This window comes from Psammomys obesus, unplaced genomic scaffold (genome assembly GCF_907164565.1).
Source record: "Psammomys obesus unplaced genomic scaffold, mPsaObe1.curated_primary_1811, whole genome shotgun sequence".
NCBI classification, from domain to species: domain Eukaryota; kingdom Metazoa; phylum Chordata; class Mammalia; order Rodentia; family Muridae; genus Psammomys; species Psammomys obesus.
In genome coordinates, this window is record NW_026596073.1 from 16698372 (window position 1) to 16770460 (window position 72089).

The 72089-nt window shown below is 43.2% G+C and overlaps 1 pseudogene; it reads left to right on the top strand.

Annotated features, from left to right (window-relative positions):
- Positions 1 to 46469: 46469 nt before the first annotated feature.
- LOC129690507 (40S ribosomal protein S14-like) lies at positions 46470 to 46920 on the top strand (annotated as a pseudogene).
- Positions 46921 to 72089: the final 25169 nt, after the last annotated feature.

Below are 72089 nucleotides of genomic sequence, written 5' to 3' on the forward strand. Positions count from 1 at the left end.
CACACTGTGGTCACTCATCCCCCGGTTCCCTGGAGGTTGCAAGCAAACCAGGATGGATTTCCATGACCTGAGGGACAGGCTGGACACAACCATCCTTTCCCAGCCTCCATAAGTCTTCTCCCTTCTGTCTGCTTCTGCTATGTTCCTTAACACAGCCCGGGGGTAGGGCTTTTGAAGGGGAAAATGAACACGTAAAGAAAAGAAAATGTAAGTTAACATCTCAGTTACGCAGGCATATGCATGCCCCTGACAATACGAAATTATCAGACAAGGTTTGCTGCTGAAGCTGTTACAGGACAACAGGGAGAATTCAGGCAGGTTCCTATGTACACTTCCCAGGGCTTTGGTTTCCTTTTCTATAAAATGAGAGTGAGCTTCAGTCCAAGCACTTTCCAATTCTAATTTAAGAACTAAGATTAGTGATAACCTTGTACCTTTTGCACAATCTCTTTTCCGTTTCTTGACTCATCTGCTTGTCCTATAATCCTTAAAGGCATAACAGTATTTTATAATAAGCAGAAATATGAGTTACATAATATGCCTTTATTGGTTTGTTCTCTGTGCTATCTGCACGTGCATGCCCACGCACACGTACGCATGCGCACATACACTCTTGCACAAGCATGTCCACATGTGAGGCCAGTGGTCAAAGTCCATGTCTTCCTCTATCAATTGCCACCTTATTTTTTGAGTCAGAGCTTGAGGGTGGGGGTTAAAAAATAAAAAATAAAAATAGAGCTGGAGCTTACGACTCACCACTTGGACAGACAGGCTGAGCAGCAAACAGGAGAATCCTTCTGTCTCCCCTTTCCAGCCTTGGGATTACATGTGCACACCAGCACAGCCAGGCTTTACATGGTGTGAGGAATCAAACTTAGGCCTTCATGGTTACAAGGCAAGCACACCACTCACTGGCTGAGCCACCTGCCCAAACCATGTTGTGCTTTTCAAATGACAACCCAGCACTCGTATCTTGACACAGTTTTTAAAGTCTCATCTGTGCTTGGTTGTTAGGTTATCCACCACACAGTCTCACATCCTATTTACTATTTCACATTTCCCTATTTCCCCTCAGGCCCAGGCCCAAACTTCTACATGATGACCTGTGGCTTAAAAGAAAATGTCGCCCCCCCCCCCCAGGCTCATAAGCTATTAGAGGTGTGGCCTTGTCAGAGTAGGTATAGCCTTGTTAGAGACAGTGTGTCACTGGGGGTGGACTTTCCGGTCTCCTATGCTCAAGCCAGGCCCAGTGTAGCTCACATTCTCCTCCTGCTGCCTGCCGATCCAGATGTAGAAATCTCAGCTACCTCTTTAGCTCCATGTCTGCTGTGTGCTGCCATGCTTCCCACTGTGATGATAATGGACTAAACCTTTAAACTGTACGGACACCCCAATTAAATGTTTTCCTTTATAAAAGTTGACGTGGTCCTGGTGTCTCTTCACAGCAATAAAACCCTAAGACATGACCCTATAATCTAGAAATTACTGACCCTCAGCTTTTTTTCTACTCCTACATTAAAGAACTGCTAGCGATAGCTTCCCATCTATGCTAAGACCCACAGCAGCAAAAAAAGGATACCGTGGTGCTCCCCATTGGACGCACTGGAGGTAGCAGGTGCAGTGGGAAGCCTGGTTAAAAGGCTTTAACCCCTGAAACTCCAGAGTCAGCATCTGGATGAAACGTCCAGGATCTACTCTCTGGGAGCTACTGGGTGATTAAAAAATAAAAACAAAACAAAACAAAGAAACAAAAACACAACAACAAACAGACAAGAGATCAAACTCCTCTCTTTAGGTAAATCTGTTTTATTTTCAGCCTAATTATTAATCTGTATGGTATATATCCGCTTATTGACCAAAGGGCAATCTCTAAGACAAGTTACAGTTTCACAATTAAGCTTTAAAACTAAGATAGTCTTAAACTACAGCTGCAGGTTTCAAGCTTCCATCTTCATTCACCAATTAAAACCCCCCTTAGTAGACGCACACTGTGACTTCAGGGAAAGGTCGGCCTGATAAAGGTCAGTTGGACTTCATGATAAGCAATATTATCTAGCATTTATTCAATGTCTTCCTCCTGAGTTCAGTTTTCTACATCTCTGGGAAAAACAAAAACAAAAACAAAAAAAAAACAGTCTTATGATGCAAATGCCACATGATCAGGGTAGACCATGTGAGACAGTGATGTCAGGGATAGCCGGATAGCGGAAGGATGTCCTGCTCCTCTGCCTTTGACTCCTGATTGGGTTTTGTTTGTTTTTGCTGTGAGAGGAGGCTCTTCATGTAGCTCCAGCTGGAATAAAACTCACACAATAGCCAAGAAGGACCTTGAACTCTTGACCCTCACGCTTCCACCTCTCCAGTGCTGGGATTACACCCATGTGCCACCATCCCCACTTTATGCAGTACTGGTGGTAGAAGCCTGGGCCTCCTGTGTGCTAGGCAAGAGCTCTACCAACTGAGCCTTGTCCCAGCCCCTGCCTTTGTCTCTTATATAATACAAATGAACTCATCTGAGTTCTCACGGAGTCTAAATGAGATAGATCTAATCTCTGCATAAACTGTTGAGCGTTATATTATATGAATAGGTTATTTCCCATGTTTTTTCATCTTCTTGACACAAGTTTCAAACCACTGACTGGAGAAATACACAATACTGAAAGTAAGAATTTATTGTACTAAGAGTTTCAACTTGAGCCAAGCTTTGAGTCATACCAAAAGGCTCATATTAATAATAGTATCATTTTTTTTAAAAAATTCCACTGTGTTCAAGAGCTATATGAAGTATCAAAGAATTTCACAAACTGTGACTTTTTTTCAGTGTTCTTATAAAATGGTTGAAATGGGTGAAAAAAAATGTAATTTTAGAAGCTTGGAAAGGAACAAAACATAATTTATTCTTCTTATTATAATGAATTCTAGAATTAGTAAGTAAGTATACGACCACAGGGTAGATATTATGGCTATGATAAGAAAATAGTCTTTAGGATTAAAGTCTTTGGATTTCTGTTTTATGTCAATGTGAATTTTATTAGAGGAAAGAAATGGCTACACAGGGTGACACTGTAGCACAGGATGCCTGTAGTAACTCGGTAGATTCTCTTAGGGGTTTGGAAGGTGGTTCCATCAGGACTGTGCTTGTTTTGCAATCCAAGGTTCTGAGGCGAATCCACCGAAGACCTGTAAAATTGCAGGCTTTGTGGCAACTGCTTGTAATCCCAGCACTGAGAGGGTAGAGTCAGGAAAATTCTTGTGGCTCTGTGGCCAGGCAGTCTAGCTGAATCAGTAAATTTCAGGCCAATGAGAGACTCCTTTCAAGGACGGTGGATGGCGTTCCTACAGATGACACTTGATGCTGTCTTCTGGCCTCCTAATCCTATGCATACACACGAATGCTCAAGTAAGCATGAAAGATACTCATTTAGATGGAATGCTTGCTTCCATTAAGGAGTTACTTACGTCTGATGTTCTTTAAAATTAAGGTAAACAGGCATTTCTCAGCAGCCCAGTCCTTTCTAGGAAGATTTTCCAAAGTCTGCCATTCCAGCCAACCCCTTCCTCCTGCACAAATCTGTTTCCATCTCTCCCTCTCTTCGATAGTTAATCTTTGTTCTACTCTCATGCTGTTACTGTGATAAAAAACACTCTGGACAAGTGTAATTCCGATGAGGAAATGGTTTATTTAGCTTACACTTACAGGTAACAGTCCATTCCTCAGGGAAGCCATGGCCGGGACTCAAGCAGGAACTAGGAAGCAGACACCATGGAGGAGCGCTGTGTGTGGCCTGCACTCTGTGCTCTCTGGCTCACTTTCTTTCAGGCTCACTCTCCATTAACCTTCTCATACAGCTAAGGACCCCTTGCCCAGAAAATGGTGCAGCACATGGCCAGTTGGGCCCTCTTGCATCAATTAAGACAATCACAACAGTCCCTCACAGAAACATCCACAAACCAGCCTGCTCTAGACAAGTCCCCAGGTAAGGCATTCCTGTCAGATGACTATTGGCTGTGTTAAGAAGACAATTAAAAGCGAACTAGGACAATTTTCAAATTCAAGTTGACTGGATTTAGAATAGCCTAGGAGACACACGTTAGGATGTGCATGAGAGATTATTTTCTGGGGAGGGAAAAGCTACTCTAAATGCAGTCATTTCCATTTAATAGGCTAGGGCCCCTAGGGGCTCAAGAGAAAGCAAGCTGAGCACCAGCATTCATTGCTCTCTGAGTCCTGTCCTTGTGGACAGTTGTCTCATTCTTCTGCCTCTATGCCTTTCCATGATGACAGAATGTACCCTCAAACTCTCAGCCAAGATCCCCTCAAGATGCTTCTTTTCAGGTTCTTTGTGACAGCAACAAGGACAGAAAGCCTGTTATCTATATTTGAAGGACCTGGAGACCAAGTAGAAAGGGCAGAATAACTTTCCAGCCTCCCTCTGCCCTAAGGACACTGTCTTTCTGCAGCCATGGGTCACAGGAGCGATATTTCTCCTCTCATGGTCCATGCTTAATTAAGCATCAAGTCCTGTGGAGCCTGTGAGACATCCTTTAGGTTTGTATGGTCTAGTATAGCACCAGCTACTCTCAAGAACAGACTTCTAACTCTAGACAAGATAGAGTAATAATAATTGAACATACCCTTCCTTCTGAAAAAAATAAATAAATAAATAAACAAATGGGCGAGAGAAATTGCTCAGCTGGTACAGGCATTCCCACCAAGCCTGATGATCTGAGCTTGACAGTTGATGAATCCACTTGATGAAAGGAAGAACTGACTCCCACAGCCTGTCCTCTGACTTCCACATGCTCACTGTGGTATGCACACACCTGCTCCCTCTCCACCCAATCCAGACGCAAAATAACTTTAGAAATATTTTAATTGAAATTGGGGCATCTAGAGCAAATGATGAGAAAGCAAAGAGCTGGGACTCCAAGGGTTTGCAGAGGGCAGCCCTGCCACTTGCCTGAGAATGTACTGCCTCAGGTGTGTGAGAAAGTTACCTAAAGCCACCAGAAAACGAAGACGTCTGAACAGGAAGATGACTAAATCTATCTTTACTAAGAGGTTGTCTGTGAAGGAAAGAGAAGACAGGCTGTACAGAAGGTGCACACAATTATAAACGAGTTTGAGAAGATGCTATGAATCAATATGCAAAATCCAATAGTGTCTCTAGCAAAGAAATCAGAAACTGAAATAATCTTGGAAAGAAGATAACTGACAATGAAAGGCGCATAAATCTAGAAAAGGATGCATCACACCTCCAATGAGAACTTTAGGACATGGCTGGGAGGAAGGAAAGAATACTGGATAAAGAAATATCCATGCTCATGGGTCTGAGAAATTTGCAGAACTCAATAATAAGAAAGCAATGAGCTAAAAAGTCTCCACTGGCCAAGACTATGGTGAAGTTTCCCCTTTTTTTTTTTTTTTTTTTTAAGACTCAGATGTGTCATGAGATGTCTTGCTTTGAGATGTCTGTGACAGGGCACGTGATGTTTTACTGCAAGCTGTCTTATGTGAGGGGCATGACTTTGGCCAGCTGAGAACATCTGTCGGTGGACTCTGAGGAGGGGAGATATATATAGAAGTTCATGGACAGGGAGACTGCTTTTTGGAATGACATCACTATGTTGGTCTTTGTTCTTCCACACTTGACTTCACAGAGAAAAATGGTCCAGAGAACTTCTCAGGGCAATCCAACTGAATCTTGTGGCTTTCACTGACTTGTCTTGATCTTCTGAATCATGCTGATTCCTGTTATTACTTGGTGTTGGCCTTTGGACTGGACTACCAGTATCTAGACAACAAAGAGTGGACTCACCCCAAGGAACTACTTCTAAAAAGAAAGAAACATTACAGAGAACTTCTTGAAGCAATCCAACTGAGTCTGCGGCTTTCACTGACTTGTCCCAATCTTCTGAATCATGCTGATTCATGTTGCTGTTTTGTGTTGGTATTTGGACTGGACTGCTGGTATCTGGGCAACAAAGAGGAGACTCACCCCAAGGAAGTACTTCTAAAAAGGTCTACAACCCCTTTTTCCTATAACCTTCATTTCTCCCATACTTCTGGTCAGTGGATGGAAGAGAGGTACAAGTGTTAAGGAACCCTAAATAAAGTATGTTTGCTAAAAAAATCTAAGCTTATACTATGGCTCAGTTTTTAAAACTTTTGCTTGATTACCAAGAGGGCCAGAGTTTAAATTCTCGGATCCCATCTTAACGTTGGGTGGCTGAGAGCTACACAATACCCTGTGTAGGCATGGAGGTGGGGGAGGGGATTGTAGATTAACAATGAGTATTTCTCAACAAATCTAACCATTAATCTATTTTCCCATAGGTAAAGGCAAATATGGAACATTTATTGCTTTTCTTTAGTATGCACTGGCTACTTTTGTGTCCCGGAAGTATAAAACATCCCAGAGAGTTATGCTCAGTCCAAAATAAACACCCTTTCTTAGTGACCAGGAATAAAAGCATTGCACCCACACAGCCAGCAAAATCAGCTGAAGACTCATTTTAACTCTTCTAAAGAGGTTTCTTTCCTGCTGGTTTTCCTTTTCATCCTAACAGTGCAGGAAACAGTGTAGTAAATTTTATGTGGGTTCCTAACTTCTAATGTGTTGCGGTCTAAGGCTCTATTTTCAATCTCTGCTCCCAGTTTAAATTGATTATATGGATAAGGATTAAAGAAAGCAGAACTATCACAGATACATTTCTGAGCAGTAGGGTGAATTTGTTTCTAAATAACAAGAATTCTAAAAACAAAGTCAATATTTATTGCAGAACTAGGCTACAAATTTCAGAGAATGGTTCACGAGAGTAATTTAGAAATGTAAGTGCTGTTTCACAGTGAGCTGGTACGACTTGGGATATTGCAGAGCCAAGCCTTCAAACATTTGATCTTCTATTCTGAGTGTGCACATAGTCTCAGACTCTGTGGCAACATTCCACTTCAAGCTGATATTTACAAATGTGATGACTGAGATCCACAGTTACCTAGCAAGCACCATGTCCTAGACTTGGGATTGAAATAAACTAAGTGAATAGAAAAGAATTAATGCAGTCTGTTCCACCTCATCATTCGGGTGGTGGGAACCACTACGATGAACAAATGTGTGATGGAGAGATGGGAAAGACAGAAAAAAACAAAGTGGTACATGCACTGTGGAGAGAAGCAAAAGTGGAGACAAAAGTGGTGAGGACCAGGCTGATGTGAGTAGCCTGTGCTGCCCTCTGAGGCCATGGTGATGTTCCTCAGCTACAGAGGGCTATGTCTGGGTCTGTGGTCCTACTGTAGCCCAGGTCTGTGTTGATGTCTATGGCCCATGTGCAGATATGTGTGGTCTAAGCTGCACCTTGAAGCCATGTTGATATCTGTGGTCTTGGCTGCCACCAGGGGCCATATAGATGTGAGTGACCTGTGCTGCTCTCTGAGGCCATGGTGATGCCTGGCTTTGTGCTTCACTGTGGGTCCAAGGTCTTGCTGCAGCTGGGGTTCCTGTTGATGACCATGGCCAGTATTGCCAATGAAGGCCACCAGATGTCCACGGTCTGTGCTGCAGTCTGAGCCATGTTGATGGCCATGGGCCATATTGATATGAGTAGCCTGCGCTGCCATCTGAGGCCATCATGGTGTCCATGGCCCACGCTCTGTCTAAGGGCCTTGTCTGGGCTCTTGGTCCTATTGAAGCCAGGGGCTGTGTTAGTGATCTGTGCTGTCACAAAATAACATGTAGAATGAGAAAGTTACTTTTGCAGTAATGTTGATGCAAGTTGAGAAAGAGGGACATGGAAGGTTTCTGCGACAACCCCTCCTCTCCACCCCCATAAAAAAGGAGCAGCCTAAACAGGAAATCATTGAAGAGAACTCTTTAAAAGTGTGATAAGGAGGCTGAAGTGTAGCTCTCCACTATTGATGGCTTCTGGAGGGGCTGCGGGAGGGGAATGACTCAGTTCTATTGAAGTGGCAGGCCACTGAGAGTTTGATCTACTCCAATGAGTATAATGAGAACACAAATTAGACTTTTTTTCATTTTTTTATTTAATTTTTTACCTTATTTTTTATTGGGGGGATTCGCAAATGGTGGGGGCAAATATGGAAGACTGGAAAATGAATTGATCAGGATGCATGATATCAAATTCCCAAAGAATCAATAAAACTATTATGCTGGAAAAAAAAAAAAAAACTAACAACTTACTGAGCTAAAATCAAAAATTATAAACACAGGGCTGGAGAGATGGTTCCATTGAACAGCAAGCTTGCTACACAAGCTTGAGAATCTGTGTTTGTGTCCCATAACCCACTTGAAGAAATAGCTGGGAATGATCCTTAGTCACCTGCAAGCCCAGTGCTGTGGGAGACAGATGAGAGGATTGCTGGAGCTTGCTGGCCACTAGCTGAATGCCAACTTCAATGGCAGACCATCCTAAGGGAACAGATTAAAGAAAGATAGAGTAGGACACAGGCTGTCCTATTCTGACCTCTTGCCCATGTGCACAAACACATACGGACATATCACACACACACACACACACACACACACACACACACACGAACATGTGTGCACATGAATTATAATCACCAGGACTAGGATGTAGCTCAGTTGATGTGTTTGCTCAGTAGTCATGAAGCCCTGGATTTGATCTCCAACATTGTACAAACCAGGCATAGTGGCACACACATATGTGTGTGGGCTATATGAGATAAGGAAAACTTACAGAGGGAAGAAGGGAAAGAGGAAGGAAAGGAAGGGAAAGAAGAGGACTGTATATAATGGTTCTCTTAAAATTCTTTAACTAAGCATTGCTTCTACTCAGACCAAGGATACCCCGGAAGCATGCGTACATGAGGGGTACAAAATCATGGATGCCAATGAACTTATTTTATAGCCCAGCATCTATGAAACTACGAAATGCAACCTATCTCATATAATGTCTACTATTTAAAATATGCACATTTAAAAGGGAAATGAGAAAAATAGTAAGGCAGTAGGATGAAGAGATAGAATTTTACTTCAGAATAAGACTTGTCATCAAATCATCTTGTCTGAGTGCTTCAGGCTGAACTGCACAATAGCACCATAAACAAGGCTTTTGCTCAGCCTGTGGTCAGACTTTCGCGCCTCTCTTTCAAGAACATGGTTTTTAGTTCTTTAAACATTTTTTTTGAAATACATTTATACTTCAAAAAGAACCTTTATCCAAGTAAAATCAATCTCTTGAAATTCAGAAAGAATGGTAAAAGAATCAAAACATGATACTGTTAGCAACCCTCAGTGGGAAAGCTGCTGGGACAGTGTGCCAGTGTGGACACATTAAGCTACCTGTCTTTGGCTGTCTAAATATTTAGACCTGACAAACCCAGCAGAAATGACCTAAGAACATCTGCCAGAGTAGACACACTCCCTCTCCTTGTCACTGTGCTATGTCCAGATTACCCCAATTAGTTCATTCGTTCATTTGAGTTGGTGTTTTAAATCATAAAGACAAAGGGTCTCGCTTCATAGCCCAGGCTAGCCCATGAACGTGCCACCTTCCTGCCTCAGCCTCTCAGGGCTGAGACAACAGGCTTAGCACCAGCACGTCCCATTCCAACCTTTCTCTTTATCTCACCTGAGCCCTGTACTGCTCCTATGAAGAGCTCATGGCAGATGCTCTCATCCCATCCCACAGCTTTGGAAAATGAAAGCCAAGAGAGCACATGGCTTCCCTGTCTGCAGTGTTGGACAGTAAACCTTACACCTGGAGGTTAAGGGGCATTCCATAGCCCAGGCTTGTTTCTCTTACAAAACATAGTCTGCTCATAGTCTAACACTGCTTAACTGAAAAAGAGAAAAGACTTATGTGAGTTTCTTTTAGTTCCCTCTTTTACTCCAATTCCTGGCTTACAACTTCTGAAAACATGAAAAGAGATGAAATAAAGAATTTCCTCAAACACATAACAGTTGAACAGAATATAGATTTCAGAACGTCCTTACCAAACAACAATGGTACAAGGAGAGAATGGATGCTAATGACCTATTTAAAAAGCTGACCATCAGGAAAGAAAAAGGATTGTAACAAAAGTAAGCTAGCTTCATCCAGCTTTTTTTCCCCACAATCTATTCATTATATATCCCAATTGAAGCCTCCTCCCTCAACTCCTCTCAGTCTCACCCTCCCTTCCTCTTCCCTGCTCTCTCCTTCCCATAGTCCACTGAAAAGGGGAGTTTCCTCCTTTGCCATCTTCCCATAACTTGTCAAGTCTCATCAACACTGCCTGGATCCTCTTCCTCTGTGGCCTAGTAAGGCCACATCACCATGGGCAAGTGATTAAAGTGTTCATGACAGAGGCAGCCCCTGCTCCCCTTACTTGGGAATCCACATGGTGACTGAGCTGCCAATCAGCTATGTCTGAGCAGGGGGTCTAGGTCCTCTCCATGCATGGTCCTTGGTTGGTGCATCAATGTATGCAGGACCTCCTGGGCTCAGATTTTTTAACTTTGTTGGTCTCCTTATGGGGCTCCTGTCCCAAACATGTCCTTCTATCCCCACCCCCTCTTCTTCCATAAGACTCCCTGTGCTCTGCCCAAAGCTTGGCTGTGCAATTTAGGAAACAAATAAAACCCATAAAGAAATACAGGAAGATAAAGTCAAACAGATTATGGCCATCCATAAAGAAATACAGGAAGATAAAGACAAACAGATTATGGCCATCCGTAGAGAATACAGGAAGATACAGCTAAACAGTTTGTGGCCTTTAGATAGGAAATAATTAAATCACTGAAAGAAATAAAAGAAATAGAGGAAAGTTCAAACAAACAGGTGAAGGAATTGAAGAAAAAACAGGAAAATACAAACAGACAGGTGAAGGAAATCAACAAAATGGTTCAAGAACTGAAGGTAGAAATGGAAAAATTAAAGAAAACACTAACTGGGGAAATCATGGAGAGGGGGAACTTAGGAAAGAAAACAGGAACTACAGAGGTAAGCATAACCAATAGACTACAAGAGATGGAAGAAAGAAACTCATCCAGATTTAAGTGTAAACTCAGGACCCCAAAGCCATAGAGGCTTCAGGAAGTAAAAAGTAGAAAAAAAAAATTCTGAGACTTCAGTCCTTGCTCAGAAATCACATGGAGTCAGGAGGACTTGATTTCCACTCTGTGTAGAGGAAAAAGGGAGGGGAGGGGGAAGACAGGCTGAACATGAGAGAGGAGGAAAAGGGCAAGGGAAGGGATGACTTGACTAAGGCTAAAAAGGAGAGAGGAGGCAAAGGGGAAGAGGATATAAGTAGGGAGTGAGGAACAGAGGTTTGAGAGAGGAAAGAAAAGGGAAAGAAGGGAGGGATGGGAAGATGAAGAGAGGGAGAAAGAAAGAGATCTAGGAGAAAAAGCAATTTGAAACTCTCTAGGATCTGCACTTTACCATGTGCAAATAGATGTTAGAAACTCCCAACCTCCAGCGTCACAAAAACCAACTGAGTTAACTTTTTTTTTCTTTCCAAGACAGGGTTTCTCTGTGTAGCCTTAGCTGTCCTGGACAGGCTACACTCAAACTCACAGATCCACCTGACTCTGCCTCCCCATGAAATAACTTTTTAAAATAGCCATTCAGGCCCAACACAATGTCTCTGTGGGTAAAACTATTTGCTGCTAAGCCTGATAACCTGAGATCAATTATCATACAAGGAAAGAAACTCATCACATACTTATATTCTCTGTGTAACAAAGGCCTGCTTGTTCTGAATTCACTTTGTAGTACAGGCTGGCCTTGAACCCACAGAGATCTGCCTGCCTCTGCCTCTGCCTCCCCAAGTGCTGGGATCACAGGCATGTGCCACCACACCCGGATTTTTTGTTTTGTTTTGATTTTTGGAGACAGGCTCTGTATGAGAGTTCTGGCTGTCTTGGAACTTACTATGTAGACCAAGCTGGCCTTGAACTCACAGAGATTCACCTGCCTCTATCCATGTATATTTTTTAATAGTATGTTTTTTAAACTTAAAAACTTTTTATTTATTTATGTTGTATCTATGTGAAGATCAGAGGACAACTTGTGGAAGTCATGTCTTGCCTTCCACCATATATACACATTCTTTATGACAAAATACACACTAACGCAAGAACCTTACACACACTTGTATGCACACACCACACACACACACACACACACACACACACACTATGGTTCTATTTCTCTGGGGAATCCAGATAGTCACACACCTGAAAGGTTTTAAAAAGAAAAAATAAATAAATAAAGCAGGTAAAGAAAAATAAAATCAAACTGACTTTATGGGTCTTCATAGTAACTAACATACAATGGTTGATCCCTGGAGAAACATTCGCAAAACTTCAATGAAAAAACAAAAAACAAAACAAAACAAAACCAAAAAAACTGTGACTTGGGAGCATTTAGTCAGGACATCATTCTGGTATGATGACAATCACAGATCTTTTCAAAATAAGGGAAGCAGAGAATAGGGGCAATGTGACCTTCTGGAAAAAATAGGACAGTGAAACCTAAGCAGATAAGAGAGAAAACATAGTAAAGATGAAAGACTCAGCAGCTCCAAGGCTGGCAGGAAGCATCTGAACTCAAGGAGGAAGTACTTGTAGTGGAGAAATTGCTTTACCTCTTCATGTGTATGTGTATAAATTTATAGATATGGTGAGATATTTTGACATACACAGAGAGTTGCTAATGATCAAGTCACTGTAGTTAGCATATCCCTGAGCCAAAGGCAAAAGAGCCTTTGAAGCTCAGTTCTATTAATTGCATTTCATTTGATTTTTCTTCTTTAAATTCAATGGTTTTGTTTTTGTTTTTTATTATCTAGGTATTTTTCCTCCTTTTGAGATACGATCTCATGAAGCTGTATGTAGCTAAAGACAACCTTGAACTTCTGATGTTCCTGCCTCCACTTTCAGAGTGCTAGTATTACAGGCATGTCCCACTGTGTGTGGTAGATATGGTGAAAAGAGGAAACCTAGGGCTTTGTGCATGCCAGGCAAGTATTCTACCAACTATGACATCACATTTATATCATGATGCCATTTTTCCTACACCCCATCTTCTTAAATGTCTACCTGGAAAGATGCAAGTCCATTCAGCTCTAACTATAGAAACTTCTGGTGATGCCATTCTAAATAAAGAATGAATAAAACTTACTTTCTCACTGTTACTTGACTAAAGAGTTTGAGTTACTTTTTAAAACATTGGAGCAGGGCTGGCCAGAGGATTCATTGGACAACAGTGCCTCCTGATAGACAGAACCCACACGGTGGAAGGAGACCCCTGCTTCTCTAAGACATTCCCGGTCCTCTACTCGGGTGCTACAGTCAACAGAAGCCCACACACATACACTACACAAATAAATGGGAAGTAAAAGAAAACAGCTTCACAGTTTCTTTAATGGAAGTAACAGCTTTCTCCCCTTCCCCTTCGTTAACTTCTTTAAAGTTATCCTATAAAATAGTGAGTTTCATCAAGTAGTTTCCTTCTTAAAACACACCAGAAATTCATCTGAAGGATCCCAGCAGTGATGGAAGTATAAGACATGCTCTTTAATTGTTTGATTAAAATAAATTTCAATTTCTAAAAATACCAAGTTCTTCCCCAGGTAGCTTTTTGCCATATAAAATTTGAGACAGTGCTTGCCAAAGCTGACTCAAAATTTAGTTATTCTTATTCCCTGCACTCTCAATTTTGACCTTTCCAAGGAAGAAAAGTGGACCCTCGACCCACTCCCACTTTCCACAAGTGGAACTGCAGTGGTTGCATTTCACCTTCACAGCAAACCAGGGAACATGATCACATGCTGCCTTCCAGATGGCAGAACTCCGAAGGGTGAACAGTGGAAGCAGACACTCCTGAGTTTAAAGCATGAGCCTCAGGGGATGGGGAGATGGCTCAATGGGTAAGAGCTCTTGCTCTGAAAGCATGAAAACCTGAGTTCAAACCCCCCAGCATCCAAGTAAAAAGCTGGGCATAGCTGCCTCTGCCTATAACCTCAGCTTTGGAGGCAGAGACAGGCAGACTCTAAGAGTTCGCTGGCCAGCCAACTTCATCTAAATGGTAAACTTCTGGTTCAGAAAGAATAAACTGTCTCAAGGCAACTGAAACCAACAGAGGAAGACACCCTAAACCCTGCTCTGGCCTCTGCTTAAGTATACCCATGTACATACACACACATACAAGAGACAGAGACAGAATAATGCTTCTGGTATTCTGGCTATGGGACACCAGGGTTTTTTTACTGACTCTCACAGAATAGACCACTGGATATTAATGTGTGTTAAGAATTAAGCAAGCAACATATGTAAATAAATTAACACAGATTAAGTCTTCGGAAATCCATAGCTAATAGTATTCTCAAAACAATTACTGCCACTACTCAATTACAATGAGATCACATCTTGATAAGACCAACACAAATGAAAATAGCACTTACTCCTTGTCACCTACTGAACAAACCAGCTAAGCAAGCATGCTGGAGAACACTGGTTACTGACCTTTGTGATCCCATAGCTAACCACAAACTGAGCAACTGCCCACTGTGAGTCACCACCCCAGGAGGAAGCTCAAAGTCCCACAACCTTAAAGTAAAAAAGGAAATTAAAAAAAAATCACTAAACTGAACCAACCTTAAGCTGTCAACGTAAAATAATTTCTCTAGCTGGAAAGTCAAAACAAAACAAAACAAAACAAAACAAAAAACAACTTGGAGAACGAATTAAACCAGAGAACACTCTAGTAATCTCTCTGAAGTCTGCTTTTCCCATGTTTATGGCATGTATATTGGTTTTCCTTGTTGTTGTTTGGTTAGGTTTTTTTGATTTTTTGAGATAAGCTCTCATCTAGCCCCCAACGACTTCTAATTACATAGCTGGGGAGAATCCTCCTGCCTCTACTTTCTGAATGCTAGGATGGCAAGAATGCACTACTATACCTTACTTACATGCTACTAATCCCAGAGCCCCATGAATGCTAAGAAAGCACTCTTTAAAGTGAGCTATATGCCCAGCCCCAAAACCTAAGTTACTGAGTCTGAGGCAACCATATTAGGCCTCTCCAGAGACTCCAAGCATGTGGAGACCTCTAACCCCTTGTGTCCTACCCACAGGTAGACACCTTCCAGGCCTAAACAGAAAGGGCTATCTCTGCTCATCACCTCAGGGTATCAGCTTTGAAGCCTGGGTCTACATTAACTTTTTTTTTCTGTTGATCCCAGTGGGTGAGAATAAGACCACTACCACAATTTTTGAGCCAAAGTTAAGGTAAGCTTTGTTAAATGCTGGCCAGGACTACAGACACTGTCAAGGTCCCTACACAGGATTCCCAGAAAATGGTCTGACTTAGGCTAGTCTAGTGTTTCTAAAGGCAAACCCCACAAGGCTGTGTATTTCCTGTCTTCATCCAATTTAGGGCAACCATACATCCTGTCTATAAGTACCTACCTCCTACATGTGATCAGGCACATCCTGTGCAGTTGGGGCAACTGGCCTTGTTTACAAAAAATGAAAATATTTTCATGACTTACTATGTTGCATGAACAACAGCCCCCAGCAGTCCAGGAAGTTATCAGTCCTTGGGCAAGTGGCACCTACAGGATAGAGGCATTTTTGTTTTACAGATCTCTTAAGCACGGTAATTAAAATTTAAAACATAACTTTAGCCCTCACACTTGGAGTAGATCATTTACCAAACCATAAAGTGCAATGAGTTTTTCTGATTTCACAGAACCAGGTTCATGAGATAGTGGCCAGCCTTCCCTGGTGAATGAATGACCAGAACGAAAGCCCTCTTTACCTCTGCTGAACTTGGGTCCTTGATGGTGGAGCTGACTGGTTTCTCCAGGCTGCACAGTGCTGTCTGGCCAGATCTTGGAACTGGGCACACTCCTTGCTTGCCCCTAGGGAGGGATTTATAGGCCATGTAAAGTTTTTCAAAGAGGAACATTTCCTTAGGCAGAACACCTTAGGTTTATCTGCTGTAGAAGAGTAAACACCAGCTTTGTAATGAGCCGCAATTGAGAAAACACTGGATATAGAGCCAAATCCAATCTCTTATGCTGCCAGAGCCATTCTCAGAGTCATTAGAGGCACGGGGTGTTCTCTGGGGCTTGGGCCTGGTCCCGAGTTAGCCCAGAGGCAAACAGTCCTTTGCCTACGAGTTGCTGTTCCAGGCAAAAAGTAGATTTGTTCTTGCCAGGATGACTGTCTCCACCTCAGTTGGATTTATTATCTTCTGTCATTTTGAGAAAATGTTGGCACAGGGGATGGACACATTCTGTACCAAGCCAACAGGTGCCCTGCCAAAAATTCTGTGTTAAAAGCTGATGGTGAGGGCTGAGGGGTGTGTGACAGTTGATAGAGTGCTTGTCTAATGAGCACAAAGACTTAGGATCCATCCCCAGCACTGCATAAAGGGTTTGTGGTGGCATCCATCTGCCACTCAAACACTTGGGAGGTAGAAGCAAGAGCATATAAACTTCAAGGTCATCCTAAGGTACATAGAAACTTCAAAGAAAACTTAGACAACTTGAGACCCTGTTTTAAAAGAGGGGGAGGGGCGAATGAATAATAAATAGCACTGATATTTGTACATTTGATTTTGTTGTTGTAGTTTTCATGCATACAACTATGTATAGTCATGGTCTCCATGATTTCAGAACTCTTGATGGAGCAATCTTGACATTATGGTTGAGTGTAGAAAGAATTTCCATATTAGCCAACAGAGCTTCCTACAGATGGGGCTTGGAAAAGTATATTCTAAGGAACTATTGCATGCAATTATATAGGCTTGGTAAGGCCAAACCTCTTGGGTCAGCAGCAATTTTCAGTAATACCTTCAACTGACTAGTTGGGGGCCCCCATGCCACAGAAAATAACCTTGCTGTACTAAGAATCCACTGGTTTCTATTTTAATCTCACCAAACGATGCTGTTTCAGAAACATCTAAAATAATGTTTGACTGAATATCTAGCACCATAAACCAGTCAAATTGAGATACAGAATGACTCGTGATGGTTTCTAAACACCTGCCAGAGTCTCCTACAGCCTCTGACACCATTAACCACAACAGGGGAATTTTCTCTTTCCCTTACCCATCTCACTGTTAGTCTAGACTCATTACCAAAACCAGACACAAATGTTGGGTTCTTACTGTGAAATCAAGGGGTTTGAGGAGATGGGTGCAGAGAAAGTTCTCTTAACACAACTGAAATATGCTGTTGAATAATAGTATGGGAAGTAACCAGCAATGAGAAAATCCAAATGGCACAAGTCACCAGCCTCCTAACAAACATAACATGTTTTATTGGAGGCCTTCTCTGTCCTACACACTTGCCTAGAAGCCAACAACCCCATTTCAACTCCGAGAGCTTTGTCTTCTCTTCCCCACATCTTCTCCCACTTTCCTTTCCTCCTGGGAAAACGGCTGTGATGTCTGCAGACAGAGACACTAGAGAGGTAACAGCTTAGGCAGTTGGAGTTCAAAGTCTAACCCAAACCCGAAGCCTTTATCTCACTATCCGTTGTTAAAGAAGTAAACAGTCTTGGCCCATGCCTTTCTCCAGTCATGAGTTACTTCCTCATAGTCCTTCCGTCACCAGTTTCACCTTTAACACGGAAGGTGAAGAGCACATGTGTCTAGACCTAAGGCCTGAATGTACCAGGACTTCCATTTTTTTAGGTTGAGCTGAGGAAGATTAAGCTACCTTGAAGACAAAGACTCACAGGGTTTCCACTATTAGGGATCATTGCCTCACTATGAATGGGTACAGAATCAGCCTTGGTGGGCTTGGGCCTCTTTTGATAGACTGATAGAATAGGCACAGACGGTATACATCCTGAGGCACTATGTGGAGCCCACATCTGCGGAAGTGTCTGCCTAGCACATTTACAATTTAGTCCTCCCTTTCTTGCTCTCCCAGCCCACACCTCCTCTATAGGAGCAGGCTTCCCATCCACATGTGGAGTCCCTGACCCACACACCTGTGGAGACAGCCACAGAACACCACTGGACTTCATTACAGTAGGCCATACCTCTTCTCAGTGGCTCATAGTCTCGGCAGGAAGACTGAGCTGAAATATGCTCTCACATGGCTCAGCACTTCCATGCAAACTCAAGTATTTCTGGTAAGCATGTCTTCTACCACTTAGACCAAGCCAGCGAGGGACTCAGCCAACATAAAGAGGAGTAGGAAGTGGAGAAGAATGCTGGCAATCCTCCCACTCTCAGCTGTCAGCATTCAAGACCCAGTGACATCTCTCCTCTTCCTGGATCTCACTACTCAGTGCTTCCTGGAAGTCTATAAAGCAAAACAAAGTATTCGTGTATGAAGTGTCCATCCAATAAATGCCATCCTTACATAGGGTGGTTAATAGTAGGTTTCTAACACTTGAGAAAAGAAGAGGAAAGAAGGAGGCAAATCCTGGAAATTATATTATGTGATGCTCTTCAATGCGCAGATTGTATGTGGGGCGTTAAATGAGATCATTAACATAAACTTCTTTGTCTTCTGTAAAGTGGAATTCATAGCTATGATTCTCCAGGCACCTTTAACTGGGAATAAAAATGATTCCTTAAAGACTAACAGATTTGTCTTGCTTTATTATTTTCTTATTTAAAAAAAAAAAAAAAATTCCAAGACTGTGTCTCAGATAGCTCAGTCTGGCCTCAAACTTATTTTGTAGCTGAGGATGACCTTGAACCAATCATGCCTCTGTCTTATAAGTGTTAGAATTAAAGGGCATTCAACAGCACTTCCTACCATGCTGGGACTGAAGCCAGGGTTCCGTGCACACTAGACAAGCATTCAACCAACTAAGCTACATTCCCTACCCGATTTTTTTTCAAACTTTTCACAATACATCACCAGTATCTGTGATCCCATGAGTTTTCTCTAATATAAATTAATCCTTAGAAACAATGTGTGTGTGTGTGTTGTATACATGTATGAAAAATGTCATGATCAAACTCATTAATGCATGTTAATAAAAAAAAACACAGGCTGCAGAAACAAAACAACAGCATTTGACTAACTGTTTATATGTTTCATCTGTACTTAATGCCTATAGTCACATGAGTTTAGACTCAGCAAGACATGGTAAACTTCTAGAGGCTTCTGTATCTACCTCGTGTCCATTAATACAAGTTAACTGTGACATCGCATTTCTTTGCTTTGAGGCTTGAATCAGATCAGCTCGCTCTAGCAACTGACTAAGTCATGTTACCTAAACATTCTGATTGGCTGCTGCTGATGCTGCAGGCATTTCTCTGAGGGAATTCACTTGTCAGAGGGCTATGCACACAGGAAAAATGTGACGGAATCTTTAGCAGTAAATATCCCCTATGTTTTGATATGGTTAAGTTACCTTGATTTTACTGTACAGCAACTATGGTTTTGTTTACCAGGAAAAAAATTTCAGAGTAAACACCAAATGGGGCTGTGGGTGAGGAAAGACGGCTAACTTCAGGGGGATGGTCTACCATGATGCAGCGGAAGGGTGCCTTGGTAGATCCTCTCCTGCAGTTCTAACTGCAGGAGAAGTGCTGAAGAAACGTTGCATGTAAAAACCAGCCCGTTAGAGAGCAAAGAGAGATGGTTCAGGGTGCAAAGGTGCTTATCACAAAAACCTGACAACCTGAGTTCAATCTGGGACTTTATGTAGCCATGAGAGAAAGAAACAATTCCACAAGCTTGCCTTATGACTTCCACGTACACACAAATTTTTTTTTTTAAGGGCCAGTTTTACTTGGTTAACACTGAGACAAATAAATGTCCTTGTTTTACTGGGGAAATTCTCACAGCCTTGAAGTCTTCATACTTTGTAACTCTCCACGAAGTCATTACCATGTAACCCCAGTTTTATCTGACACAGAACTTTCCTGTTAAGGGCATTTAGGGAGCCCAGTAACCCATGAAATCTACTTGAAAAATAGATCTGTGTCGCCCAAATAAACTCTCTACTGGGAGCTCCCTATTTCTTCTGGTTTGTTTATTTGTTTGGGTTTTGGATTAAGAAACAAGGTCTTGCTATATAGCTCCTGGCTTAGGTATCGTAACAATCCTCCTGCTTCCGTCTCCTGAGAGCTGGGATTACAGGAGGGCATGTGCCATCATTCTCAACTTAAGAGAGTTTCTTAATTTGATTAACTGGCCCACAAGTAGATTTCTAACTGGAGCTGGTCTTGTATTCTGGTAGGATATGTGAAATTAGAGTCACTCCATATGCACACTCAAAAGACTTTGGTATGCATTTAAATTCTCTTTGTTTCTATCATTCAAGTATCATTTCTAGGACTGGGAATGTAGACCAGTGTTAGGGTACTCACATAGCATTTATGAAGCCGTGGGTTTCTTCCATAGCCCCTCATAAAACAGATATGGTGGGATAGCCCTGTAACCTAAGCACTCAGGAGGCAGAGGAGGAGGATCAAAAACAGAAGCCATCCTCAGACTACATAGAAAGCTTGAAACCAGCTTGGACTACATGGCCCCTTGTGTATTTTTTTTGAGGGGGCGGGGGGTTCTATTTGTTTTGGAGGGATGGTTGTAAAAAAGTGAGTTCTAGGCCAGCTAATGCAACATATTGAGACCCTGTCTCAACACACACACATACACACAAACACCAAAAAGACTGTTTTAAGGATGGAGAGGTGGCTTGGTGGGTAAAGCTTGCTACACAAGCATGGGAACGTGAGTTTGGATCCTAGCACCCACAGTACTCAGTGGCATGCAGCCATCACCCCAGTGCTGAGGGTAAGGAACAGGAGGGGCCTTGCCAGCTGGTCTAGACTAATTGGCCAACCCAGATGTAGTGAAACACTGCTTTAAAAATAAGATGAAAAGTGAGGAAGGCAGCCACTGTCAATTTGGGGCTTTCAGACATACACATATACAAGAAAGAGAGAGAGTTAAATGCTTTGGTAGAAAATGAATCCACACTGTAAGAGGAGGTCCCATCCAAGTCACAGTCCTTGTGAGTATTTTACACAGCTTGCACAGGGACGCCTGGTGCAGAACTGGGCAGTAAGGTACAGCACTTGGCCCTTCCTGCTTTCAAAAGTTGCCAACACAGAGGCCATTCCTCTGAGTTCTTCTCTGTGGCCACGGTGGTTTCTCTCTCTTGCTGGTCACGAAGGCTCCTCGGTGCCCACATTACCCTTTCCCCGCCCCCCACTTCCTCTTTCTTTTTCTGTTCCTTAACTTCTCTTTCGCCACCTCCTCCACTGGTTTTCTTTATTTCCTCTTCACTGCTCATAATCTAAATGTGAGCTTTATCAGACAGGGGTGGTTGGGTCAAAGTTTGCCATAGCCTTGTGAAAAAGGAAAGAGTTTTGTTTCTTTGAACTTCATGCCTTAAGATCTAAGTGACTACAGACACGGCAGTGAAGAAGGGGGAATAAAGTTCGGTGTTTTCTTCCCATTCTAATAACTGGCATTGGTACCAGTGATGGAAGAGACCATCAATACCACAGAACTGTGATGACTTTGTGCTTTTGAAATTGAGGAACACTTCTTCAAATCAACTCAGTTGGGACAAAAAAAAAAAAAAATTATGTATGGACACAGAACCCATGAAACACAACCAAAAACCACTTTCTTCATCCCTTGCCTGCTCTTTGAAACCCAGATACCCACTTTGCATTTAAAGTCATCCTTGCCGGGTCCCTGTGGGTTCTAAAGAGAAAGAAGAGCTCTGTGATGGCTATGTCCCTTCAAGCAAGTCTACCACAGTGTTAATCTAATAAATCCCGGGTTAAGACAACTAAGAACTCCTTCAGACAGGTGGACTTCCAGAGCGATGCCAAAGAGAAAGGGCTTTGTGCTGACTGGCTCTTGCTAGGGAGTCCTGGCTGAGCTAGTACTTTCTATGTGAACCAGGACGGCCTGCAACTCATGGCAATGCTTCTGCCTTACTTTCTGGAATGCTGGAATTACAGGCTTGAGCCACAACATCTAGTCTCTAGAGTAGTTACTCCATCTCTGTCTCCCTCCTCCCTTACCCCCAACATCTATGCATATGGAGGTATGCTGAGGGCATGAGCAGATGTCTTCCTCCATTGATTCTCCACGTTAGTTTTTGAAACAGGGCCTCTCACTGAACCTGGAGCCTGACAGTTCAGCTAGATTGGCTGGCAAGAGAGCTCCAAGGATCTATCCCCAGCCTTATGTGGGGATTATGGGCGTGGACTACTTTGGGTCCTTGTGAGTATTTTACATGCTGGGCCATCTCTCCAGTCTAACCTAGCTCTTTACTTCTCACTTTTGCCTCTTTTTTCGCAGCTAAGTTAGTGAAGACGCCTCCAGAAAGGAGACCAGAGATAGATGTCAATGGCACATTGTTGCTAATTTGTTTTTTTATAAAGTCTGCCCTTTCTCTCACGAGTTCTGTCATGAGTTCCTGAGAGACCCGTCACTTCTGCGAACTTCCATCTGCCTTGCTGGGGAAGCTTGTAAATTAATGTGTTCAAACTGATGGTGAAGACGACTTCCATGAACGTTGACCTCCAGCCTTTTTCTCCAGACAATAAAACCTTTTTTATTGTCTTAACTAGGCAGAGGCAGAATGTGAGTCCCTCAGGACTACCTCTTTCCTCCCTCCTAGAATGCACCGGGCCCGAAGGATTCCACCCAGGCAGCCACTTCCTGGGACACAGTCCTGCAGTGCACGTGGGCAGCTCTTGTCTGAGCGTTCAGGGTCGTGCCTCTCAGTAGCTGTCCTCCAACTGCACAGACCTGTGTCGAGGTCTCTAGGAGATTGCCTTGCACTGCTTCTCCCCTTCCCTCTCCTCCGTGGATAAAGAGCATTAACAGTATGCTACCAAGTCCCTGAGATCTCAGACTCCAATTTCCATCCAGCCTCTGCCTCTCCAACTTTAATCCCTTTCTGTCCCAAAGCAGATGAAGGGTTAAAAGCTGCAGAACTAGCTTTCAACATCTTCTGGTTGGTTCCGTTCAGTTGATTCTTTTCCTAACAATATATTTTGAGTTCATGTTTGCAACATTTGAACCAAGGTGCTATTTAGAGACAAACCTGGAATTTCAAAAACAACAGTTCGGAATTGTTGCTGGGGCAAATGTCAACCTCCACATCTGGAAAAGCAGAGCCAGGCAGACCTTTGGCACACCTGAGCCGCACTTGCCTGCAGTCTCTGCTCTTGTGTCTCAGAAAGGAAGAGCCTGGGGAGGACCCTACAAGAACTGAGAGACTCTGGATCACATGGGTTGCCAGTGACCTTGTCACTCACCCTCACTACTCACTCCTGTGTAGTCAGGACCATCAAGTCTTGATAAGGTCCTGTGACTCTCAGAGAAAAGTAGCTTAAGTAACCCCAGTGACTCCAAATCCTGGATCCTGCAATTGTGTCCCTGAGAGCCTTCATCTTTTGTCCTCTGTACACCTTGATTCACTGCTACCTGTGACATGGCAGGAACATCAAGGACAAGTGAGTGGTTTATAAAATAATCGTGCTGTTGTTGGATTTTTTTTTATTTTTTATTTTTTTTTTGAGACAGGATCTCACATAGACTAGGCTGACCTAGACTCACATAGACTAGGCTGACCTAGAATTGGCTATACAGTTAAGGATAGCCTTGAACTCCCAATCCTCCAGCCTCTGCCTGGAAAAGCACTTTTTTAAAGCTTTGAAGCTTAACCAGCTGCTGGTTGTCATTGTTATTATGTTGGAGGTCTTTTAAAGAGAACCTCAGTTTTGGGATTATGAGATTTAGTGTGAAATTACTAATTTATGGTACTGCTCATTTGTGAGAAATGCACGCCCTAAAAAGGTTCAAATATTTTCAAAAACTCTCTGAGCAACTGCATATCTTTGACTCTACTAATAAATTTTTATTTTTTTGGTTTTTAAGACAGGGTTCAAAGTTCTGTGTAGGCTGACTATCCTGGAGCTCTTTGTAGACAAAGTTGGCCTTGAAGTCACAGAAATCCATCTGTCTCTGCCTCTTGAGTGCTGGGATTAAAGGTGTATGCTACCAAATCCTGCCCAAAAAACCCACACTATTTTAAGAAAGTAGTTTGTAGCTCGGCCACTAGAGTGCTTGCCTAGCCCTGGGCTTGATACATAGCCCAGACTGTGGTGATAGGCTTAAAACTCCAACACCCTGGGAGGTGGAGGCAAAAGGACCAGAAGTTCAAAGTCATTCTCAGTTAAATACAAGCTCCAGGCCAACCTGGACTACAAGAGAGCCTGTCTCAAACAAACAAAAAACCTATCCATGAGAAAAACACTCATCAGCTATGTCAACAAATACATGCAGATTACAAAGCCATGTGAGACAAAGGCAGTGGCTCTCCACCTTGGTCAAAGCTTGTCCAGAGGGGAGAGCACAGTTGCCTCCTGCAGAACCATGGTGAGGGACAGACCTGTCCTCTGAGAGGTCTATTTGTATCAGATGTCTGTAAGGTAGACACTTGAATGTCCTGTAAGTCTAAAAGTCTTTCTAATATAAAGTGGAAAAAATAAAGCACCAGGTGGCTTGTCCAGCAAGAGTTCTTGAAACAAATCAATGTCAAAGACCACAGAAACTCAGAGAAGGCCAAGGAGTGACTTCCTGAGTGAGGCTCAGAGGGAAGGCTTCTGGCACAAGCTTCTTCCCCAAGCAGGAACCCTGACCTTTATCCGTGCTTGATCTCTCTAGATTGCAAAATCCATGAAACCTTCTCTCCTCTGACCTAAGAACCTCCCAGAAGAGGAAAAGGCTGAGATGGGGACACTCAGTAAGTGAGGAAATTTGTGTTCATTGTCACTGTTTTCTGAGACAAGTAAGAGAGATCAAAGGTTAAGACATGATTTACAATGGAAAATCCTGGTTTCTGCCCAGTCATTGAGTGTATGAGCAAGCTTACAGTAGATTTTACTTCATGCTCCTTAAAAAGCAAGTTTGACATGAACCATGAACACTTATCTAAATGGGTGACCCAAAAGGTGTGGTGGCCTAGATAAGACTGTCACAGGCAAACTGACCTATGCACTCTGCTGCCTAAGAAAGCATTTTATATATCATCTCAACAGAATCTCACATAGCCATGCTAAGTCATTTGTGGTTTCTGCTATGATTTTAAGAGAAATTGTTCATGGGTGATGTACCGGTTCCATTTTATTTTTAGTTGTCATCCAGGGAAGGGGTTAGGGATGTAGCTTAGTTAGAAGAATGCTTGCCTAGCTCACACAAAAATTTGAGCTCAACCCCCAGCAGTGCCATAAACTGGACATGGTAGCCTACAACTGTAATCTTTACACTAGGGAGATGGAGACCAGAGGATCAGAAATCCAAAGCCATCCTGGGCTACATGAGACTCTGTCAAGAAAGAAACAAAGGAAGCAAAAGAAGGAAGAAAGGAAGAAAAGAAAGAAGGAAGGAAAAAGGAGAGGAAGGAAGGAAGGAAGGAAGGAAGGAGGAAGGAGGAAGGAGGAAGGAAGGAAGGAAGGAAGGAAGGAAGGAAGGAAGGAAGGAAGGAAAGAAGGAAGAGGAAAGGGGGAAGGTAATTTTCCCTTTAGTGCTGTGTTGTAGAGACTCTAAATACCACCACTGTACCAGCCTGTCAATCTATAATCTATATAAGTCTACTTAACAGATTTTGAATGACTAAATGGGCTCAGTCCAAGGTACTATGAAATTTATTCAGGGACTTTGGGAGACCTGAAACCTTAGCAAAAGATACTTTAGAGGTGTCAAACAGGAAACAAACCAGTGAATATTCTAGAAGGTGACCCTGGGAGAATGAATCTGTATCCACTCAGTTTCCATTTCCCAAGTAAGCTCTGGATGCCCTACCTCTGGCTGCATATTAAGCCTCATATTCCCCTATATGACCATGAGTCTCTCCCCTGAAGAAGGGCAGTCTTCCTATTCTGCAGTTACCCACAGAGAAACCAAGTTCTAGGATCAGAGTACTTACCCAAATTTGATTCACAAGCCCCCACTCTACTTATTACTTGTGTGTGGGTCTGTGTGTGTGTGTGCGCGCGCACATGTGCCGTGGTATGTGTATAGGTCCGAGGATTTGTGGACTGTTCTCTCTGTCTACTATGAAAGTCCCAGGGACCAAACTCAGGTCAACAGGCTTGGCAGCAAACACCTTTACATCCTGCCAGCCCCCCTTGTTCTATTTTAATCTAGTCAGTCTCTCCTCATATACCCCCCCCCCCCAGGGACTAATGCCCAACAGGCAAAAAATATGGAGTCAATGAGTGAATAAATGGACATGCTAATAAACATGTATTGTCTGATTTCATACAAATGCATTTGCATATCTTGGGAATACAATAATGCCGTCATTCTAATGCTGTTTGCTTAAACATGATATTATTATTATTCATTATGACAAATGCACTTTTACATTTTTAGGACTTTGTGCTAGATACAGAATGCTTTCAGCCCGGTTATCTGACCTAATCCTGCCACAGTGCTGCAAGAGAGATATCATTATCCCCGTGTAAGATAAGATAACTGCTGTGTCCAAAGTGCACACAACCTAGAGCTGGACTTGAACCCGAGGCTTGCCACATGCACACACTGGGCAGTGAGGAGGAAAGGAAAGGTCTTGCTCATTTGTACACAGATTCTTGTTTCTGAAAACGCTGCTATGTGTGTCGGTGGTGGCAGCCATCTTGCAATAACTCACTGAGATGACGAACACAAAGGGAAAGAGGAGGGGCACCCACTATATGGTCTCCAGGCCTTTTAGGGAACATGGAGTTGTTCCTTTGGCCATATACATGTGAGAAGAATGGCATTATAGACATCAAGGGAATGGGCACTGTTCAAAAGGGAATGCCCCCTAAGTGTTATGATGGCAAAATGGAAGAGTCTTCAGAGTCACCCAGTGTGCTGTGGGCACCATTGTATACAAGCAGGTCAAGGACAAGGTCAAGAATCAACGTGTGGACTGAGCACATTAAGAGCGCTGAGAGCCGAGACGGCTTCTTGAAGTGCTTGAAGGAAACGATCAGAAGGAGGAGGAGACCAGAGAGAAGGGAACCTGGGTTCCGTTGAAGCCCCAGCCTGCGCCCCCCCGCCCCCCCCGAAACACACTTTGTGAGGACTGATGGGAAGGAGCCTGAGCTGCTGGAGCCCATTCCATATGAGTTCATCACCTAATGTACCAAAAAAAAATAAAGGACCCAGACTGGAATATGTTTTCCTTAAACAAACAAACAAAAAATGTTACTATGGCAACATTCAAACACATGGCAAGTGACATTCACTTAGCCCACAGCTTGCCCTCTCTCCAGGTACAAGGCTTGCGGTGGGCTATACCCAGTTTTGTTTATAGAGCCAGTCTTATGTCAGGTCAGGGCACTGCTTACACTTGACTATGGCTACGTGATATCAAAACAGCTAGTGAAACAATTTTCAAGGTGTTTTTTTTTTTTTTTTAATCTTTGATGTATTCAGAGAGATGCCACAATTATTTCTTCTCTGCGTAACTGGCAGCCTATGATGAGGAAACCAGAAGGCCACCACAGCAGCAGTCAGTCAATATTAGAAACTCAAGTGTGGCCAGTGGCCTACACTGCTTACCTTCATTCTATTCTGTACTAAGGCTGCTGTGGATACACCTAGAATCCTAGCACTGTAGACTTTGAGATCGTTGGACGTCATGGTTTTCAGTTTGTGAGAAAAGGAGATGGATAGTTTATCTAACATGGAAGAATCCCAATAGCCAAAGCCAATTCAGTCAGGGGCTCTGTGCTCAAGGAAAAGGCATGTATTACAGACATGTTTCGTCTTACTCACTTTATGCTTTATGCTGGGGATCAAACTCAGGGCTTTATGCATGCAAGACAAGTATTCCACCAATTCTGCCAAGCCACATCCCCAAACTCTCCTTGGTGCCTTCTAAACAACATACACATACAGACATACACACAATCCTAAAACCAATCTAGGTTGAGAAATGTTCCGCCCCTCAGAGAAGAGCATGGGTGTCTGCAACGATGTGGAGCAATGATAATCCCTCTAGCCTGCCCTACTGGGTGGGCGTGCGCCTTTTCAGCCACAGCAAGCAGCTGTGTAGCTTGCCCACTTATGTTGACAACACCGTAAGGCTAAGATTACAATCAGGTGGCAGTGGCCCACGCCTTGAATTCCAGCACCCTGGGAGACAGAAGCAGGCAGATCTCGATGAGCTTGAGGTCTACTGAGTGAGTTCAAGGACCGCCAAGGATACACAGAGAAACTTTGTCTTAAAAACAAAAAAAACAGTTAAGATTACAACGGGCCTTGTGCTTTTTTTTTTTTTTTAAAACCGAGTTACATGAGTTGTGGTTCTTTCCAAAATACCATAAGGCAAGCAGAATAGGTAAGGAATCTTGCTAGTTACCTTTCAACATTCCTTCTCCAGCAAAGGAACGGAATTTCAACTGGTCAGGTAGCTATTGAGCTAAAGATCCATGTTGTCCTCTTTGAAGTTAGGAAGAGACTGTACAGCCAACTAAGTTCCAACCAGTGGAATGTGAGAAAGAGACATGTCTCATTTTTCTCCATCTTTTGTTTGAAACCGTGGAGCCTGCATACTGGACCCTTCCTTTGGCTGACGGTGAAATGTATAGAACAAAAGCTAGCAGACTCCCCCAAAGTGCTTCTTAGGAGAAGCACTGATTTTGGTAAAGGAAATGTACTTCGGCTACTGTTTGTTACAGAAGCTTTTATGAGTCACTGTCAAATACAGTAATGTCACCATCCTCATGGATGCCCAACTCCTTGCAAGACACACAACCACTGAGAAGCAGAGCTTGGACATGGATGTCTTTGTTTTTACATTATTCTTAATGTAAAACTGTAATGTAAAAAATGTCTGCTTTAACAATAACAGTACTCTCTCATAGTACATTCTCTGTATGGATTTTTTCACATATTAACTCTTGCTCCTATTACAACTCCACAAAGCAGATGTATTTTTTTTTCCTATCCTACAGACAAGAAAAGAAACAAAAACAGCACAAATATATTTAACATGTTTGCTGGGAAACTAAATTGAATTTGATAGGTGGAAAAGTGACACGTGGGTCTTCTGTGAGCAGGCTGAGGTGAGCTTTTGAGAAAGTGCAAGAACTCACATTTTCACCTGAAACTATCCCACTAGGCTGAGTTTGTACTGAAATCAGGCTACGTTCATCTAGCTGAAGCCGTTTTCCTGGCCAGGAAAATGCTATCTCCATAGTGTCTAGACCTCAGCTCCAAGTTGAAGGTCTTCATCATGTCATTCAGCTGTGCATTTTTACTTCCCAGGGACCCCACTGGGTTGCTTATTTCTGGATAATCGTTGATGAGAGCTACGATTCTATGTTGCTCTTCATTTTAGAAGGAAAATTAAGAATTTAATTACCTACCTTTCAAACTCTACACTTTTGTGAACCAAGTCAGTGATTCCACAAAAGATTCACCAGTCTGAGCCGGGTGAGGTGGCGCACACCTCTAATCCCAGCACTTGGGGAGGCAGAAGCAGGCAGATCTCTGTGAGTTCGAGGCCAGCCTAGTCTATAAAGCAAGTTGAGGACAGATAAGGCTACACTGAGAAACCCTGTCTCAAAAAAAAAAAAAAAAAAAAAAAATTTCACTAGACTTTGAAGCATTGGGAGGATGAGGTGGAGATGGAGCTCTTCTACTGGAGTTTAGATATATATTTTAGATATATAATCCTTTTTTAATTACTTGAATGACTCCAAGTGTGTGTGTGTCAAAGCAATCTATTGCACTCTTGTTGTCATTATGCTTTACAGACCTGATATTCTGAAACCTTCCTCCTTTCCAGTACAGACGTGGAGAGTCCACATAGCTCTTCTTAAATAATAGTTTTTCCCATGCTGTGTGAGGTAAAGATTTATAATTTCTTCTGTTCTCATTTTCTTTCCACTTGGTAGAGAAAAGTGACTAACAGGGCCAGTGAGCCGGGTGAGAGCCCTTGCCAGGAAAGCCTAACAAGGGTTCCTCCAGGGTTCCTCACCTAGAGGTGGGAGTGGAGAATCATCTCCGCAGGGGGGTCCTCTGAACGCCCACGCACACTGAGGCCTGTATCTCCACGCCCACACCCACACACGAATCATAAACAAAACAAGTAACAAAAAAGCAAAGGCATTGCTGGATTTCTTAGAAAGCTCCCGGGCAGGTAGAGATAGTCATATGCTCTGGCCTTTCAGATATAAGCGATGTCACTGAGCCTGCCGAGAAACCAGCTGAAAAAGACGAGAAACTCAGCCAACGGATACAATTCCCTGAAGTAGAAGTTTCTGGATTCTTTGAAGAGCCAGTTGAGTCATGTGATGTTTTGCTAGAAGCTGTCTTGAGAGAGGGCGAGGGATGTTTTGTTGGAGGCTGTTTTGTGAGAGGGCACATTTTGCTGTGAGCTGTCTTGTGCGAGGGTCCAGACTTTGGTCAACCAAGAACATCCGTGGGTGGAGTCTGAGGAGAGGAGATACATAGAAGCCCACAGACAGTGAGACAATGCTTTTTGGATTGACATCGCTAAGCTGGACTTCATTCTTTGACACTTGACTTCACAGAGAGAAATGGTCAAGAGAACTTCTCAGGGCAATCCGACTGAGTCTTGGGGCTTTGACTGACTTGTCCAGCACTGCTGAATCATGCTGATTGGTGTTGCTGCCTGGTGTTGACCTTTGGACTGGACTGCTGGTTTCCAGACAACAAAGAGTGGACTCATCCCAAGGAAGTGCTTTTGAAAAGATCTACAACCCTCTTGACCTAATAACCTCCTTTCTCCCCTACCTCCGGGTCAGTGAGTAGAAGGGAGGTATAAGCGTTTAAAAACCCTAAGTAAAGTAGGTTAGGTAAAAAATCTAAGCCTACAATTCCCTCACCCTTTCTCTTCTTCCTCCATCGGTTAGCGTGGGTTCCTGAGCAGGGAGCAATAAACACTCAGGGAGCTCCCCTGAGTGAACACAGAGAATGAGGCTCTCAAGCCAGCTCCTGGATGCCATGTAAAGAGAGTAACAGACTATTTTGTTTAAGTGTCTTTTTTTTTTCTTTCTGATTTCTCTTATGGTGTAAGACCTGGGGTCTCACAGCTCAGGAGTTCAAGATCGTGCCCTTCCCAGAAACTCCCCCAGACCAAGACTCGTTGCAAAAGCAAGAGGTTTATTAACCATTGCGCAATGGGGTCACCCCTGCCGGTCAGCAAAGAGTGGCACCGGGAGACAAAGGCCTTTAGGTTTTTAAAAGAAAAATTGCGGGAGATTTGAAGTTGCAGTCTTGGCAATTTAGGATTGGATGAGGAAGCTATAAAGTAAGATAATTGGTTAGTCTTAGGTGCTCAAGCTTGGCCAGTCCTGCCAAGTGTGGATGCAGCTGCAATTGAAGGTGGGGGTGGTTAGCTCATCCTTGAAGATTAGGGGCTACAGACTTTTGGCTGGAGGTCAAAAGCTACTCAGAAGAAGTCTAGGTTTGTTGCTAAGAAATGCTATCTCAAAGACAGGAGTTTTTCTTTTTCTGAGTGAAGGTCATTGCTTGCTTGCCTTTTTTTCTATCTGTCCTCATAGATAGGGTCACATTTTTCCATTCTCTGGAAAGGTACTAAGAGGCTTTAGCTTAACCTGAACCTAAAACTCAAAACTATAGGCTTTAGAAGACATACAGGTTACAAAGTTAGTCTAACCCTTTCAATGGGAAAATAAAATCTCTAATTTCTGCATGATCAGATAAGCAGCAGCGGAGATGGAAAGGTTTTCAACACATTGAAGCCTCAAAACTAGGATAGGTCTGCAAGGCATGGTTAAAAATTCTGTCATCCAGCCATTAGGTATTTTCAAATAGCATCTGAAATTAAGTAATCTGTTGGTGAGTCAGATCAGTCATTCCAAAAATGTGATTTAGCTATCTTAAAAGACAAAACGTCCATTCTCCACTTATGTTAGGAAAATTAATTTGCACATAAAAAAAGACCATTCACCTTTGATTTTTCCCTTTAGATAGTGTCAAGTCGGTAAAGTATTGTTTCATTATTTTGTTTAGCTTTGTTTTTACATGAAAACTGTGCTCAGGGCCATGTGCACTCAAGAGCATGGGCTTAGATTTTATCAGGGAAGCCAGAGGAGCCTTGGAACTGGAGATTTAAAAAAAAAGTATGAAGCCAGTTGTCATAGTGTATGTTCCTATAATCCCAGCACACTCGGGGAGCTGAGGCAGGAGAATCCCCTGGTCACTGACAGTCTAGGCTCCAGGCTCACTAAGACTGTCTCAAAAAAGAGAGCCCAAGCTCTAGTGGCAAATCTGTTAGGGGATCCAGCCGCTTTCTGATTGGAACAGAGGCCACTGCACTAAAGGAAATCCATGCCTGCTACTGTAATCCTGGTCAAAGTGATGGCTGGGGTGTGGAGGATGACGCAGACCCCTACAGAAAAACTACAGCTGTTGTTTTGCCAAATGGAGATAAGGTGCTCATCACAATACCTTCTGAATAATTGCTTTCATGCCTCTAGATTACTGTTGCTGTCGGCTTTGTCAGAGAAGCTTCGTTTTGCAATGGGCTGCAGTCAATGAAGAGACTCATAATTAGTCAAAGTGATGAGAACAAGTGACTGTCGAATACTCAGCCATACACGGCACATTTATATGAATCCTTTCACACCTCAGAACTGGGAAGAGGGAGTAGAAAGAATGTAAGAGCTTGAAGAAGGAATGAAATATTATGGCACACTGTACTCTGGGAATAATTTGGTCATGACACTTTTGAACTCAGAGCAGCTAGGATTAGCTGAATATGATCTTCGCAAGATGGGAATATCCTGCCATGGAGATGGGAGGGATTCATGAAGGCCTCCTCCTTCCTGAGGACCTCAGGCAGTTAATGGCTGCTAGGGGAGAGAGGCATTTTCCTCAACGGTAAACTCATTGGTACAATACCCACACTCCTGAAAGCAACCCTAACGAACTTATTAAAGACACACAAAGGAAAGAGGATATGAAAGTAGAAAGGGTCTAGTTGGACAGCATAAGGGATTCAGTTCATCACGAGTGGGAGGGGAACGTCAAAGGGTAATGGTGGCTGAAGACAATAAAAAAATGTAATGAAACACAATTGTACATAATATAAGTGTTTGAAAGCATGAAAAAGAAAAACAAAACAAAATATAAGACTATAATGTAAGTTTTGGTTTCTTTGTAAACTCAGCTATATTATGTAAATATGTTTCCGTTTTAATCCCAAGTGTGGGATTTTAGTTGGACTATAGTTTGTCCACACCTATTAATTGTCTCATGTGGGTGTGGCTTTTGCCAGCTGGTAACACCCTCCACGGTGAGGGGTGTGACCTAGGGCTCTGAGGATGTAAATTGAGAGCCCAGGAAGAGAAGAGATGGCGTGCTGCGGTGTTGGTGTGTGGTGTGTAGCAGTTTGAAGAGGCCGGCGAGATGGATGGTGTGGAGGTTTGGAGCACACGGACAGTGAGAAACGTTTCAGGGCGTAGTGCCTTGAAGAAGACTGCTGACTGCATCTGCTGTTGAGGGAGATCGGTATAGAGCCCTAAAACAAACAAACAAAAAAAACTCTTTGACCCTAAACAGCATTGAAAAGTAAAAGGGCCCTCTCTCCCCACTAACCTTCTCTCCATTACAAAGGGTTGGGAGGTTGGAAGGGAGGTTGAGGCCTACATACCCCAAATGAAGTAGAGTTTTAAAAATGAGCACTACACAAAACAGAAGGAAAAGTATGACAAATATCAATAAGAATGAGACTTTCTGCCAGGTCTTGTAGCACAAGCTTGTCATCTCAGCTACTCTGGAAGCTGAAACAGGAAGATTACAGATTCAAGGCCTTTTACTGCAGAGTGAATTCAAGGCTATTCTGGGCAAGTAAGTGAGACCCTGTCTTAAATTTTACGAAGTCAAAGGCAGAGTAAGGCTACAGATCAATGGGAAAATGTTTTCCTGCCATTCACAAGGCCATGAATTCAATTTCCATTACCACAAGAAAGTTACACATATTTGATAATAGCTACTATTGAAGATTTGTCAATCACATCCAAGCTCTGTAATACATATTAGGAAGTAGCCTAGATTTTAGTCTAGGCTTTGATTCTTTCTTTCAGTTGCTTGTCAGAGCATTCAGTAGGATTGTGGATATATTCCTGAATTAATTCTTCTTTTGTCCCCATATTTTAAAAAAAAATGTCTCAGGGACAGAAATAATGGCCTAGTAGTTAAGAGCACTTGCTACTCTTGCAAAGCACCTGAATTCATTTCCTAGTATCTCCCCCCTCCCCCATGAATGATTACAACCACCTGTAATTCCAATCCTCGGGGATCCAATGCCTCCTTCTAGTCTTGATGGCTACCAGGCATCCAGGCGTTGTGTACACATAAATAAGCAAACATACATAAAATAAATGCACTTTTAAAAAAGATTTAATGTCTCTATTTCCTATAAATAAACAAAGTAAAGAATTGGAAAAGACATTTTAATGCCACTAACAAGTATTTTCATTGAAGGATTTCAATCAGGTCTATAATCATTTTCCATTATATATAAGGAATTACCCCCAACTTCAGTGGCTGAAATAATAACTACCCAAGTATCACCTCATACTTAGGGTCAGACACACTGGGAGGCTAGGGTAGGACATTGGGTCATATGCTTAAGACCTCACAAGGCAGAAGATAGGTCGTCAGACAAGCCAGGTTCTGTTGGGGTAAGGCTTTCTTCTAAGCTCTCTTTGAATGTCAGTCAAATCCAGTTCCTGTGGCAGAGTACTGAGGTCCAGATTTTCTTTTGACTGTGTGCTTATCCTCCAGCCCAAGAGCATTTCATGGATGCTTCCCCTTCTAAAGAGCTCATTTAGGGGCTGGGGGGTGGCTCAGTGGGTAAGAGTGCTTGCCCTTAACCATGGCACTATAAGGGCCCAGACAGACAGAAGTGTTTCCTTCAGAAAACTATAGGAAGACACTCACCATTTTGCCTCAGCATGCACAGCCACAGACACACAGGCACACACTCCTACGCATACACTGTGTACAGATACAACACATACATTCAGAGAGACAGAGAGAAAGCAAGCTAGAAATGATAGACATGAGGTACACACCCGAAACCCCAGTATTCAAGAGCTTGAGACAAGAAGACCAGCCTGAAGCCAGCCTGGGCAACATAGAAAGATCTTATCTCAAATAAAATAAGAACAAAACACACCTGTAATCTTTGCACTCTGGCTGCTTGGGCACATAGATCAGGAGTTCAAGATCATTCTTGGCTGCAGTAAGTTCCAGACAAACAAGGGCTTAAAAAGACTCTGATTCAGCCACAAATAGCTAACTAAGCAAACAGCTGATTTGATTCTATATGGCCCACTTAGGATGACTTTTGCAATTCACTCGAGGACAGCCACTTAATAACCTCATTAAGGTTATGGGAGTCTGGGAAATCCCAGCCTTTGAGTCCATCACTGCCGAAATTCTCAGTTGTTGGACTTGCATATCACAGGACAGAATGTTAGGAAACATTTCAGAACCCCAGCACTTAGCAGGCAGAGGCAGGCAGAGCTCTGTGAGTTCAAGGTGAGTCTGATCTACATAGTGAGTTCTAGGATAGCCAGAGTTATACAGCAAGACTTTCCTCAAAAAAAAAAAAAAAAAAAAAAAAAAAAAAAAAAAAAAATCCAGACGAGGTGGCACATACCTTTAATGCCAGCACTCAGGAGGCAGAGGCAGGTGGATTGCTGTGAGTTTGAGGCCAACCTTGTCTACAAAATGAGCCCCGGACAGCCATGGCTATTACATGGAGAAACCCTGAGTTGAAAAACAACAACAAAAATCTGTGGTCTGAACACACCTGATCTATCTGTCTATCTGAAAACCAGGTAAAGGGTCTGGGGATATGTTTCAGGTATGCACACTCAAGGCTCTGGGTTCAATTCCCCATACTGGGCAGAAAGGGGAGGTGTAATGGTTACATTTGGTTCAGAAATCTGCAGAAGGGAGAAATTCCCATATTCCTACAAATTATCCAGGAATGTCACTGTTAGGCCCACATGGCACCACCATGTTAAAACAAGGTGTTCTTTACGTTAGTATGATGACACCTGTGTTAGTTACTTTCATTAATGCTGTAGCAGAATGCCTGCAACAAACAGCTTATGACAGGAAGGATTTCTTTGGGTTTGTGGTTTCAGAAAGTTCACCCTCTCCTGGCAGGGAGTAGTGCTAGGCAGAAGAGCTTCTACAATGGCAGACTAGGACTGAGACATGTGTCAGCTCAGCTTACTTTCCCACCCATAGGATGGTGCTGCCCTCCCTTTTTGGAAATTCCCTCACAGACGTTTACGGAGTGATCCTAAACAATCTCCTAGGGCATAGGTGATCCTGAGTACAACTGAGAGGATGAAATGAGGACAAGACCAATCCTCGGTATGGTTGAGGACACAGGTTTTATTGTAGATATGAGAGGTATCTGGAGGAGTCCAGAATGAACTCAGTAAGCAGGTCAGGGGTGAGAGGGGAAGAGATCAGGCCAAGAAAGAGGACCAGGAGCCAAGACAGAGGACCAAGAGGCCAATGACAGGTTTCATGTAGGAAAGAGAAGCTGGGGGTCGGGGGAGGAAACCCAAGCCCAGCCCCCAGACTGGAGAGGTTTAGGGTAAAGAGCAAGGTGAAAAGTGCTGGGAGGAGCCACAGGTACTGAGATTTGTCTGGGGTTTCTTTGAGACCTGACATTGAGTTGACAGTGAAGACTACCCATCAGGTTTTCCTCAGACCTCAGTGAAAAGATATGACCAACTCTGCCCATTTTTTCTCAGAAAGAATAAGCTGTCAGACCTTCATGCATGGATCTGGGCTTAGGAACGTCCTCCTTAGCTCTGAACTTGGTCTGGAGCTAGCAGCCATGGGGTAGCTTCCTCATGAGGCTCATTTTTCAGTATTACTTCATGGCACCAGCATTTCTGTTTCCTTCATGATCCCATGGGCCACATGGTAGCCTTTATTAAGTCTATTTCAACTAAAACTAGCCCAGGTACACTCTCTTATTTTCAGATAAGAACCTTAACCAGAATAATAATCATAGTAGACTTGAGGCTAAGCAACATTGCCCTCAAGAAAATGCTTATCTGATGGGGTCAGAGTAGAAAGCAATCATGGGAGTCAGACGACTACAATAGTGGGAAGAGTTGCTTTAGAGAACTGTGGTCATTGGATGGAAGAGTTTGACAAGATACGTTACTAATTGCTAAGACTATGGGATAATGAAGGGGGAGAAATTCTGATGAGCCTAGAAAACTACTATTCCAGAAGCAAAGACAGTATGATAGTATCATGTGTGAACTTACCCAGATCAACCTTACCCAGGTATTTTGTCCAGGGAGGTCAGGGTGTAGCTATGAAGTTATTAATTTATAATTAACTTATTTATTTATTTGCATGTTAGTATGTATGCACGGATGTGTATGGGGTGGGAGGCGCATACACACACACACACACACACACAGAAGCCAGAAGACAACGTTGGCCATCCTTCTTTAGGCTCTGTGCAACTTTTCTTTTTATTTTTTCCTTTATTTATTTTTCTTTTTTTGTTGTTGTTTATTTGTTTGTTATTTGGGGGCAGAGGGGAGTATGCAGAAAGTTAATCTCTCACTGCCCTGGCATTTGTCTAGCAGGATAAGGAAAATACTAAGGATCCCCAGGGATCTGCTGTCTCCATCTTTCCACCACTAAGATTATAAATGTGCACCAGCACAACCAGCTTTTTCAAAAATTTAGCTTAATTCATTATTTGCTCTTTAATGTGTGCGTGTGTGTGTGTGTGTGTGTGTGTGTACTGCCCATATGTACGTGTATGCACCACACGAATGCCTAGTGCCTGCAGAGGTTATGGATGATTCGGAACCACCTTGCAGGTGTGTGAGTTGAACTCCGGTCCTCAAAAGACCAAGTGCTCTTAACCACTGAAATATCTCTCCAGCCCCCACAACCAGATTTTGCTGCGTGGATTCTGGGAATCAAATTCTGGTCCTCATGCTTTCAGGACAAGCAATCTTTCTGGCCCAGGGCATTCTTGGTTTGTTCTTTGAGACAGAGTCTCCTGTATCCCAGGCTGGCCTTAAACTCCCTGTGTAGAATAAAATGACTTTTGAACCCCTGTTCCTCCTGCCTCGACCTCCAGAGTGCTATGACTATAGGTGTGTGTCACCAGGCCAGATTTATGGAGAGCTAAGGATTTCATGCACACTAAGCAAGCTCTACCAATTAAACTTTGCCCTTGGCCCTCCTGAAGGCTTTTTTTCTTTTTTTAAGCGATACTATAGTGATCTGCTTTGAGTCCTTCAGAAAGGTGGCCCTCACACAATGAGTTGACAACCCTAAGAGAAAAAGATCAGCTGCAATGGAGAGGGAGGTCTGTCTTCAGATTGCAAGCAGAGCTTGAACAGGACTCTTCTTTGAGTCTCCATCCTGTTGTCTTGCTTTATAGCTACATTCCAACTGGCAGCCCCTATCAAGGCAAGATCCAATTCCTTTGGAATCTCTTCCTCTACTCTCAGAAAAACAGACTCTGACTAACCCAGACAGGGGAAGCATTTAGCTGTGACCTGGATTGGCTTGGCGCGCCATATGTCCTCTAAAAAGAGTGCCTTGTGTTCTGTGGCAGTGGAGACTGAAATTATGACACCGTGTTCTCTTATGGGTTGTTGAGTTACAACATTCCTGAGTTTCAGCACCTCCTAATTCTCTGAGAATCTCCAAGTTTGTGATTACATGGGACACTGCAGGAAGTAGGCTGACTCATGATGCTCAAACTCCAAAACCCTCTGGCTTTCTCAGACCCAGGCAGCCCTTCTGGATCTGTCTGACAGGGCCATTCAGATCTGTCTTGAGTTCCAGGCAACAGCATGAACTGGCAATTGCCTCTTCCCATGCATTTCACAAGAGAGCAAAGCCCTTTGGCCTGTAGTGATAGGACTTACCATCCTGACTAGAGTCTGTTAGGTCACAATGGTTTAGGTCTGGACTTTCTCCAAAGGCTCATGTGTTAAAGAATGGTTCACAATGCAGTAGAATTCAGAGGTGGCGCTTTGGGTGTTGACTGGTTCATGAGCACTTTGACCTGTTTAGTATCTCATTCCATCAATCCACTGCAGCATAATGGGCTATCAGGGATGATGTCAACAAGGAAGTGGGTCTAGTGTGAAGAAGCAGGACCCTGGCGACCTTTCCCTGGTTTATCTTTCCTCAGACTCAGACACAATACAGACAACTGCCGATGGACTGAAAGCTCTGAGGCAAAATACTTCCTCCTTGCTGAGTTTTTCAGGTATTTTGACACAGTAATGGAAAGCTGACAAACATATTCCAATAATAATAATAATAATAATAATAATAATAATAATAATAATAATCTTGTCCAATGAAATAGATCAGGAGGTAAGAGTGCTGCCACTGTAACTGATGACCTGAGTTAAGTCCCAGGACCCACACGGTAGAGGAAAAGAGCCAACTTTGTCAAGCTAGCTTCTACCCTTCACTCCCTCAGTGTGCTCGGCCGTACCACGTGCGTGTGTGTGCGTACACTCACAAATGCTCACACAAGATCGTGTGTGGGCAGATACACACGATAAATAACTGAAACATAATTTAAACATTTTCAAAACTAATCAGTCATTAAAATGAAGGAAGACTGAGGCAGCCATGGTGACTCATGCCTCTACTCTCAAAGTTCTGGAGGCTAGAAACAGAATACTGCCACACATTTTAGTCAAGGCTAGGCAGGGTAGTGAGTTCTAGGCCAGCCTAGACCTCAAAATGAGACCCATACCATATATATATATTCACTAGCAGCAACAACAATAAAACAGCAAAAATGTGTTTAGTTCTGAAGAAAAAAAAAAATCATCAAACTCCTCCAAGACTGAGTCAGTTAACAAACCATGAAAGCCATGGATGAGGGACCAGGCAAGAGGTGGCTAAGCATGTCCTCTGGCTTCTCAATGGCGTCTGCTTTGCAAGGAAGACACTGCATCATGAGAAAAGGAAACGCTATTGGGTGTTTGTCCCTGGGAACCCAGACTTCTGATAGGTTCACTAGCAAGAATGGGAGCCCAGGGGTCAGGCAGTGAATGAGTTTTGAAGAAGTAGATGGTCTAAGAGTAGACCTAATGTGATATCTTCCCACTTCTCAGAATCGTCTGAAGAGATAAACTCAACTGTCAAAATCTGTTACGGTATAGAAATGATCAAATATACACTCCGGGATCTTAGTCTCTCTCCCAAAACGTTAATCAAAATCAGTAAATATAAACCTGTTATAGTGATGCATGCCTGTAATCCTTGAATTTGGGAGGAAGAGGCAAGAAGACCAGAAGTTCAAGGCCATCCCTGACCAGTCAGGGCTACATGAGACTGTCTCAAGAAAACAGAGGCTATACAATGGCTCAGTAGGTAATGCTCATGCTTTCAAGCCTAAGAACTGATATTAACACTGTGATAAAACATACTGACCAAAGTAGCAAAGGGTTTGTTTGACTTATACTTCCATATCACCGTTCATATTGAAAGAAGTGAGGACAGGATCTCAAACAGGACAGGAACCGGGAGGCAGGAGCTGATGCAGAGGCCATCAGACAGGTGCTGCTTACTGACTTAGTCTCTCTGGCTTGCTCAGCCTGCTTTCTTATAGAATCCAAGACCACCCACAACAGAATGGGCCCTCCCACATCAGTCACTAATCAAGAATATACCCTACAGGCCTGCCAATAGCCCAATCTTACTGAGGCATTTTCTCAATTGAGCCTTTCTCCTCCCCAGTGACTCTAGCTTGTGTCGAACTGACATAAAATTAGCCAGCACACCTTGTAAAAGAAGTAGAGATCAACTCCAGAAAAATCACTCTCTGATATCTACACACATATACATACATGCACACGCACACAAACACACACACACTAATAATACATTTTGGTTTCAATATATTTGAATGCACGTGGCACACAGCAGTGGAAGAGTTTAAACCACCCCTGGCTGTAGGAACGGCACAGCAAGCACTAGCGATCTCAGCGAGAGACCCTTGGCTTTCACTGTGTCGTCACCATGGAACGTGGGCTGTCCATCGTGAACTATGTGGCATTTAATGTCCCTCACTGGGCTGTCTAACGCTCCTTCTGTGTTCCATCATCCTGTGAAACTGTTTGTACTTGAATAACTTCAAGAAGGTTGCAAAAGCAACTTGAAAGCTCATGTGACATCAACCTCGGCCATACTATCTGTCATCATTCTCTTGGGCCTGAGATCTCTGTAATCAGGTAGTTAAAAAGAAAAATATTCTGGGCCTGGAGAGATGGCTCAGTGGTTAAGAGCACTGACTGCTCTCCCAGAGGGACCCAGGTTCAATTCCCGGCACCCACATGGCAGCTCACAACTGTGTGCAACTCCAAGATCAGACACCCTCCCACAGACATACATGCGGCCTAAGCACCAATGCGCATAAAATAAAATAAAAAATACATTAAAAAAGAAAATATTCTAGCCTAATTTATTTTTGCCTCTACTTGTGCACGACACTAAAACGAATCCCTAGGAACCTGCATTGTAGAGCACATTCTCATGTGCTCATGTTACGTAGTATTATTTTGTTATCCTTCCCCATTTATCTGTTTATTTATTTATTAATTTATTTTGAGAAAATTTTATTTATTTATTCTGAGAAATGAGCCTGGAACTCCCTATGTAGCCAAAGATAACCTTGAACTTCTGATCTTCCTGCCTCTCCTTCTCCTGGGAGTACTGAGATTATGAATGTGAAGCGTACGCCAATTTTATACAGTGCTAGAGATCAAAGCCGAGGCTTCTTCATGCTAGGCAATTACTCTACCAATTGAGCTTCATCCGCAGCTCTTTCTGTCCCTTTGAATGCAGCTGTCAATCACCTTTCCCTACAAGAGACTAATGCAGCATGACAACCCTACTCAAGAGGTAACCTTTCATCCTAAGCACAAAATTTGAGAATAGTTGTGTCCCGTGTGGATAATCAAAATGAATGGTGCTGCCAGTGGCTTTCAAAAGATGACTGGAAGAGCTGCAGCGGTAGCTCCTCGGACACAGTACCTGCCACACAAGTACAAAAAGCCACGTGGAACGGTGGCTCACTTGCAATCCTAGCACAAGACAGGTAAAGAGACAGGGACTCCCTGAAGTGAGTCCAGCAGTTGGATAGACTAGCTGAAGCAGTGACCTACAGGGGTCAGTGGGAATCCCTACCTCAATATGTAAATATATAAGGTAGAGGGCAATTGAGGAAGACACCGAACATCAACTTCAGGCCTCTGAACACTCAGGCAGGCACACACATGAAAACATGTACACATGCACTCACACACACACACACACACACACACAAAGATAACTGGACTAGATGAAAAAACAAAAACAAAAAACAAAAAACAAAGATGAAGCCCTGTAGAGCTGGAGTTGTTAACCTTAATTTTATCAGTCACCCTGGGAACTGTTGAATATCCTCAAGAGGAAGGTTTGATAGTCATTTCAGAAAGGGTTCATGCATGGGCCTATCAACCAGGCCCATATACCGAGGCCACTACTTCAAGCATTAGCCCTGTCATCTTAGCCCTAAAGGACTAGCCACTCTCCTGACAGCAGGCTAATGATACCAGGCTCCTGCACCTGGGCTTAGCAGGAGTCTCTTCTTTCTGAAACCGCACATTTTAACATTGTGTTCTTCCACTTGGTCGAGCAAGCTTCTCTCCATACCATCTCTGACCTTAACCATTGGCATTGTAACCCACAAAACAGTAGTTATGCCCCAAGATTTTATTTCATAGCGAAATGATTAGGACAGTGGACAGGTGCCTTTGGATTCTGCTAGGGTTCGGATGTGGATGTGAAATGTCCACAAAAGGCTTGCATGTTTGAACAGCTGGTCCTTAGTTGGTGGCCCTATTCCGAGAGGTTGTGGAATGTTTGGGGACCCAGTTGACAGATGTAGGACTGCTGAGGCAGGACTCAGAGGCTGTCGCCCAGCCCCCCGTTGCACTCTGCATCATTCTGCTTCATGGTCTGCACGGGCAGGAGAGAGTAGCTCAAACTATGGAGCCACCACCATAAGCCTTATGCCCTCAAACTGTGGGACAAAATAAGTCCTCCCCCAAGTCACTTCTCATCAGGCATTTGGTCACAGTAGCAAAAAAACCATCCAGATTTCTAAAAGCACATGGGTTTATAACTAATAAAATGACTTCCTTGGGTTTGGTTCCTATTGGCAGTTATTTTCAAAGCCGTGTTGCTTTCCTAGAAGATATAGCACATGCCACAAAGCAATGACTGATGAATGTAGTTCATGTTTTTATTTTTCTTCCAAGTCAGAGTCTTGGGAACCAAGAAAAGTGCAAAGCCAGAGTGGAACAATGAGTGCAAAGCCATGTTCCTCAGTGTCTCCAGTAGAGATCATTAATGAGAATTTTACCTGGACTGGACTGGTAGTACAGCGCTTGCCTGCTCAGCTCCAGGCCCTGACTCAGTCCCCAGGATCTCAGGAAAAAAAGTTACTTCAGAACCTCTGAGCACAAGGTAGAAACAGGAGATATTGCTTTAAAACTCAAACTTCTGTAGGATACTCCCAGGTATTACTATTTTAAAATGTGGATCAGGGTCCAAAGAACACCCACTGAGATTCCCAGGTTCATTTCCAGAATGAAGAATTGAACAAGGAACACATGGCTGATAGAAATACAGATGGTTTACTAAGAAAAACAAAGCACTCAGGAGAATGGAGGTAGGCAGAGAGCTGGGACAGGTCTGAGGCTCCAAGGCCACCAGGCCCTGATGCTCCACAGCTCATCCAGTTGCCTTGTCCAGCATTTAGAGAGTGTGGGCTTGGGGGTTTGTTTGTTTCTCGTATGTCCCGTCTTCGTAATGCAGAACCATCAGTTCGATGACTTTGCAGTCTTCCTCTGCCATTAGTTCTTTCCATCACGTTTTTCTTGATGTCTCCAGCCTCTCTCTCCTCCCTTACTTACCGCCACGTTTCCTCCTAAACGTGGAGAAGCAACAAGAGCTCCCACACACAAGCATGTCTAATACAGACCCGGCTTCTGAAGAATGAAAGTGTGGGTTTCCCCTCGCTGAAGACCCCAGCTAACTGAGTCAGCACTGCTCTAAAAACGAAAGCAATGTGGAATGGCTGGTTAATCAGCGAAAAGAACAATTGTGAACAATTCAAAACCATTTGCAGAAATACGGCTGATTCTGTTTACTCTTGCTTTATTGTGCCATTATGCTATGTATTTATAATCTAATCTATATGTTATGAAATATCAAGGCAGAAACAAGGACGCACAATCATGGCTACATATATTAGATCTGGAATCAGTTTTGGGTTTATTTGGTTTGCGTTTTTTTTTTTTTTTTTTTTTGGTGGGGGGGGTTGTTTTGGTTTTGGTTTTTGGTTTATCGAGACAGAGTTTTTCTTTGTAGCCTTGGCTGTCCCAAACTTTCTTTGTAGACCAGGCTGGCCTCAAACTTACAGAGATCTGCCTCTTCCTCTCTAAGTGCTGGGATTAAAGGCACCACCATGACCCAGCTACTTGTTTGGTGAGAGGGTGAAATCACCTCATCAGGAGAGCAGGTTTTATTCGTACTTAGGGGAGGCGCACAGGTGCACACAAGTGAAGCTACAGCTGCGTGTGTGCGCGCAGGCCCATGTGGAAGCCAGAAGACAGCCTGTGGAGTCACTCCTCATTAGCCATCAAACTTTTTAATTTGACGTTTTCTTCTTTATTGCTTATTTGGGTGGTAGGGGCAGAAGCATTTATGCCACAGAGTGTGCACTGACACCAGAAGACCAGTTATGGGATTTCTCTTTCCACCCTGTGTGTCTTAGCTGGAGTTTCTATTGATGTGATAAAACGTGATTACCAAACAGCTCAGAAGAGAAAGGATTTATTTCAGCTCACAACTGTCAGGATACACTCCACTACTGCTGGAAGTCAGGGCAGGAACTCAAGCAGAGCAGGAACCTAGGGATGGAAACTGAAGCAGAGACCATGGAGGAGTGCTGTGTTACTGGCTTTCTCCCCATAGTTTGCTCAGCCTGTTTTCTTATAAGACCCAGAACCACCAGCCCAGGGATGGCACCACCCACAGTGAGCTTGGCCTTCCCCATCAATCAGTCATGAAAATGCATCACAGGCCTACCCACACGCCAATCTAGTTGGGACATTTTCTCAACTGAGATTCCCTCTTCCAAAAAGATTCTAGTTTATATCAAGTTGACATAAAACTAACCAGTACAATATGGATCCCCAGGATTAAACTTACATCCCCAGGCCTGATGGCAAGTACTGTTACCCAGTGAACCATTTTGCAGACTCACCCCTTTTTGAGACAGGGTCTCTCACTGAAACCTTGGGTCCCTGCTTAGGTTAGGCTGGCTGGCCAGCCGGTGAGTCCAGGGGAGCCCCCTGTCTCCTCTCCAGCACTAAGAATACAAGTTCATGCTGCTTCTCTTGCTTTTTTAGATCAGTTCTTGGGAAGGAACTGACTGGTCCATCTTTCTAGCGCATATTTCTATTTCCTATAAATTTAGGAAATGGATGCATGTCAGACTAACAATAAATGTCTTTTGTGACTGTTCAAAACATTGTAATGACTCTGTTTGCTTTTGATTGTTTCTTTGTCTTATTTTCTTTAATAGAATCTTAGAATAGTAACTTTATAACTCTTAAAAATTCTGCAAATGGGCTGGAGATGCATCAGGCTTAATTGGCAGTTTTTGCCTAGCATGCACAAAACCTTGGGATCAATCCCCAGCACCACATAAACTAAGAGCGGCAGTGAACACCTATAATTCTAGTATTCAAGAGGATAGGACAGGAGGATCAGGGGTTCAAGGTCATCTTTGGCTATACAACAATCTGGAGCCTCGTGTGTACTACACAAGTCCCTGTGGGAGGGGACATGAACAGTCAGGCCCCTGCCTTCTGCTATAGGGGACGGTGGAGCAGACACAGAGCACTGCAATTTGAATTGTACAGATTTTCAGACTTCTTCCTCCATCTAGCAGAGAAATTCTGTTTTTCTAGCATGAGTAGCAATGACAGCAAAGATCTGCCACCTTTTTCCTCTGGACTGATCTGTGCGTAGTTTGGGAGCCAGTAATGGTGATACATAGCAGTTTTGTCGTTAGTCCAGTTCAGGGATTTGCCTCAATTTATTGTGCCTGAAAGCCTAATGTGTTTCTCCAAGTCTGGTCCTGTGTAAAGACAGCTGTGTCTATCATTTGAATGAAAATACCTTTGCAAGTGAAAAAGGTGCTGTTGAAAGCTTCAAGGGCAAGCCAGGGCTTTACTCAGAGGGAGGCATGGTCATCCAGGGCTGTGAGCACCTAGCACCTTCGCTGCTTAGTCAGAGTGCACTTCATTGTTTTTAATTAAGTACTCTATTCCCCACTCCCCTCAAAAAAGCTGTATATACTCTTTCCAGAGAAGGAGTCTTGAGACAACACTCAGAAATGGCACCATGGAAAGGGAAAGAAAAGAAGGAAGAATGAGTCATCAGCCTTGGTCCGAGAGTGGCTGAAGCAGATGAATGTATTTGGTGTCTGCCACATCTTTACATTCTTCACTGATGCCTTTGTCCTTGTTACTGATCTTTCTGGCAAGAAGACCATCTGCCGAGTGACTGGTGGAACGGAGGTAAAGGCTGGCTGAGATGAGTCCTCTCCATTTGCAGCCATGTTGACTGCGGAGGATGTGGCCCAGAGGTACAAGGAGCTGGGCATCACTGCCCAGCACATCAAACTCCATGATACAGGAGGAAAGAGGACCAAGACCCCCAAACCTGGAGCCCAGTCAGCCCTCCGAGCTCTTGCTCTCTCAGGAATGAAGACTGAACAGATTAATGTTGGCACCTCATTCCCCTGGGACAGCACTCAAAGGAAGAGGAATCATAGTGGTCTGTGAACAGGACTTCTCAAATTATTTTCTGTTAATAAATTGCTTTGTGTAAGCAAGACAAAAGCTATGTGTATATGGTGTGTATGTATATACAGACATATATATATATTCATGTGTATAACAACCTAAATAGTCCCTGTGTGCTATAATTGTATCTATAACATAGGGTAACATATTCTATTCTGCATATGTATAATGCAAATATACATTAACTTAGATTCATAGACTCTGTTATATCAATATTGGTCCTTTTAATGTAGCCATATGCTTGATTACTCACCCTCATGTTCTAACTTGTTAATGAAGCTGGGAAATGGAAACACAGTATCTCATTATAACATCTTTGTAAACTGGTTTATTGACATACAGGTGAGTTGAAGTATGTTAAATAAAATATTACTAGGAAAAATATATATGTTTTGAAATTCATAATTTGGCATCTATTAAAAGTGACATCATCTCACTAGTATAAACAGTTATTCTATGACAGAGATACACAGCTATGTGTGTACAAGCACCCGTGTCCTAGGCTATGAACGTAAGCATTTGTTGTAGAGTACGAGAATCCAACCCAAGTCTTTTTTGTCCTTCTAATGTCTACATTCAAGCAACTTTATGAGGTGTTCTGCTTAGCTGAGGAACGATGAACAAAATACACATGGTCTTGGGGTGCAGAGATGAGCCTAGTACTCAGAAAAGAAATAAATTAATTGGATTAAAATACCAGGAAGTACAGCCACAAGTGGTGCCAAATGCCCTGAAGAAAGTGCTATGTGGCCTTCGGCCTTGGGAGTCTGGGGAAAGGGTTGTGTAGAAATGACACTGGAACTGAGACCTCAACATGGCCCCACAGTAGTTAGGTGTGGAGTGTCTGCCCTGGGGTAGACAAACAAACGAAAGACCAGGAAGCAGCACTGACTCTGAATTTCAGCTCACCACCGTGAAAATAGTCAGTGCCGACAGAGAGAACACGGGGCTCTTGTCTGCCTTTTACTGGGGTGATGGAATTTCAGGCGCAGGTCACCATATCCAGAATTTTGTTTCTGTTGTTTAACCTGAACTCTGGAAATTCAATTCCACTGTCAGATTTATGCAGCTAATGCTTTTATTTGCTGAGCCGTGTCCCCTACATTTAAAGAAAACTATAATGAATTGTGATACATATATCACAATTACTGTGTACTATATGTAACATATAGTATACTATATATACTATATGATACATGTATTTCATACTTTCACTTGACTATAAGTATAAGAAATATAGTGATAGGAAACTGAAGGGAGACAGCCAACACGAAACCAAAACCCGCTTTAGCCTAAAACACATAGGAACATTTCAATGAGGACATATTATATAAGCAGACTCGGTTTAAACTAGGAAATTCCCACTGATGGGAACTCCCTGTCCCTGCATGCCTTTTGTATCTGAAGTCTGGTGAACTGTGCTCTAAGGCTCTCGGCTGAGTTCCCGGAAGCCTAGGTCTGGTAGAGGGCCAGATCACCTGGAAAAACAGCCCTGGGCAATTGCTCTCCCATTCACCTCTTACACAGTTAAGCCTTCTGGAATGTAAGCATTCAGGAATGCTCTCTGGGAGCAGGAAAGGACCCTGAGTTAGTACACATCTGGAGAAAGTTAGAAATATCAAAGTCGCCAGAACAGTTAGAGTGATTAAGGAGTCTGAGGGTACACTGAGCTCTTGAAAAGCGCTCAGCAGAACACACCTAAGAGTCTGTGCAGGTTGCCAAGCTCCCTTCCTTTGGTCCCATTACCTGCCTGTGTGAAGCAGCCACACTACCATTCACTGTGTATTTGTTATCTCCTGGAAGTTTTGTCTCCCATCCAACACAACCATCTTTACGAAGTTTCAGACCATCTGTTTAAAATAATAATACTAAAGGAAGAAATAAGAACTATTCTTGAAGAGCCGTCGGGGAATGGCTACGTTGCACTTGACAAGAATGTCTTAAGAATTCAATACAGTTGATTTTCCTCAGTGTTGGAACTGAATGGCGTCTGTTGGTTAAACACCTGCTGCACTGCTTGCCTTACATTTGGAAGCGAAGGGATTGGCATGAATCTGTCTTCATTTGTTACAGTTGCATTCAATGAAGCAAATGCTTTTACTAGCTGAGGCACCTGTAAGCCAAATGGGAAAAGGACAGCTTCCACTTCTACTCAGGGGGAAAATTTAACTCCAAAAAAACAAGCAGATAAGAGCCAAGATAATGAAAGTCTTGCTTCAGAAACATTCAGGGAAGACTGCAGTCTTCCAGAAAAGAGAAGCAAATACGGCAACTCCCAAGTCATCTGGCCTTCTGCCTGCAGGAACTTTCCAGATTTTGTTTTGGAAAGGTGGACCTCAGCAGAGCATGGTCAATGTCAGTGAACTATAGGAAGGTCTCTAGGCCTTCCCAAAAAGAAGGGAGCAAACATCACAGAGAAAGGGTCTTAGAAATCTGCTTTAGACCCCTGAGAACAGCAGTATACTCGAAAGTACAATACGCTGTAGGGACTTGACATCAGGAGCAAATGGAGACTGCAGGGCAGCAGGGACCAGAAGGGTGAACAAGGAACAATGGGAGCAAGAAAACACGCAGAAAAGAGGGTGACGGCTGAGTGACAGGAAACATTCAGGGATGCAGAATGACCTTTTACTGTCACAAATGGTTCCAGGCGGCTGCACCCAGTGGATAGGGGTCAGCTGTACTGAAAGCCTCATAGCGGAGACTAGGGAGACAGTTCAGCTGAGTTCAAATCACCAGAATCCATTTAAAAGTCAGCACCTGCCTGTCATCCTGGCACTTGGGAGTACAGGCAGGAAACCCCTAGAAAAGCTGGCTAGAAAGACCAGCCGAATAGGCGAGCACTGGGTCCAACAAGAGGGCCCACCTTAGTGATGGGGCAAGCAAGCCCTCGATGAAGACACCTGTCTCAAAAAAACAAAACAAAACAAACAAACAAAAAAACAAGAGAGAGAGAAAAAAAAAAAAAACACTTCTGATCTTCACCTCAAGGTTGCCCCTTCTACTGGCTGGTAACCTTCATAAACCTGAATGTCTTAGTTAGGGGTTTCTATTGCTGCAAAGAAAACACCATGACAGAAAAGGCAAGTTGGGGAGAAAAGGGTTTATTCAGTTTACACTTCCACAGCACTGTTCATCACCAAAGGAAATCAGAACAGGAATTTAGGCAAGGCAGGAAGCTGGAGGCAGGAGCTGGTGCAGAGGCCATGGAGGGCTGCTGCTTACTAGCTTGTTTCCCCTGGCTTGCTCAGTCCTCATATCCAGGACTACCAGCCCAGGGATGGCACCAGCCACAAAGGGCTGGGGTCTCCCACACTGATCACTAGTTGAAAAAAAAAAAATGCCTTACATGCCTCTCATGGAGGCATTTTCTCAACTGAGGTTCCTTCCTCTCTAATGACTCTAGCTTGTGTCAAGTTGACATACAAAACCAGTCAATACCCTGACTAAGGCCAGAACCTCAAATGTGGACAGCAACAGCATAGGGGCAAATATCTGACCCTAAGGGCAACCCCACACCTATCTTACAGTGTTGTTCTTGGTCTGGCTATTTATGTGGTGGTACTGGGATTTGAACCCTGGTCTTGCATATATTAGGCAAGTACTCTACAACTGAGCTACATTTTAAGTTCTTGAACTATGCATAAATAAGAGAGACAGAGACAGACAGACAGGCTGGAGATTGCCGCAGGAAGTGATGCACACTTTAATCCTAGCACTTGGTTGGCAGAAACAGGCAGATCTCTGAGTTCAAGACCAAGCCTGGTCTGCAGAGTAACAGGACAGCCAGGGGTAAACAAAAACAAAACAAAACAAACAAAAAACGAGAAGGAAAGATTTTATTGCTAGTGTCCATACTCCTTCCTGAAACTACTTTCCCTCCTCCACAGGAAGTATTTCAGAGTAGACTCTGTTTTCACTTACGGTTCCTCATATTCTTTCCCTTTCTCTCATGGGTCCCATAAATATTTATTATATTCAATGACCTTTTTATATAACCTTTCAATTTTTTATTATCTAGTTATCTGGGTGCCCTCTCTGAGACCCACTCCCTCATGCCTTCAATCTTGCATTATAATGGACAAAGGAAGGAGATTTAAGTGCAAATGCTTCTTACAGATTATATTTGGAATCTAAACATGTCCCCGCCTCTAGGCGAGATGGGGTTGCCATGCTGAAATGGCAAAATCCACGTCAGTGTGAAAGGCCAGCGTCCATCCTGAGTTTCCAGAGAGTTTGGTGAAAAGAACTCGCTCACAGACTGTGCCGCTCATTGTGTGCATGGTCATGTGTGCTGATGCACACTGTAATCCCTTCACATACACACTCAGGAGGCAGAAGGAGAAGACTAGGAGTTCAAGGTCATCCTTGGCTACATAGCAAGTTCAAGAAAAGGCAATCTGGACTACAAGAGACCCTGTCTCAAAAAAAAATTTTTTTTAAGCAAATAAACAAATAAATATTAACCTTTTGCAGTAGTCTCTTGACTGTTTATGTTTCCAGTATATAATCTTTGAACTGGTCTGCCTAAAATATCTTACTAAAATGAACATTCGACTGTGTTTGTTCCTCTGCTTATGAACCCTTCACTAGATTCCATTGCTCTTGTGATAAACACTGAAACTCACACTTTGGCTTGTGAGCCCTCTGGGGAAGCCTATGCCTGCTCCCCTGCCCTGGTCACATGTCCCTTTCCCTGGCTCTCTGCATTCCAGCTTCATTTGTCTTGCATCTCCTTCTAAAGTGCCAGTACTTACTCGGGGAAAAGCTGTACAAAGATGCTTGATGTCATCTTCTCTCGCATACCTCCTTCAATATGTTTAATGCCTTCTGAAATACAAGATTTCTAGAGGAACACAATGCCTGAATCTGGAGATTCTCCCCCCATTCTCCAGTTCTAGGTGTGACAGTTACTATTGATTATCAACTTGACATGCTCTTGAATTATCTAAGAGCCATGCGTCTGGGAGTATCTGCAAGGGCATTTCTAAATTGTCTTTAAGTATAAAGATGTCTTTAAGTATACAGGATGGCAGGGAAGCTGCTTAAACAAGAAGGCAAACAACTCAAAATAGCTTCAGGAAGTCCCTGAAATTGACCAGGTTCACTAGCCCCCCCCCCCCCCCCCCCCCCAGCCAGAGTAAACAGAGCCAAGCTGCAAAGAACATTCTTAAAAGAGCGGAGCTGCAAAGAAGACTCAGAAAGCTGAGCTTCAAAGAACACTTGAAACTAGACAAGCTACCTGGAAGAAGCAGAAATCAGTCAAGCTGCCTGGAAAAGGCTTAGAACAACCAGGCATCTGAAAAAGACACTCTCCACCCCAAGTGCGTGGCACTCTGCCTGGCTCTGATGTGTCTTGATAAATTAGTTTGTAGAGCCTCATTCTGCTGAAGACAGCGGTTCTCAACCAACCTCATTGGAGCTTGAGCGACCCCTTTCACAAGGGTTGCCTGAGACCATTTGAAAATAGAGATATTTACTTTATGACTCATAACAGTAGCAGAATTACAGTTATGATGTACCAACAACAATAATTTTATGGTTGGGGTGGTCACCACAACATGAGGAACCATATTAAAGGGTCACAGAATTAGGGAGGTTGAGAACCATTGGCTTAAGATGATGATTTTAGGTTTCAATGTTTGGTATTCTCTGTTGTCCTCTAATCATCCATGTGTCAAACGTCCATAACTATTTACCTTTGAAATAAAAAGATTTTAAATCTCAAATCTGTGTTACTGTGCATTTTAAGTTAAAGAAAATGTAAATACTGAGAACTGAAGTAAGTTTACTTTATCCTCCCTTTTTTAAAAAATGAAAACACAGCATGTGCTTTCTGGGCCTGTTCCAGTAGTCCCGTTGATCAGATAAAAACAGAAGGTGTGCACTAGCCCCTGTGTGCTAAATTATTTCTTTAGTTGACTGTTCCTGAGAATCAGTCTCTTCTGTTTCATTCTCCCAAGAAGAGTATCATTTCCATCAATCTTTTATATTATCGTGTTTCCCATAGAGACAGAGAGTTGGACCCGTCAGCCGTGTGTGTGTGTGTTTTTCTAGCACCTAGGAGAATATCTGATAAAGAATCATAGACTTCAGAAACTGTAAGAGACTGGATGCTGATTGTAATCTGGACTGCCTGCTTGCCATTCCTCACGTGGTATTTGCTTGAACACCAGCAGAAATCTTAACCAGGCTTGAGAAAGAATAAAATGTAATTTTAAAAGGCCCACTGTGTGTTGCTGGGCATGGTGGTACCTGCCTGCAATCCTATCACTTGGGAGCTGAGGCATAAGGATCTCAAGTTCCAGGACAGGGAGTGAGTTCCTGTCCAGCTAGGGTTACACCATGCAACCCTCTCTTAAAATTAAAACATACACAAAAAGAAAATCAAAGCAACATTTCAATAAATTGAGAAATAAGCAATTTAAATGAGAAGTAATCAAATATGATTTTCTAAATGTTTAAACGTTTTATTGGTTCTCTGTGAATTTCACATCACGCGCCCCAATCCCACTCATCTCTTCTTTCCCTTATATCCGCCCTCCATCCTAGCAACCTCCTCCCACATCCCACAGGTGAGAAAAAAAATCTCATTGTAGAAGCTATAGTGTGTCACAGTGTGTCCCACAGTACACCCTTTCATCCACACTGCTTTGCTTGAAAATTTTCATTGCAATGACTCCTTGGTCTGGTACGAGGTCTCCAGCTTCTGCTACTCTATCAACACTGGATCCTCACTGGGACTCTCAGATATCCTGTTGTTGCCCTGTGTCATGGAGATCCTGTAGTTTGGGATCTGTAGGATGGCTTCCTTCATGCACTCCAGCAGTTCACCTGATAGGGTGTTGGGCTGGGCCAATTCAAAGCCCTGGATCTGGGCCTGAGAGGTATCTGAGCTAGTCAACCTGCCAGCTCTCCTGCACCCACACCAGCAGGTCGAGCTCTTCTGCCTGGCCCCGGCTGGCCTATCCAACACCACAAGCAAGGGGCAGAGCCAGCCCTTACACTCTCACACTTGGGCCTGGCTCATCCACACCCATGCCATCAGAGCCAGCTCTACTGTGTTGTTCAGGCAAGGTTCAAAGCCTGCTTTTCCTGAGTGCCCAAGCAGTCCAGGGACAGAGCCCAGTTTTCCACTCTCATGACCCAAGGCCAGCTCATGGATCTGCTATAGGTGGTGAGGGACAAGGGAAGGAAGGAAAGCGTCTTTCCCTCCTCCAGCAGATAAGGGGCGGAATTGGCTCTCCCACACTCATTCCCTCAAGGCTAGCTCAGCACCCTATTACTGCCACGACCAATCTGCTCTGTGCTATCCAGGGGAAGTGCGGGGCCTGCTCCCCCAAGTGCTGTAGGTGATGAGAGGCAGGGTCTGTCCTCCTCCCATGACCTCAGGTCTCCCGCCTGCCACAGGTATATAGGAGATAGGTGGCAGGGCCAACGCAGCTCTCTTATATTCATACTCTTAGGGACAGCTCACCTGCAACCAGGGCCAGCTCTGCTGTGCTTCCTAGGCCCATTCTCTGAGTACTGCATTTGGCTAAGGGCAGGTTCCACTCACCTGCTCTTACACCCCCAGGGCCAGAACTCCCAAAATTCCCAGGTGAGGGGTGGAGCCAGTTCCGCACAGCCCTGACATCAGCATGTCTCTGGGCATTCAGTCCAGACCAGGGATGTCTGCCTGGCCTTTGGTGGCAACAGATCCCTGCTGTTGCAGGACCCCAGATCCAGGCCCCTGATGGCAGCACAGGCCAGGAGTCCATGATGGTCTCAGGTGGCATCTCTGGCTACTCCCATCAGGCTGTTCCCCACTACCCTTGAGTCTCCAGTTCTGCCTTTCTTTATTGTGCCCACATCCTTCTGTTTCTCTTTCATTTCTCCACTACTTACTTGCTCCACTTAGTGGTACTCAGAGTCTCTGAGCATCTGGGGTTGTCTCAGGAGTGGTCTCAGGAAGGCAATGCCCCATCTGTGCAGTATGGCACAGGGCAGGGGTCATCTCAGGCATGTTCTGCTTTCCCCTCAGGTCTGCACAGCACCACACTGGTGGTCATCTCAGGATAGCTCCTGCCCAGACCCCATGGTGCTGGACTTGTGGTCATTTTGGGCTCGCTCCTCACCCAGTCCCAGTCCCAGTCCCAGGGTTCTTCTGGTCTCTGGAATGGGAAAACTATAATCGGAATATGTATTTTTTTAAAAAGCCTACTTTCTTTTAACCTTTTTTATTTATGTAATCACTTTACCACTGATCCTCTCCTCCTAGTCCCACCCTCAAATCACCCTCCTGCCATTCTTCTCTCTCCTTCTCAGAGAAGGGGATGGGGTACCAAACCACCATGGTACCTCAAGTCACAGTAGGACTAAGTACATCCTCTCCCATTGAGGGCCTGACAAAAGCAGCCTGGCTAGGGGAAAAGGGATCCAGAGGCAGGGAACAGAGAGACAGCCCCTACTCCCATTGTTAGGGGGCCCATATGTTGACCAAGTTGCACATCTGCTACATATGTGTAGGGCGTCTAGGTCCAGCCCATGCATGCTCTTTGGTTTGTGGTTCGGTCTCTGTGAGCCCCCATGGACCCAGGTTACTTTACTCTGTAGGTCTTCTTGTGCCATCCTTGACCCCTCTGACTCCCCTAATCCTTCCTCCCACTTTTTCACAAAACTCCTTGAGCTCGGTTAATTGTTTGGCTGTGGGTATCTGCATCTGTTTCCATCAGCTGCTAGATGAAGCCTCTCAGAAGGCCATTATGTTCGGCTCCTATCTGCAAGCATAGCTGAGTATCGTCAACAGTGTCGAGAGTTTTAGCTCTCTCCTATGGCCTCAGGTGGGGGCAGTCATTGATTTGCCATTCCCTCCATCGCTGCTCATCTTAATCCCTATACTTCTTGTAGGCAAGACAAATTTTGGGTTGAAGGTTTTATGAGTGGGATGGTGTCCCCCTCCCTCCACTGGAAGTCCCACCTGGATACAGAAGATGGTGACTTCAGGCCCTAAAAAATCCATGTTAGGAGTCTCAGCTAGGGTCACCCCCATAGATTCCCAGGAGTCTCCCCTATCCCAGAAATGACCCCCACACTGTTCTCTTTCCTGGTGTCCCCACACTGCTCTCCCCACATCTAGCTCCCCTTCTGTTTCCCTACTCACCTTCACTTCCACCTAGTTTCCTCTCTGCATCTATTTAAGATGTCTATTTTATTTCCCCTTCTGAGTAAGATTCAAGCATCCTCCCTTGGGCTGTCTTTGGCTTCTTTGGGTCTATGGATTGGGCTGTCTTTGGCTTCTTTGGGTCTATGGATTGTTGTGTGGTTAACCTGTACTTTGTGGCTAGTATCCGCTTATAAATGGTTACATAGCATATGTGTCTTTCTGGGTCTGAGTAACCTCACTCAGAATTATTGTTTCTAGTTTCATCCGTTTGCCTACAAATTGCATGAGGTATTTATTTGTTTTTAATAGCCAAGTAGTATTCCATTGTGTAAATGTACCACATTTTCTTTATCCATTTTTCAGTTGAGGGACATCTAGGTTGTTTCCAGTTTCTGCAAATAAAACTGCTATGACCATAGTTGAGATAGTGTACTTGTTTTATGGTGGACCATCTTTTGGATATATGCCCAGGAGTTGTATAGCTGGGTCTTGAGGTAGATCTATTTCCAATTCTCCATAATGGTTGTACAAGTTTGCAATGGAGGAAGGTTCCCCTTTCTCCACATCCTCTCCAGCATGTGTTGTCACTTGAGTATTTGATCTTAGCCTTTCTGATGGATGTAAAGTGGAAACTCAGTTGTTTTGATTTGCATTTCCCTAATGACTAAATACGTTAAACATTTCTTTAAGTACTTCTCCACCATTTGATATTTCTTTGTTGAGAATTTTCTGTTTAGCTCTGTACCCTGTTTTCTAAATGGGTTATTTGGTTTGTTGGTGTTTAATTTTTGAGTTCTTATATATTTTGGATATTAGCCCTCTGTTAGATGTAGAGTTAGTGAAGATCTTTTTCCAGTCTGGAGGCTGCCCTTTTGTCCTATATAGAAGCTTTTATAGAAGCTTTTATAGAAGCTTTTCGGTTTTGTGAGGTCTCATTTATTAATTGCTCATCTTAATTCCTGAGCTGTTGGTGTTCTACTCAGGAAATTGTTTTTTTGTGTGTGTGTGTGTGTGTGTGTAAGTGTGCTAGTGAGTTCAAGGCTATTCCCCACTTTCTCTTCATATTGAGGTCAAATCCACTTGGATTTGATTATTGGGCAGGGTGACAAATATGGATCTATTTGCATTCTTCTACATGCATACATCCAGTTAGGCCAGCACCATTTGTTGAAGTTGCTGTCTTCTTTTTTCCATTATATAGTTTTGGCTTCTTTGCCAAAAATCAAGTGTTCATAGGTGTGTGGGTTTATTTCTGGGTTTTCAATTCAATTCCATTAATCAACCTGTCTGCTTTTATGCTAATACCAGGTGGTTTTTAATACTATTGCTTTGTAGTACCCTTTGAAATCAGGAATGGCCACACCTCCAGAAGCTGTTTTATTCTACGGACTTGTTTTAGCCGGCCTGGGTTTTTTATTTTTCTGTATGAGGTTGAGCATTTTTCTTTCAAGGACTGTGAAGAACTGTGTTGGAATTTTAATGAAAATGGCATTTGAATCTGTAGATTTCTTTTGGTAAAGTGGCCATTTTTACTATGTTAATCCTACTGATCCATGGGTATGTGAGATCGTTCCATCTTCTGATATCTTCTTCAAATGTTTTTTTCAATAAAAAAAGGGTTAGTCTGTGATATGACTTAGCAAGTAGAAGTGCAGCTGTCTCAGGCTTGTGGACTGAAGTTCAATCCCCAGGTTCTACTGTGAGACAAGAGATTCATCTCTTGTAGGCTCTGACTTTTACATGTGAGGCACAGTAAATGTGCACCAGAATTACTCACACACAGAGAGACACTGACCACATGTTTCTCTTGGTAATGAAATTATATAGATTATAGATAAAAAGATTATAGAGTACAATCACTATCATTGTAACCAACAGAGAAATACAACACATTCACAGATCCAATTGTTCGTGAGTCTGAAACAACCTTTTCTAGTTGACCTAAACTTAAGCCCAAACAAAATTAATATTGCTGAGAAAATCGCCAGCCATATTCTCAGTACACTTTTTGGTGGTCTCTTTTGTGTGTGTGATCTTTAAATCTAAAATTATGGATATGTATATTTTAATTATGTATCTGTTGATGATCTATGCTTATGTGAAGACCCTTCCTAGAAAATAACTGAAAGTTTCATAATAAATGTTAGTTTTTTTCTTCCTTTAGGGTAGCAGTTCTCAACCTGTGGATGATGACCCCTTTGCAAACCTCTATCGTTAAAAATACATTATGATTCATAACAGTGGCAAAACTATAGTTACAAAGTACCAATGAAAATAATTTTATGGTTCAGGGTCACTACAACATGAAGAACTGTATGAAAAGGTTGCAACATTAGGAAAGTTAAGAACCACTGCTTTACGGCTTTGATTAGTCATTTAGGGTAGTGTGGTAAATGAAGCTACAATAGTAAAAGTGTAAGGCAGTTTTTTCTGGAAGAAAGAAGTGAGCCTTTGTAGTTGACCCAGTTTTAGATCTATAGTTCCACCAAAGACCTCTTATCCCTGCTGTGTCTATCAATAATTTAGCTATTGTGCTGCACAGAGGAAGTGGTTCATATTTACAGAAGAAAAAAAAATGGAACCTCTGCAGAAGATAAGGCTTTTGGGTCCCACAGTAAATCTGTGTGCCTATGTATTAGATTACTACCTTTTGCATGATGCTAGAGCTCCAGTGAACCAAAGGTACTTTTTCTCTTCTATGAGCAAGGGCTGGAATGGAAAGAACATCTTATGAGCTCTGTTGCAGACTTGTTCTGAGGCCTCGTAGAGCAGGTAAATCTAAAGCTCAGGTTTTACAATGACTCCAACACATTCTTCAGAAATCGCTCCATTGAAATGTGTGTATATCCACATGATCTGAGAGTCTGTATAGGCACACATGTATTCTTCATGCCCAAGTTCAATATACAAGGTTCATGTATTTTTAAGACTAAGAATATCATTTCATGGAATACACATTATTATTTTTGCAGGCCATGTAAAATTAGATTGTTTTAAGTTAGATTTCTTGTATCATTCAAAATTAAATGTTAAGGTGGTTATGCTTATAAACTCAACACATCGAGATCAAGGCTAGAGTATCTGAAGTTCAAAGACATTTTTAGCTATGTAGAGGGTTTGAGGTCAGTGTGGGATACAGAAGACCCTGTTTCAAAAGTGGAGGGGTATGATTGTAATGTTTTAAAATGAAGATTGATTTTGAAAAATTAGAACAGGGAGAATTTATTGATATTAAAAATATTATCCACATTGTGATACTGACACAAGAGAGAAGAAGAAACATTCTTCTGCAGCCAGAACTATTCACAAGTAAAGTCAAGCGCGTGCTGGTTTTTCCTCCTCCTTTTTAGAACCAATGGCAAATCACTCAAGACTCGTGGTAAAGAAGATGTAAATATAGCACTGTGGAAGAATGACACCAGGGGCAGGAAATTTCCAAGGTAGGGTCTGTGTGCTGTGGTCCTCAGCTTTTAGGGGCAGGAAGGAAATGCTGACAATGAACCTGCTCTTGATCTCTACCAGTTCTGATTGTTTCTTTGTTTACTGATCCTCTGCTTCTTCTTTTAACAAAGTCTCAGCCTGACAGGCGGTGGGGGCACACACCTTTAATCCTGCCTCAGGGAGACAGAGGCAGGCAGATCTCCAAGTTCATGACCAGTCTAGTCTACAGAGTTGGTTCCAGGACAGCCAAGGCTACCCAGAGAAACCCTGTCTTGAAAAACCAAAACCAACCAATCAAAGTCTCATTCTGTAGTAGCTCAGGTTGATCTGTGATACTATGTCACCCAGGCTGGTCATGAACCTGCAGAGAACCTCTACCTCTGCCTCCTAAATATGAAGATGACAGCCCTGTTCTTTCACATCAGATTGTTATCCCTTTGCTATTTTAAAATATTTTTGTTTCCTCCAAATTTTTGTTCTGTGCTTTTTCCAATTTCCCTTAAGTAATGTAGGGAGGGTCGAGGGGAAGTAGCTCAATGGTAGCTTGCTTACCTGGCCTGCACCGGGTCCTTGATTCCATCCCCTGCATGGTGGTGATGGTAGTGGTGGTGGCAGTGGGTATGGTAATGGTGGTAGTGGTGATGACAGAGACAATTAAGACAAATCTATCCCCAACAGATCATTTCCAATATAGCCTGTTTGTTCTGTCTCTTCAGGGTAGATGGGAAGATAACCTGGAACATTCCTACAAAAAGTGTCAAAAGTCCTTCTTCCCAGATTTCAGAAGCCAATAGAAATCCTGCCTACTTCAAGGGCTGCGCATAGTCAGTGACGGGAAAAAGCCCAGGTGGTGTCTGCCTTTCCTTTGCCTTCTGTCTTAGTTACTTTTCTATTGCCGGAAGAGACACCATGACCAAGGTAACTTAGAGAAGAGAGTTTATTGGGGCTTACAGTTGCAGAGGCGTAGTGCATGACCATTATGGGGGGAGTATAGAAACAGGTTGGTAGGCATGGTGCTAGAATATCAGAGAGCTCACATCCAATCTACACGCAGGAGGCAGAGAAAAAAAGAGCTATCTGGGAATGGCAGTGCCAGCTTTGAAACTCCAAAGCCTGACCATAGTGACACACCTCCTCTAACAAGGCCATACCTCCTAATCCTTCCCAAACAATTCCAACTGGGGACCAAGCGTTCAAGTGTGAGTCATTCCCACTCAGGCACCTTCCATCTCTCTTACCCATCCGTTTTCTTTCTTTTCTTTTCTTTTTTTGTTCCATTTTGGTTTCTCATGACAGGGTTTCCCTGTAGCTCTGGCTGTCCTACTAGAGTTTGCTCTGTAGACCAGGCTGGCCTTAAACTCACAAAGCTCCACCTGCTTCTTTCTCCTGAGTGCTGGGATTAAAGGTGTGTAATGCTACCACCCAGCACCAATCCATTTTCTTGGCCGAACTGAGGTGAATCTAAAACCCTGCTAGCAAGGAGGATGAGAAAAAATGTTCCAAGGTTTCCAGCTTAAGAGAGAAGGAAGACATAGGGTGAAGAAGAACCCAGAGGCCTACAGACAATATTTCTCTCCCTTTCCTTTCCCCTCTCTTCAACTCTTTCTAGCCAGTAATCTGTCTTCTCTATGCATATTTAATGCTTCTATTTCAGTCTAACAGGGCTACTTGTATTGATTGGGTAATACACAAGGGAGAGAAAGTGAGACCTAAAGACAATAGATTAAATAGGTATTTACTAGAAGTCCATTATGGCTCTTAAACAGAAAGGCCATATCATTTAAAGCAGTCCTTTAGGACAAGGACAGGATGGACTTCCTGGCTGTGTGGTATTGCAGTAGAAGCAAAAGAGCAAGGTAGAAATTGCAAGTAAGGAAGCCTTTTAGAAGACAACCTTAAGAATCCCCCAGTGACATAGGAACCTATTAATCATAGTACAAGTCGAGAGAAAACCTGACTAGGGGCCTGTGAGAGAAGTGGCCCTTGGTCCAGAGAAGTATTCTTCTATAGATGGTATGAGCCACCATGTGGTTGCTGGGAATTGAACTCAGGCCCTTTAGAAAGAACAACCAGTGTTCTTAACCTCTGAGCCATCTTTCCAGGCCAGAAGTATTCTTAAGAACATTTTAGTATCACCAGTCAGTGGTGGTCCATGCCTTTAATCCCAGCACTTAGGAGGCAGAGCAGGCAGATCTCTGAGTCTGAGGCCAGCCTGGTCTACAGAGTGAGTTCCAGGACATCCAGGACTATACAGAGAAACCTTGTCTCAAAGAACAAATGAATGAATAGATAGATAGATAGATAGATAGATAGATAGATAGATAGATAGATAGATGGATAGATGAATAAATAAATTCCTACTATCTCATAGGGATACAACCCAGTTGGAACAGGGCACATCTGCAGGTAAAACGTCCTGTATTTAATTCCCAGAACTGTATAAATTGGGTATGGTGGTGTACACCTGTAATGCCAGCAAAATAAAGCAAAGACAAATTTTCAAAAACCCTGTTTATAATGAACTCCATCTTCTATTCCACTCCTGGGAGAGCTCTGCTACTGTCAGGCTTATCTTTCGGGCTCCTACATTCTGCTGATGTCCTCTGCAGAACCTTCAGGATGTACATGCTCATCATGCAGTTCTCTCTAGGGCCTTTCTGGGGACTTCGAAGTCAATAACAGTAAGAACTGGAATGGGTGCCTTTTAGTGCGGAAAGGCAGGCTAGAAGAAAGTGGTACTGTGCATTAGAAGGTCAGAGGGGAGGGAGATAGTGAGTAGAATGGCCTGCCTTTCTCTCTTTTAGTCTTCCTTTTTTCTTCCTTCGTGTTTTGTTTTTAAACAAGGTCCCCTACATGCCTGGGTGGCCCTGATTTTCAGAGGATGACCTAGAACTTACGCATCCTGCTTCCTTTCCACTCCAGAGTTTGCACCCAATTTATGCAGTGCCAAGCATGGAACCCAGGGTCCTGGTTTTGCTAGGCAGGCACTGTACCCTCTGAGCCACATCTCCAGTCCCCTCCATAAAGTTCTTCATTTCATCCCACCTCCCGATTTTCACAGCCAACTGTCTTTATACTCCATTGCCTAAAATTTCTGTAATTTCCTAACCTCCTCAACCCACAAGTATCTACTTCAGTGTCTGACTGTCTCATGTTTTCATGCTTTATCCATACAAACAACAGTAACACTCCCTCCTCTAAACAATATTGGAAATATGTGGCCACATGCAAACATGGAATCTTCCGGACCTGTTTGTCAAATGTTCAATGAGAGCACCTGCCTTCATGACAGCACAGTTACCATTTATAGAATCCTAGTTAACGAAGTCATGAAGTAAGACTTGAGAGAAGACTGACATGGGAAACTGGAGGTTGGAAAAGAGTGAAGAAGTCAAGGCTGGGCTCAAGGTCAAAATGAACAGATTTACAAGAAATGAGTCTTTTTAATGAAACTAGGGCCTGGAGACACAGTGGGACAGAGAGATTGATGGGGACTAAATCATGTTAAGACAAATTTTGTGAGAGGATTATGGAGAAGGAAGAATACAGAGAATTTGGCTCTTTGGCCCGTTCTCTTGGCTCTGTTGCATCAGCCTGACCTCAGGGGCTTGCCACAGCTAAAGCAGGCCTTGCTACACTAAGTTCCTCCCTTGGGATTTAAGAGCACTCGAAATTCATCTGTATTTGCCCCTGAAAGAGACCAACAAGAACAGCTGACTACAAAGGAACAAAATTAGCTCATCTCTGGAATTGGGAAGATCTCCCGGTAGGAGAGTCAGCTCCTTGAACGAAAGGTCTTACTGTTATCTATTCTTCTATATTTGAAATCCCCTTAACCTGACAGAAACCTTTATAAATCTTCATTTAAAACACAGATTTTGAGTAGCTGGACATATGAAAAAGATTTATCATTCTAAGAGAGATTATGTATTTAAAGAAAGAGTGAATAAACAAGAGAAATGTAATTTCATATTTACACAATGGGACTGTTTTTGGTCGGTTATGTTTTGAAAAAAAAAAATAGACGACTCTGGAACACAAAGCAAACAGCCGGTCACAGATAAATAAACATCATGTTTTCTATGATTTGTAGTTCTCAGACTTTGTATGAATAAAATTCTTATGTGCATATATGACATCAAAGTAAATGTAAAGCTGTGTAGAGGACAGGAAGGTATGGGGAGGGACGAGAGAAAGAACTATGTTCAACATGTAACATATACATCTATCAAACTTTTAAAAAATTAACAATTTGCCAATAATCCCAGCACTCTGGGAAGGAGAGGCAGGCAGATCTCTATGAGTCTGAGGCCAGTCTGGTCTACAATGCAAGTCTAGGACAGCTATGCAGAGAAATCATGTCCCCAAAAAACAAAACAAAACAACAACCAAAAATATTTAACAATTTAAAACATAGATCAACTCTCATAGATTGAAAAATCTGACTGTTCAATGGGAAAGTTCAGAACCGAATTTTGGAATTGAAAATTGAAAGTTTAGAATGATGAATACATTAAATAATATCTTCAGGGTTTTACTTGGGAGGGCTGTAAAATTGGTTCAGTAGTTATAAGCATCTGCTGCTCTTGCAGAGGACCCTAATTAAATTCCCAGCCCCCACACTAAGCAGCTGACAACTTCCTGTAACTATAGTTCTGGGAGTTCCATGCACATTCATATGTACACAGCTATACATAGACACATACTTATATACACAATTTAAAATAAATAAATCTTTTAAAAGAGTTTAAATTTTCAGGCAGTGGTGCACGCCTTTAATCCCAGCACTCAGGAGGCAGAAGCAGGAGATTCTTTGAGTTCAAGGTCAGCCTCTTCTGCAAAGTGAGTTCCAGGACAGCTAGGAGTACACAGAGAAATGCTGAAGAGAAAAAAAAAAGAGTTTAAATTGAAATATTTAACAAATAACATACTACGTTTACATGACTGGCTAGATAAGATGGAAGTAAGATGGATCAGTTCCGTTACTGATCCACTTACGTGTATATGTATGTATACAAATAACCCTGTAGAGACATTCAAATGTGGTCCAGGAGATGGCTCAGCGAGCTTGATTTCCTGAATTGCTTAGTTTATTTATACTTGTCAAGTTTAGTTTATTGAAACCTTATTTGTCTAGTGAAAAGAAAGACTCATAGATTTCCCCAGAAACCACAGAAAAAGGGAAGAACCATTTCCCCAAAATTGTCTGTTGATTCCTACATGTGTACCATAATACATGTGTATGTATGCCCACATGTCATAAAGACACACACAATTACACGGAAAATAAAAATTAAAAAGGTCTAAGTGAATGTATATGCAATTGTAGTAAAGAGGTTAAGTGCCTATTTTCTTTCTTTTTAGTAGTTAATTTTTTACTAAATTACTGGAAAATTAAATTTGTATTCCATATTTGTCTGTCTGTGTAAATCAAAATGACATATTTTAGTTAAAAATTATCAAGTTAGCTGGGCACAGTGCAACATGTCTTTGATCCCAAAACCCAGCCTCAAACTACAGAGTGAGTTCCAGTAATAGCCAGGGCTACACAGAGAAACCTTGAATCAAATGCCCTACTCAAACAAAAACAAAAACAAAAACAAAAACAAAAAAACAAGCCAATGAACTCATAGATAGAAATGGCCTATGACAGTGCTCTTTGACCTCCCCACCCCTGGAAGATCAGTCCTGCCAGGCCACAGAGGAGGACTTTGCAGCCAGTCCTAAAGATACCTGATAAAACAGGGTCAGATGAAAGGGGAGGAGGACCTCCCCACTCAGTGGACTTGGGAAGGGGCAGGGAGGAGATGAGAGGGGGAGGGAGGGCTTGGGAGGGAATGAGGGAATGGGATACAGCTGGGATGCAGTTAATAAAATGTAACTAATAATAAAAAAAATAAAAAATTATAAAAAAAGAAAAAATTATCTTCAAAATACAATTTAAAAAAATGGCCTAGGAATTATGCTCCAGAAGTTTGCTGACTTTGGTGTTAATGATAGCAACCACAGTAATTAGTTTCAGCCAAAAACAAACAAACAAACAAACAAAACCAAAAACATTTACACACACATACACACAATGTACCCTTAACTAACTACACCCTGTTTCCTGGAAAGGAAAAAAAAATCTAATAAACTTAACATAAAGAATATATGACTGTGGTGGTTTGAATGAGAATGGCCCCCATAGGCTCATATATTTATAATTTAGTCACCAGGGAGTGGAACACTTTGGAAAGGATTAGAAGGTGTGGCCTGGTTGGAGAATGTGTGTCACTGGGGGTGAGCACTGAGGCTTCAAAAGCCCATGCTAGCCCCGGAGACTCTCTTTCTCTCTCTCTCTCTCTCTCTCTCTCTCTCTCTCTCTCTCTCTCGTTCTCCCCCTCCGCCCCAACCCATGCTGTGGGGTGATCAGGATGCAAAACTCTCAGCTCCAGAGCCATGCCTGCCTGCTTTCCACCTTCATGATCCTGGACTTGCCCTCTAAAACTGTAAGCAACTCCCAAATTAAATGCTTTCTCTTGAAGGAGTTGCTTTGGTCATGGCGTTCCTTCATGGCAAGAGAAAAGTAAGACAATGTCAGTTGATATGCATATCATTAGCTGTTCTAAAGTTGAGACAAACATTGTCATTGGTCAGGTTTTCCTTTTTAAAAAATACTTTATTACCTTTTTGTGTGTGTATGCTAGGTGTGTGTGTGTGTGTGTCTGTGTGTACACACATGCACATGTGTGGAGGTGAGGGATCAGTTTTCCAGAATCAGCTCTTGAATTTTATTCTAGACATCCAAGTCAATTCACCAGGCTTGGTGGTAGGTGCCTCCACCCACGAGCCATCGTGCCATCCATGACCCACCACCACTTTTTATTCTTTTTTAGAACATAGTCTCAGGTCACCCAGGCTGGCCTTGAACTGCTATGTAGCTGAAGATGACCCTGAACTCCTGCGTCTCCTCTTCAACTGCTGAGATAATAGAACTTTTTGGGTTGGTTTTGTTTCTGGTTTTGAGACATGGTCTACGTAGTTTGTTATGGCCTCAAATTGTCAACATTTCTTCTTCCTTTGTCTTCTGAATGTGCGTCATCATGGTGCTCATTCTGGACAGTGCAGATGTGAGTGACCAAACACTGGGCCACGAAGGCTGCACAGGATAGAGTATGATCAGCTTCTAGGTCTGCCTGCAGATTTGTACATTTCTTAGCCAGCAAGCCTATCTCTAGGCCTGCCAGTTCTCAGGGAACAAAACCTTATTCATCCAGTGGAAAGTCTGCCTTGAACAGACTACTGACTGACATCACGTTATGGCTCTGGTGTGGAAAATGTCCAATCATTTGTTCTCATCTCACCTCTTTACAGTCTTTTGCCTCCCTGCCCCCGATTACACCCTAACCCAGAATTTCCACGTATCATGGGGTAAAGAATCACTTGGGACCATACCCAGTAGTATCTTGCTGTCTACACTGCAGAACCGAGGCTACTGTATACTTTCTGTCCCGCTAGTTCTTTTGGTGTCCATGCACCTTATAAGACATTCATGAACTCCTGTGAAATGTGAGCTAAGATGCTTTATCGCTGATGGGCTGGGGAGACAGTTCAGATGGCAGACAGCTTGCCTAGCATGGTTTGAAGCCCTGGAGTACTCTTAGTACTGCAGAAAATAGGTATAATGGCTCAAACTCTAATCTCCCAACACTTGGGATATAGAGTCAGGAGGCTTAAAAGTTCAAGGTCATCCTTTTCTATGTAGCAAGTTCAAGGCCAGCCTGAGATATGTAAGACTTTTTCTCAAATCGGGGGGTAGAAATCTTGCATTGTATAGCTTCCAAGCAAAGAAAATAAAGCAGTATTCATATGTCCTAGAAAAGTAGGGGACTATGTTTTTTTTTTTTTCTGATCATTTTTTGAAATTAATGTAAGTATGTCATTTCCCCTTTCTTCTTTCCCCTCCAAGCTCTCCCATGTGCCCTCTATTATAGTCACAGAGAGGTTGTGTTTTTTTAAAATATTTCTTTATATCTACAGAATCCAGCACAGTATCATGAATGCCCAGGAGGTTCATAAATTTTAGCCGTGGATGATGAGCCAGTCTTTCCCCCTCACTATCAACAATATCCCACATAATCACCACACAGGCGAGAGTCAATCCTGATTTTACAGATCTCCAGGGAGTGTAAATCCAAACCTTCTTCCATAATTCATTTCATTGCCTGATCAGCGTTAGCATCTGCTAGGAGCTCCTTCCTAAGAGGGTAGTATTTATAAACAAAGGATTCCCTGGATTAGACCCAGACACTTGAATAACCAAGTCAACCTCATGAGAGGAAATTAACTGGGACCCAAGAGGGGATACTGCTAGGAGAGCTTCGAAAAGAGATAGCAATAGGTTTGCTTCCTCTAGGAGGAAGTGGCTTACTGTTGCATTGATAGAACTGGCCAATGCTAGTGTGGCTAAGAATAAACTAGTCAGGAAGCTGTGGATGTGCAGTACTCAGTAATGGCTCACAGCAAGTCTGCAATTGGTTATCCAGCATTTAGACCCCTGGGAGATCTAAGAAGCAGGGAGGGGGCCTAAAAATTGGCATGACTCTTTCCATTATTCCTCAATGACGTCAGTGTGACTTCCCATCAATAAGAAAGACATATTCACGTTTAAAATAGATAACACATGACTTTGGACAACTTCCTCTATAATGTGGTGTGCACATGCTCCAGTGTGATATGTGTAAAGATGCCTGGGGTTGGAGTGGGGACCGGAGTAACCAGAGGTGAGAGAAGGAAAGGTTAGTCTCTTAGGTCTTTTCGTTGTTGTTTTTGAGACACTATCTCGCCATGTAATTATGGCTGTTCCAGAAATTACTATATGGACCAGGCTGACCTCCAACTCATGGATACCAGCCTGTTTCTGCCTTCCACATGCTTGGATTAAAGGTGTGTGCTAAATTAGTCCCATAAATCTGAATAGACAAAGGTAAGGGACCTAGATTAAAACTGAAAATCAGAACTGACAACTAAATAGAAGAACTGAGAATTCAGTGAAGGCTAAGGACAGGAAGGGCAAAGGCAAGGCTGAAAGGAAAACAGGGCTGATTGAGGAAGAGGCATGAGAATGTAGGACAGCGGAGATGCTGGCACTAGCTTGGATACAAACCCTGGTCTCCTGGAAATAAGGTTGCAGAAGGAGCTCATTTTCAGGGCAGTTTCAGATCTCTGGTTAGGACTTCCCAGCACCTGGGGAGCAAGGCCTGGCTGCAGGAAAGACAGACACAGGCTGTAATCAGAGGACAGGATTGCCTGCCTCCCTGCGGCGGCTGCGTAGCACCAAGTGCTTCTAGATAAGCTGAGCGCTGCTGGAGCCGGGTAAGGAAGTGTTCAGTCCAGGAACAAACAAGATTTGTTTCAAATTCCGTGGGACTCCAGTTGTTTGCAGGAGAAAACATGGCGTACATCCAGCTGTACGCTTTCAGGATACCAACGGCAGGATAGGACGGATTGTGCAAGGCTAGCTGCGTGGACTGGTACTTCAATGGTAACATGTAGTGAATCACTTAAGAGAATATAGGTCAGTTTAGCGGGAAAACTTCCTGGCCTACTATGTCTCATCGTTTCTTCTCCAGGGTCCTCACAAGCAGAAAGGCACCTGACTGGAGAGCAGCGGGAAGCTGTGGCTTGAATAACCCCAGCTGATAAAAGAAGGCCCTGTAGAACGAAACGCCATGCGGTGGAGAGTGGGTAGAAAGGTGGGAGCCATGAGTAGTGACTGGCAAGCCTTCCAAACACTGTCCACCTTTCAGGCTAGAACAAAGGATCGGCCCACTTCTTCCATCACTGCATTTCCCTTCTGCTTGAATGTCGTTCTCCCTCTCTCTCTCTCTTTATGCGTGTGTATATATATGCACACATATATGTACACATATGTATATATGCATATATATGTATGTATATAGAGGAGAACAACTCTAACTTCCTGCAAAATATATATGTATATACATACACATATATGTATACATATCTATACAAGTGTGTGTGTGTGTATGCAGGAAGTTAGAGTTGTTCTCCTCAACTTGTCTGCAAGTGGCTTACTTTATGCATATTGAATCAAGCAAATAAAAATCTTCATATAAAAGACAAACCTGGGGTGGGGCAGGCTGGAGACATGGTTCAGCGTTTAGTAACAACTGTTGCTCTTCTAGAGGACCTGAGTTGGGTTTACAGCACCTGTCACAGCTCCATATGCAGTTGGACCTGGGAGAATGAAGTACATAAATGAAGCAGACCAAAGTCTGAAATAGTCAAATTTATTCAGAGCCTCAGACCATTTATACTCTTAGGCTTAAGAAAGGTCACATGAGTAAAGTTCTTACATGTTCAAGCTGTATACAGTTGTAAGGACAGGCCACATGTGGCAAAAAAAACACACACTTTTCCATGGAAGCATATAAAGGGTAGTTTAAAAGTTTAGTTAGCAGCAGCTGTTAGAAACCAGGTGCCCCCTCCCCCATCCCACCTTCAGCAACTCAGCGCCAGCAGCTATGTCATCACCAGCAGACAAACATGATACCCATACCCTTTACAAGTTAACTTCGCACACCTGTAATCCCAGTACATAGGGAGTCAGAGGCAGGAGGATCTCTGTGAGTTTGAGGCCAATTTGATCTCCAAATCGAGTCCAGGACAGCCAAGGCTACACAGAGAAAACGTCTTGAAAAACAAAAACCAAGCAAATAAAAAAGTTACCTGCCTGCTCTCTGTCTGTCTGTCTCTCCCTTCCTCTCCCTTGCTCTGGTTCCTGCTCAGAGGTGGCTTCCTCCCACTCCCCCACCCCCTGCCCTATAAATCTCTTCCCTGAGATCTGTTGCATTCCCTGGCTCCGATTTACCAAGGTGCTCTTCTGCAGCTAAACCCTAACATTTGTGCCAAGGTTTGGATAGGATGCCCTGATTCCTACGTTCCCCCTCAGGATCTGAGCCACATCAGGTACCAGGAGCCTACCAGCCCTCTCCATTCCAACATATCTGCCTTCTGGCCTACCTACCCTTTAGCCCTCAATCCATCACCTGCAATGGTGAGTGATGCCTCTCTGTGTACATACGTAAATGCTTCCCTCCGTCTCTGGTGCTCTGGAGGCAGAGGTACCCACTTCTGACCCAAGAGGTCAGGTGAGGATTCTTTCTTGAGTTTGTTTTTCGCCCTTTGGCTTCATTCAAAAGTCCTGGTACCAGGGTCTGTGCCTCCTCAGGCTTTTAGCCCTGACCTGTGTCCTGTGAGGTCACTGAACGGCTTATGTCTTCCTCTTTCAGTCCCTCCGACTCCTGGAGACACCTCGTATTTCAGGCCTGGGACATTCCCCCTCTTACTTATCGGTGGGAACAGCATCATCTACAGAAAACCTCCAGCTTCTCCTGGCACCTGACCTGAAGGGCTCCAAATTTATTCACTTAAGTTACAGTTGATGATGCCAGCGCTTACCTTTAATCTTTGCACTTGGAGGCAGAGGACCTCTATGAGTTTGGTGCCAGCCTGGTCTACAGAATGAGTTCCAGGACAGCCAAGGCTACACACAGAGAAACCCTGTATTGAAACCCCCCCGCCCGAAAAAAAGTTACAGTTGATGGATATGTAAGTTTGTTGTAAAGTAGGAGCCAGAGCGAGACCTAACAGGAATTGTGACCACCAGAAGGGTGGCCAGCTGCAGTGTGCACACACTGGGGTTAGAGGTGAAGCCTGGAGTCCTTGCTGAGTAGGATCAAGGTCTTGGATTCAATTCCCAGCATTTCATGAAACTGGGTATGGTGACGCGCGCAGGTAATAGTCAAGAATATACTTCATTTTAATCTTTTCACACCCAAGGTAGAAAGTCTTTCTGGCATGGTTTTGGGGGAGAGAGAGTCTTGGACAGATGATCGGACGGAGGTGTCTCACTGAGAAGTGACTGTTTGCTCTTCAGCACTTTGGCTTCTTACTCTAAAGCTGAACTTCTCAAAGGAGATGGAACATAGTTAAGCTGACTACTTCCTCCTTGCTAGGGCAAGCTGCCCAAAGACATGGACGTATTCCATCTGGGGGTCCTGAGAATGGAACGGTTCAAATCCACTTTTCCCTAAGGGAAAGTACACTAAGGTTCACGGCTCTGCAGGACTGTGGCGAGCAGAAGTTCCCAAACAAGATGTGGCGAGAAACAGAATTCCTGCCCAGTTGCTCATGTGTGCAGCTGTGCATGGCATAAAAATGCCAGGCCACCTGCTTGCCAGACACAGTTAGCTCTGCTTGATCAGTGGAATGCGGCTCAGTGGAACAGAACACAGGTTGCAAGATGTATCACTGGTCAGGTCTCTATGGCCTTTCCTTATCTCAGCCCCTGTCTCTGTCCTAGTGAGGCCTTGTTTCAGAATAAGCAGCCAAGACTGCTGACAAGGCCAGGATATCAAACTGTAAAGTGTGTGTGTGTGTGTGTGTGTGTGTGCACTTACAGATATCGTTAGAGCAGAAATCATCAAACTGTAAACTAGAGACTAAGACTTCCTGCTATGAGCAGTTTCCATTCCATTAAATGGTTAAGAGCAGG